At 48.5% G+C, this 52723-nt stretch overlaps 1 protein-coding gene across 1 annotated transcript; it reads right to left on the bottom strand.

The window, feature by feature from the left end:
- Nucleotides 1-3798: 3798 nt before the first annotated feature.
- LOC117877388 (dispanin subfamily A member 2b-like) lies at nt 3799-10613 on the bottom strand. Its single transcript, XM_034770476.1, has 2 exons — nt 10369-10613; nt 3799-6979 (listed from the first exon to the last, which is right to left on the bottom strand). The coding sequence occupies exons 1-2, from the start codon at nt 10564-10566 to the stop codon at nt 6839-6841; spliced, it is 339 nt and encodes a 112-aa protein (XP_034626367.1). The 5' UTR covers nt 10567-10613; the 3' UTR covers nt 3799-6838.
- Nucleotides 10614-52723: the final 42110 nt, after the last annotated feature.

Raw genomic sequence — 52723 nt, 5'->3', positions numbered from 1 at the left:
TGCAGGTGAGAGACAGGAGGTCAGAGCTGAGATACCTGAGACAAGCACCTTAGCAATTTTACAGATTAGATGGATGGCAGTGATTCTAGTACCAGCCCTGATACAGCACAATAGGGAGAGCTGTAGTGTTAGAGGGCACCATCCATATGACCAAGGCTACTACAGTCACACACCTGGAAAAGGAAAGAGCTGCTCATGTTAAATCCAGCTGTACTGATAATATTGCAGGATACTTCCCTTTCTACCACCATAGCTTTCTGCCAGGGTCTTGGCTATGGTGCCCCTCAAGATCTGTAACAGTAACCACTGCTGTTCAGGGGGTAGCAGTTCACAGGGTCCAGGATGTGCCTAGCACACGTTGGGGTGCAGTAAAATAAATAATATTTGTAATGGCTATAATGTATACCTGGGGCAGTGGGATCTCCTCTTGGAAAGGCTGAAGATGGGATGAATCATTTGCAAGGCTCCTTGGTACCAAAAAGGATGTGGGTGAAAAGCCAACGAGCTATGTACAGAGCCTGCAGGCTTTACTTAGCAAAGTTTCTGCAGGCAGAGGTGTTCCCACCACAGAGTCTAACAAACAACAGCTGAACAACTCTATACCAGGCTCTGACTCTTATCCTCCAACAAGAAGCAAGTGAGCCCACCACCATTTTCTAACCTGCTGTTGTTATCAGAATTGAAGATGATCGACATGTTGCTCTAAGTCTGTTCCTGCAGCCCCTGGTATTGTTCAAACATCAGGACTCAGACTTCAAAAAGTCATAATATTGGCTTAAAAATCATGAGGTTTTTTTAAAAAATAATACATTGGGGGTTCTTTGTATTTGTTTTTGAGCCTTTAGGACAGAGGTGGGCAAACTATGGCCCGCGGGCCACATCCGGCCTGCGGGACCGTCCTGCCCGGCCCTTGAGCTCCCAGCCGGGGAGGCTAGCCCCTGGCCCCTCCCCTGCTGTCCCCTCTCCCCCGCAGCCTCAGCTCGCCATGCCACCATTGTGGGAGGGGGCTGCACTGCGGGGGCAGGGGAGCTGAGCAGGGAGGGTGGCGGGAGCGCGGCCGGAGGACTCAGGAGGAGCACCAGGCAGCCATGCAGCCAGCTGGAGAGAAGCGGCACTTTGAAAGGGAAACTGCCACTTCTCTCCGGCTCTGCAGCTGCCCCTGATCCTCCTGAGTCCTCCACCCATGTTCGCAGGGCCAGGTTCCGAAAGGGGCTTTAGAGGGGGAGTTGGATAGGGGTGGGGTCCCAGGGGGCCTGTCGGGGGGAGGGTGTGTGGATAGGGGGAGGGGCAGTCAGGGAGCAGGGGGAGTTGGATAGAGGGTGCGGTCCCGGGGGGGGGGCAGTTAGGGGCAAAGGGTCCCAGGAGAGGGTGGTCAGGGGACAAGGAGTAGGGGGGGTTCGATGGGTCGGGGGTTCTGAGCAGGGCCTGTCAGGGGGCGGGAAGTGGGAGGGGGTGAATAGGGTTTGGGGAGGCACAGCCTTCCCTACCTGGCCCTCCATACAGTTTTGGAACCCCAGTGTGGCCCTCAGGCCAAAAAGTTTGCCCACCCCTGCTTTAGGATATTCTCAAGTCCCAGATTTGTGATCTACTCTGCAATCGAAATGGTTAGAAACTCACTTTTTTTTTAAATGAAAGTTGAGATTTCCATGCAGTCATTTGGGCTTTAAGAAAAATACCAAATGTAACTTCCCTCCTCCTCTCCCCCCTGCCCCGCATCCTCCTTACCATAAGTGAGGCTGTGAAACTTACCTGGGCCTGGAGTCCCAGAAGCCGTTGCTGCCCCGTTGCCAGGCAACCCTCCCTTAAGCAGAGAGGAGGCCAGAGAGACGGAACTAAAGCAGCTGTCCAGATGTCCCAAAAAAGGGGGCCCTGGTTGGTTTTTGACCCCAGATGCCTGAGAGAGAGGAGGCAGTCACTCCTTCTGGGGTGTCAGTTGAAAGGGAAGAGAGGGAGCATCCAGCTCCCTTCACTGAGTGACTGGTTTGAGAATTTTCCCACTCCTCAGTTGGGAAACTCCGTTAAGTTCCCGGTGGGCCTACCACACCACTGCAAAGGGAATGACTGCCTGACGGACTGTTCAGCTGCCTCAGCCTACAGCCAGATCGCTGACAGTTACTTAAGCCAGGAGGAAAAGCAGAAAGCTTATAGCTAAGCTTGTTGCCCCAGTGTGAGGCCTGGTCTACACTACAGAGTTAGGCCAACATAAACCACCTTGCGTCGACCTAACTATGGAAGTGTCGACACTTAAATTTCGCTCCCGTCAATGTAACTGCCTGGCTACGCTGACTTACTAACTCCATCTCCATGAGCAGCATAGCGTCAAGGTCAACATAGTTACGTGGATGCAGTGTCAGCGTAGACACTGCGTTGCTTATGTCGCCTGTTACCGGCTTTCAGGAGCCTTCCCACAATGCCCCACACTAGGGAAATATAATTTATACAAGTGCTCCTGGTGATGCCACACAGCGCTGACACAAGAGGCTAAGTGTACGCACACACAAGCGATGTAATCACTGCAGCTAGGATTACCATATTTCAAGTTCCCAAATGGAGGACACTGCCAGGGGGAGGGGGAGCCAGAGGGGCAGGGGTACCATGCCACCCTTACTTCTGTGCTGCTGGTGGTGGCGGTGCCATGTGCTAGTATTGTTCAAGTAGGTATTAGACCTATAAGGATGTGTGTAGTGGTTAGACTTTATTAGATGCTTGTGAGCTGCTGCATGCACTAATCTCCATATGCTATATTGTAAGGTAGTATTTGAGCAGTTGTATTGTAAGCCTGTGTGACAATGTAAATCACCAGACAGGAGAGAAACATTAACTAGTGTAAAGTGCTAATCTGCAACAGAAGATGTTTCGTCCTGCCCAACGGGAAAGGTCCATCAACACCAGATGGACTATTGTGGGACATTAAAGAGGACAAAAGACTCAGTTGTCCTGTTCTCTTCACCCCCATGAAGATGAGTTATGCAACTGAATTCCTCCCATCAGCTCAGGCTGAAGAGATATAAAAACCTCCAATAGAAGGAATTGATTATCTCTGTGCTGCTTAGACTCTGGGGGTCAATATTTTCTAGGAATAAGCAAGAGGTCCCCAGCTGCTTAGCCTGGGTTAGCCCTAAAGGACACATAGAGCTTGCTGAACATAGAAGCTTCTATTACCTTTTGAAACTTAAGGGTTTTTTAACACATTTGTTTATCAATGTTTATCTGCTTTAATGTTGTAAATAACTTTGCCAAAGAATAGCGTTAACCCTTGCAATACCAGTGCAGGGCAAGCGCACCCCAACACAGGGGGTCTTAACTACAGCTGGTCCAGAAATTTTCATTGAAACAGTTCTCTCCTGGAAAATAGCTGTTTTGACAAAGCCTACATTTTTTGTGCCTTGATTTAGTATCAATTTTAAATAAATTCCATTTTGGAAAAAAAATGGGGGAAAAAAATCCCCCATTTTGACATTTTTGGAACAAAACGTTTTGATTTTTTCATTCTGAAATGACTTTGTTTTGACTTTACTTTATTTTAAAAAATAAGAATAAATTTTAAAAAGGGTTGAAATTGAAACAAAATATATCAATTGACCCAAAACTATTTTTTTTTATTTTGTTTTACAAGAAATTTTGGCATTTTGTTCCTTTTTGGGACAAAGAAAAAAAATCTAAATCTTGAATTTTTTTTTGTGGACAGAAAATCAATTTTTCTTCCAGCTCTAGTCTTGAGCCACACGCTTCAGAACACCAGTTGGGGTCAGACAGTAATTTCACCCAGGACATAATCTTGCAGCATCAGGCACAATCTGGAGAGTTTATGCTTGTTGCATGTTCAAATTTAATAATGAAAATATTAATAACACAAGATGTCAGATAGCTGGTTCATTTGCAATTCAATCAAAGATTATTAGTCAAAGATTAATACAGCCTGATACAGAATACGGAAAGGAATACATATGTTACCAATCTGATCACTGGAGAAGTGACAGCCGCTCAGTCCACTTCTGACTTAACTTCCCAAAACTCTTTCCTTATACATAGCTTGGGACAAAGAAATTCCATTCCCATGGGCTGATTTAACTGCGAGTTCTATCTTAGATGCCTCAATTTACCCTCATGAATAAGATAAAGACATCTGTGACTGATTCATTATTACCAAAACCACTTGTGACAATAAGTGGTTCTTATTGACCTAAACATCAACCAGTGGTTCATTATTTCATCAATCACAGAATACATGTGTAATAACAAACATCCCTTGCCAATCAACAGTGGTCCCTCTCTGGACATGGGAATGCAATTCTTCACAGGTCAACAGGGTCAGAGGAAAGGATTATACACATTCCATTACTGATTACATACATTCATTCCTTTGGTCCCTCACTAAGGTTCAACCTAAGTACAAAGAACTTTTCAGTTTGATAGGTACAGAGCACTAGATTTGTAGATACAAAACACTTTGGTTTATACCCCAAAAAGGATTTTGGTTAACATATATAAAATATGTATAAAAATATATAAAATAATTGTAGCAGTTTTAGTATCTACTAACATGCTTCACTCTGAAGTCTCCAGCATTGAGACCCCAGACTAGATGAGATTACAATATCCTTTCTCATCTGTGGCTCTTCTGCCATTTCTTGTAGATCACTTTCTCCCCAGAGAGACCTCCCCAGTTCCCTGGCAGGCACAGAGGTGGTGGACACCAAATTGATGGTCTCCTGAGTTATGTAGATTGGTGGGTAGGACCTCACACTCACATTCCTCCCGCCCCTCCGCTCCATCGGAGCACTGGCTCGTACCTCGGACCCAGATCCTGCCCTTCTATGAGAGGGGGCAGGTCAAGGAGCAAACTCAAAGTCCACTTGAGAATTTTTTTTCCCAAATTCTTGTTGGAAGCACAATTCAGCCCTATAGATGCACTGATTGTAGGAATGGGCCCAAGGGTAAAGAGGAGGAATGGAGCCAAGAGGTGAAGGAAGCACATACCTAGCTGTGGAATACTAAATAAAGCAAGGGTTCTCAAACTGGGGGTCAGGACCCCTGAGGGGGTCGTGAGATTATTACATGAGGGGGTCGCAAGCTGTCAGGCTCCACCCCAAACCCTGCTTTGCCTTCAGTATGTATAATGGTGTTAAATATATTTAAAAGTGTTTTTAATTTATGGGGTGGGGGTCACACTCAGAGGCTTGCTATGTGAAAGGGGTCACCAGTACAAACGTTTGAAAACCACTGGAATAAAGGCACCCGAATGCCCGATGCTTCTGCTTGCAAGGGGTGTGTCACAGTCTGATGCATTCACTTATTTAGGACTCAGCCCAATTCTTCCCAGCCTGACCCAAGGGGAGAGGGAGAAGGGAAACTCCCCACACTTTCAGTACAACTGCTGCTTCTGTACTGGGGTCCTGGAACTGGCTGCAGGAGGCCTGGGTGTGGAGGGAACTGAGTGTGTGGGGACAGAATGTGCTGCTGCCAACCACCATAAGGCCTTTTATTTTTAATCAGATTAACACCCGAGTGCCTTTCCCAGGCACCCCGTAGGCTCTAGGCAGGACCTCTGCACTCACCCAGGCCCCTGCTCTGCGATGCCCAGGTAGTTTTCCCACTCCAGTTCTAGTCCTAAAAGGCTCAGCCATCCAGCTGGGCCCTGGCTAGAGCACCTGGCTGCGGGCGTCAGTGACCAGAACAAAAGGGGAATTAATACAAATGAAGCTTCCCCAAACTGGGTTAAGGCTCTTGTTCTTCAGAAGGTGCTCACCGGGCTGGGGCCCTAAACTGATGAGTTCACAAGAAAACCGAGAGAAATAGTTCCCTCTCATGGTGAATCCACATCGAGCAGGGCCAGCCCACCCTTCCTTCCAGGAGGAGCTGTTGGGCAGCAGTTGTACAAAAAGCTCCTGCCTTCAGCCCCCCCTCCCTGCAGGAGCTGCAGACTGCTCCCCTCCCCACTCTGCAACCAACTCAGCTGGGTTTCTCCCGTTTAAGCACCCCCCATTCTGACATCTCTCAGAGGTGGGGTGGGGCCAACTGGTCCCACATTAGCTCTGTGTTGCACAGTGCGTTACCCCATCACACAGATCAAGTTAAACATTTTGTCCCCTTTACACTTCTCTCTTCCCCGCAGGGCAGGTCGCTGCAGTGAAAAGAGCAGGCCGGAGTCTCTGCAGATGGCTTTACTGCTGTAAATACTGCCCCGGACGAACATTATTGCTGGGTTGATACCGACAGATAAAACTGGGCCAAGGCACAAAGTTTGAATCCAGATTTAAATGTCCCAAAGCATGGAGAGCAGGGGGATGGGAGGGGGATTTTGAACCCATGTTTTGATTTGGCCCATTGTAGAAATGGGGGCCAATGGCAAAGCCTGGATCCAAACTACCCCAAAGAGTGGGTGGTTCTGGTCCATCTCTAGGAACAAAGTGAGGTAGACTGGAGCCTCCTCTGACCTCATCATCTATTACTCTCTGTGTTGGGCGCTGCAGAGAGGGAGGGTCACAACAGCAGTGAATGCGGATGATTTTCAGTGCAAGAAATCCAAAAAAGGTAAACAGCTGGATCAGGCTGGAAGAGGAACAAGTAGGTAGTGGCCGATTCCATGGCCACAGTGCATGGAGCAGAGAAGTGGGGGCCCGCGCAGATTTGAAATGAGCGTGACCACATAACTAGCATCAAAGCTACAATGGTGCTATTAATGAGTCAATTTTTGAACTCATGACCTGTTGTGAATTTCCATCACAGCATGAACAGCCAGCAGTGAGTCATTTCCTCGCCATTTGAGTTATCTTCCAATCCCCTCTCTGAATGCCTGGCTGGTGTCAGTCCCAGAAACTTCATTAAAGGGATGCTGTTAAGGTCTCCAAAAGCAAAAGAAAAGGACCACAGCAATAGCAACTACCACCAGCAGTGATCCGATGATATTTAACACCTTGGCGGTGGTGCCATAGCTCCGAGCACCTTCCAGGTCCCCCAGTACTTTCCGATCTCGGGCCTGGAAAAGAAAACAGGAGCATGTGAAAAATCAGAGCAGTCAAGAGGGTGGGAGAATTTTTATTAACTGCTTAGCCCCTTCTGGGCCAAGCTAAAGCACACACAGCCCATGCACCTTCTTATTGAGCTATAGAGAACTCCCTGACTTCTGCAGCAGAAAGAGAAGAAGCCAGAGTTCAAAGGGAGCTAGTTCAGATGTTTATTCATTGAGGTTTCACTAGGATTGTAGAAAATACAAGTGACAGTTTTGCGAAATAGCCAAGATTTCAAAAAGCACTGCTTGTGCAGAGCATTCCATATCATGCAGTTCATGGCCTTTTGTAAATATGCAGCTCGTTTGCATAATGATCATTTGTATAATGTTGCTTGTTTGCATGTTGGTCCCACCCACCAGTGCTAAATCCTTGATTCACTACTGTTCTTTGTTTTACAGTGCCATCTTTAACTAAAAAGGAAACAAAGGGAGGGGTGTGAGTTTAAATAAGCAACAAAAAACATGACCACAAGATGGTGCTATAGCCTAACAGCATTGATGTATGAAATGGCTAATATGAATCTAAGCAGGCAATTTTCATTTGAGCAACCACATCTGTTGACTATATACTTATATGGTAATGGGGGGATTAATAAACTGTTGATTAGCCACAAGTGCCCTGATTTGAGAGAGGATGTCCAAGGTAGAAGCTGCCCTCAAAATAACCTGCTCCTAAAATTGAGCTCTGTGTAGCTAGAAAGCTTGTCTCTTTCACCAATAGAAGTTGGTCCAATAAAAGATATCCCACCCCCCACCCCTTGTCTCTTTCGACCTAAAATTAGTAAGCTAATGCTTCCTGGACTCAATAAAAAGGGGGTATCCTAACTGAATTCCATTCCAACATTCACTATAACACATCAAATAGACAAATATGGTGTGTTGGATTTCAGCTTTAAAATCTAGCTGGCACTTGGGCAAATGCATAAAATTGATCCCCATTCCCACTTATATAAATATATAACCCCCTGCAAAGATGTGAAGCCCCAGCAGTGAGAACAACCACTCTCTGCCCACGTGCGGTGGGGTACAACTAGAAATAAGAGGGTGCCACTGAGCAAGGGAAGATGCAGTAGATCAGAAAAATGACTCCCTAATGGGAGGTGTGCCCACATCACCTGGAATATGTACAACTATCCGGTGGGATATGTATTAGGTGGAAAACATGGCATTGTCAGAGGAGGGGGACAAAATGACCTAACTGGGGCGTTTTCCCACCTGTGATGTCTATGAATGGTTTGCTATCCTAACAAAGGCTGATTGAAAACCTAGCATGGGAGATCCTTAAGCCTGCTAAAAAGTCCCACTTGTGACAGTTACTAATTGTTACTAAATAGTTACTAATCCTGTTACTAATTGTCATTATAAACTAGCTTCTAGAGCCCTCGCCAGGGACCAATTGTGCTAGGCCCTGTACATATACACTAGATGCCCTAAACACTGTGGAAATGTTGTATTGTGTGTAAGTCACGACATTATAGAAAGAAAACTGGAGAGACAGACAGGGGAGCATAATAATGCTGTTTCCCCAATGATAAATATTGCATTTCTTTTTTTCCTTGGTACACCTCAGGTCTTCGTTGTTCTTGCAGAGGACTGGACCTCAGAGAGCCTGAATAGACACTATTAAGCAAAAACAAATGCACAGTTCCCAAAACTTTGGGAGTATGTAGTTCGCAATTTCCTAAAGCTGGCCCAGCTGTACACACAGCAGTCCACATTCTACTGCGTGCCTGGTTTGCATGCGCTCTCCCCGGCACAGCATACCCATGTGTTCCTCTGTGGGTCGTTTCTATACGCCAGCTGCAAGGAGCCCTTTACTCCCCACTAGTGCGCTGGCTGAGTCTCTCCTTGTGGAAAATGGAGCCAGTTAATTCCTAGGGCAGGCTGGCTACAGCCCAAGCTGAGCCTTCACTTACTAGAGAGTCTTGGGCATCCAAACCAGCCCGTGGAGAAGCTGAAGTGCGTCCCTTGCACAGTGGTTTGATGTTCCTATTGCACTGTCCCACTGATCATTCCCAGCTAGGTCTCAGTCTGCACGCTAGACTAGCACATCTCTTTGGAGCACTAATGTGGGGCACCATTCCCACTGCTACCTCCCCACACACACACACACACACACACACACACACCAGAGGCAATGCAGGGAGCACTGAACAAGTGCCCCAGACACACCAGGTCCTTCCCTGACCCTCTAAAGGGGAGGGGGGGAGTGAGAGGGAAGCACCGCTTCACCAAACTGCATCATCACACCCTGCCAGCCTGTGTGGCACAGTCTTCACACCTCATTGCATCAGCGACACAACACAACCGCCACACAATCAGGATGTTGCACCATAACTAGACAACTCTTCCCACTGATTGAGTGGCTTTGCAGCCTCTGGGAGGATCACTGAGCTGCTGCTCAGCATCACAGAACCATAGACCCACAGGGTTAGGAAGGGGCTGCAAAGATCTAATCTAACCCACCCAAGTTAGATCTAATCTAACCCACTCCAGCCTCTTTTTGAAAACCTCCTTCTGCTGGAAAGCTCCCTGCGGCCCCTAAATACCCCCACATCCAATAGGGCCCCCAAGTTCCAACCTCAGGCTCACCCTGCTGTAGTTAGCTGGATGCTCACATCCTGCAAACTCCTAACCCTAAACGCCCACACACAGTCCGGGCCAAGGACAGCTGATAGCAGGAGCAGCACAGGACAGCCCAGCTTGCCCCGCAGGTTGGATTCCTGCCTTGGGACTGGGGGGCTGAGCGGAGAAAGAAAAGCTAGAGTCAGGGCTGTGGAGGAAGGGAAAATAAACTGCCAGGAGACGGGAGAGACCCGGGGGCTCCGGGAAGAGATGGGGGAGGGTCGGAGAGCGGGGATGAATGTGCTCTGGATACCAACTTCGCGGCAGGCCGGGCTGGAGGGATCGGGGTGCTGGGTGCACCGGGCGGGCTGGAGAGATCGGGGTGCTGGGGGCACCGGGGATCCAGGAGGGCTGGAGAGATCGGGGCGCTGGGGGCACCGGGGATCCAGGAGGGCTGGAGAGATCGGGGTGCTGGGGGCACCGGGGATCCAGGAGGGCTGGAGAGATCGGGGCGCTGGGGGCACCGGGGGGAACGGGGGGGGGAGGGAAATCAGGGCGCTAGAGGCATCGGGGGATCCGCGCGCTAGGGCACCGGGAACCTGGAGGGAACCAGGGGATCCGGCCACCGGGGGATCTGGGGGGGAACCGGGTGCTGGGGCATCGGGGGACGTGGAGGGAACCGGGCGCTGGGGGATCCGGGCGGGCTGGAGAGATTGGAGCGCTGGGGGCACCGGGGGATCCGGGGAGAGGATCTGGGGCGGGAGGCGCCAAGGGTCCGGCCCGGCTCTCACCTTGATAGAGAAGATAAGCGCGGGGAAGCCCAGGCAGCCCAGGCAGGCGAGCTTCTGGCACAGCAGCACGTTGAAGAGGGACCAGAGCACGAAATCGCGCGGCTGCTCTGCCGGGAAGCCCTGCTGGGTGCCGGGGTAGGGGGGAGGCAGGCCCCGGGACTGCAGGTCGATGCTCACGGTCTGCTCCTTGCACGCCATGGCCGGGCAGTGCGAGTGCTGGTCTGAGCGCGGCGGGGAGCGGGCGACTGTGGAGCGGGGCAGGCGGAGACAGGAAACGTGATTCAGAAAATGAAACCGCCCCCCGGCCCCAGCCAGCCGCCTCCCCCGCCCCAGCACAAATACCCTGAACCCGCCCCCCACCCCCGCGCACAGAGCCACCACCCTATCCCCCAACACCTCCACCCGCACAGAGCCACCCCCTCCTGCTCCCCACAGTGCCCCCGCACAGAGCCACCCCCTCCTGCCCCCAACACCCCCCCGCACAGAGCCACCACCTTGCCCCCTCAGACCTCCCCCCACACAGAGCCATCCCCTCCTGCCCCCCAACACCTCCCCCCATACTCACAGAGAGCCACCCCTGCCTGCCCCAACATGCCCCGCACAGAGCCACCCCTCCTGCCCCCCAACACTCCCCTGCACAGAGCCACCACCCTGCCCCCCCAGATCCGCTCCACACAGAGCCACCCCCTCCTGCCCCTCAGGAAACTCCTCCCACACACAGAGCTACCCCCTTCCTGCCCCCCAACACCCCCACACACACACAGAGCCACCACCTCTTGCCACCCCAACCTCCTTTAGAGACCCCACACTCCCTGTCTCTCCTTTCTTCCCAGCCTCTCCCCTCCACACATCCCTTCTGCTCCAATCCCTCCTCTACCAGCCCCCCCCCCCAGGAAATGTCAGCCCCTTGGAGGGGGGAGGGATAGCTCAGTGGTTTGAGCATTGGCCTGCTAAACACAGCATTGAATTCAATCCTTGAGGGGGCCACTTAGGGATCTGGGGCAAAATCAGTACTTGTCCTGCTAGTGAAGGCAGGGGGCTGGACTCAATGACCTTTCAGCATCCCTTCCAGTTCTAAGAGATGGGATATCTCCATTAATTTATTTATTTTATTTTTTATTTAGAGGATACACAGAAGAAACAATGCTGGCTAAGGAGCTAGCCTTGAAAATGCTGAGTGGATTAGTTGTATTACTGTAGTGTCATGGGGCCATAGTCCTAGGCCAGGACCCTATTTTGCTAGATGCTGCACACACAGAACTACAAGGAGGTCCCTGCCCCAAGAGACTAACAGTTTAAGGGGTCTACAGCAGAGGTGGGCAAACTGTGGCCCGCGGGACCCTCCTGTCCGGCCTCTGAGCTCCTGCCCCGGGACGCTCGCCCCCCAGCCCCTCCCCTGCTGTTCCCCCTCCCCTGCAGCCTCAGCTCGCTCCACCGCCCGCACAATGCTCTGGGTGGCGGGGCTGTGAGCTCCTGGGGCAGCGCAGCTGCAGAGCCGGGGCCTGACCCGGTGCTCTGTGCTGTGCGGTGGCATGGCTGGCTCCAGATGGGTGGCGCGGCTGCCTGTCCTGGTGCTCTGGGCAGCGCAGCTGTAGCGTCGCCAGCCACCAGTGCTTCAGACAGCGCGGTAAGAGGGCAGGGAACAGGGGGGGTTGGGTAGAGGGCAGGGGAGTTCGGGGTGGTAGTCAGGGGGCAGGGGTGTGGATAGGGGGCGGGGAGGTCAGAGGGCAGGGCAGGGGTTGGATGGAGACAGGGGTCCCCAGGGGGCAGTCAGGAATGAGAGGAGGGGTTGGATGGGGTGGCATAGGTTCCGGGGGCTGTCAGGGGTGAGAAGCAGGAGTCCCGGGGGTGGGCTGTCAGGGGTGAGAAGCAGGAAGGGTCGGATATGGGGCAGGGCCGGGCCACGCCTGGCTGTTTGCGGAGGCACAGCCTCCACTAACCAGCCCTCCATACAATTTTGGAAACCCGATGTGGCCCTCAGGCCAAAAAGTTTGCCCGCCCCAGTCTACAGTCTAGGGGCCTAACTGTGTGAGTGCTGTGTAAAGTAGGACAAAGCGCAGGGGTTAATATGTCAGCACAACTCCCACACCACCACTAAGTCACTGACAACTAGCAGGGAAACAGGAAAAGGCCGACGGCTAGAACACAGTGAGATTTCATCACAATAATTCATATTCATGTATGGGGAAAATATCAGCCTCTGGGATAAGGAGAGAGATCACAAATGGTCACTAGATAAAGATCTGGAAAGCAACTCCCACACTGTGAGGAAATCACTTCCTGTTGGTATTTGATTGGCCGCTTTTCCTGGCCTGCTGAAATAACATTTAGGAACATAAGAATTGTCATATTGAATTAAGCGAATTGTACACCTCATTCAGTGTCCTGTTTCTGACACTGGCAGCTGCACTAGAGGAAGTTACAAGGAGGCTTGTACTGAGCCGTTGTATGTAATAAGCCACCCACCCCTAGGCAAAATGTCTTCCTACCCCAGGCAATTAGGGGTATGCCCTGAAGTATTGTTGTATTTCTTACTTGTCTCATTTAATGAGAATGGGAGTGTTCTAATGATCCTGCTAATCTCTTTATCTAAATAACATTTTAGCATCAGAGAGTTTAAAGCCAGAAGAGACGACCAGATCATCTAGTCTGACCTCCCCTGTATCACAGGCCAACAACACCACTCAGCACCCACACACTAAACCCAGCAACTGCAATTAGATCAGAGAATTATAGCCCACAGGAGACTAGACTATTGTGTGCCAAAAGCAGAGAACGGGAAGCCCGAGGTGCACCAATGGCTGAGGCTCCTGCAGTGGCATGGAATTAGGTGAGATACACCCAGATAATCTGGCATGTGACCCGCACCCACCCACTGCAGAGGAAGCTCAAAAAACCCCAAGGTCTCTGCCAATCTGACCTGGGGGAAGATTCCTTCCCAACCCTACGTATGGCGATCATTTCGACCCTGAGCATATGAGCAAGAACCACCCAGCCAAACACCTCAAAGAGAGCATACTCGGTACCACCTCAAAGCCCTGGCCCACTCGGTGAAGTATGACCTATAGGAACATAGGACATAAACCAGAAGTGAGCCCCAGGGCTCTTGTGGCAGCATGTTCCATAGCTTAACGGTGTGCAGCAAAAATATTTCCAGATCAATGGAAAACGGGGAGAAAGCAGATCACTTTTTTAAAGGTATCAGAATGTGCCTCGAACACATGCTACCAGTTGTGTGGAAAACAAACCCCCAAATTCTTCTTGAGCAACTGGATGGAAATATGCGGGGGCAGGGGGAATCCGGAACTGTTAGGCCAGTGTGTTGAGCTGCCAGATAAGGCATGGCAGTGAAATGGAAATGGAACGCACCTCTGACCATTACAAGAGTGTGTGGGCAGGAGTTGGGATGGAAAAACCTGCCCAAGCCAAGATCTCCACAGCTGAATGCCATAGTTTAGTTCAGGGGTCGGCAACCTTTCAGAAGTGGGGTACTGAGTCTTCATTTATTCACTCTAATTTAAAGTTTTGCGTGCCAGTAATACATTTTAATGTTTTTAGAAGGTCTCTTTCTATAAGTCTATAATATGTAACTAAACTATTGTTGTATGTAAAGTAAAGAAGGGTTTTAAAATGTTTAAGAAGCTTCATTTAAAATTAAATTAAAATGCAGAGGCCCCCGGACCGGAGGACAGGATCCGGGCAGTGTGAGCGCCACTGAAAATCAGCTCGCGTGCCGCCTTTGGATGGTACAGTATGACTGGTAGCCTTCATTGGCGATTTGGGTGCTGGCAGACGTGGGGCTGCCTTGCTACACAGCAGCAGCCCCTTGCCTTTTGGCAGTAGATGGTGTATTACGACTGGTATCCGTTGTCATCATACTGCAGTTTGATCAGATGATGGCTGAAACTCCGTATGTCCCCCAGTCATATTCTGCTGCCTTCCCAATGATGATGGCGGTGGTTATCAGTTGTAGTACACTATTTTCTGCCAAGCTCCCAGTATTTTCTGCCAAGCACCCAGAAGATGCCGAGGGCTATCAGTCATGCTGCACCGTCGGCTGCCAGCTTAAGATGTAAAAAATAGATTTGTTCTGTATTCATTTGCTTCCCCCTCCCTCTGTGAAATCAACGGCCTGCTAAACCCAAGGTTTTGAGTTCAATCTTTGGGGGGGCCATTCTGTGTGACGGTTGTTTGGGTTTCTCCCTGATGCACAGCCACCTTTGTTGATTTTAATTCCCTGTACCTGTACGCCATGTCATCACTCGCCCCTCCCGCCCTCCGTCAGACAATAGTTTCGCGCCTTTTTTCAGCCCAGAGGCCATAGCACTGGGATCATGGAGCCCGCTCAGATCACCGCGGCAATTATGAGCACTATGAACACCACGCGCATTGTCCTGGGGTATATGCAGAGCCAGGACATGCCAAAGCAAAACCAGGACCAGCCGAGGAGGCGATTGCAGCGCGGCAATGAGAGTGATGAGGAAATTGACATGGACATAGACCTCTCACAAGGCACAGGCCCCAGCAATATGCAAATCATGGTGTTACTGGGGCAGGTTCATGCCGTGGAACGCCGATTCTGGGCCCGGGAAACAAGCACAGACTGGTGGGACCGCATCGTGTTGCAGGTGTGGGACGATTCCCAGTGGCTGCGAAACTTTTGCATGCGTAAGGGCACTTTCATGGAACTTTGTGACTTGCTTTCCCCTGCCCTGAAGCACCAGAATACCAGGATGAGAGCAGCCCTCACAGTTGAGAAGCGAGTGGCGATAGCCCTGTGGAAGCTTGCAACGCCAGACAGCTACTGGTCAGTCGGGAATCAATTTGGAGTGAGCAAATCTACTGTGGGGGCTGCTGTGATCCAAGTTGCCAGGGCAATGAAAGACCTGTTGATATCAAGGGTAGTGACTCTGGAAAACTTACAGGCCATAGTGGATGGCTTTGCTGCAATGGGATTCCCAAACTGTGGTGGGGCGATAGACGGAACCCATATCCCTATCTTGTCACCGGAGCACCAAGCCACCAAGTACATAAACCGCAAGGGGTACTTTTCAATGCTGCTGCAAGCCCTAGTGGATCACAAGGGACGTTTCACCAACATCAACGTGGGATGGCCGGGAAAGGTACATGATGCTCGCGTCTTCAGGCACTCTGCTCTGTTTCGAAAGCTGGAGGAAGGGACTTTCTTCCCAGACCAGAAAATAACTGTTGGGGATGTTGAAATGCCTATCGTGATCCTTGGGGACCCAGGCTACCCCTTAATGCCATGGCTCATGAAGCCGTACACAGGCAGCCTGGACAGTAGTCAGCACCTGTTCAACTACAGGCTGAGCAAGTGCCGAATGGTGGTGGAATGTGCATTTGGACATTTAAAAACGCGCTGGCGCAGCTTACTGACTCGCTCAGACCTCAGCGAAAAGAATATCCCCATTGTTATTGCTGCTTGCTGTGCACTCCACAATATCTGTGAGAGTAAGGGGGAGACATTTATGGCGGGGTGGGAGGTTGAGGCAACTCGCCTGGCCGCTGATTATGCGCAGCCAGACACCAGGGTGGTTAGAAGAGCACAGCAGGGCGCGGTGCGCATCAGAGAAGCTTTGAAAACGAGTTTTGTGATTGGCCAGGCTACGGTGTGAAACTTCTGTTTGTTTCTCCTTGATGAACCCTCCGCCCCCCCCACCCGGTTCACTCTACTTCCCTGTAAACCAACCACCCCACCCTCCCCTTTCCCCTTCGAGCACTGCTTGCAGAGGCAATAAAGTCATTGTTACTTCACATTCATGCATTCTTTATTAATTCATCACACAACTAGGGGGATAATTGCCAAGGTAGCCCGGAATGGGTGGGGGAGGAGGGAAGGAAAAGGACACACTGCAGTTTAAAACTTTAACTCTTATTGAAGGCCAGCCTTCTGATGCTCGGGCAATCATCTGGGCTGGAGTGACTGGGTGGCTGGAGGCCCCCCCACCGTGTTCTTGGGCATCTGGATGAGGAGGCTATGGAACTTGGGGAGGAGGGCTGTTGGTTACACAGGGGCTGTAGCGGCGGTCTCTGCTCCTGCTGCCTTTCCTGCAGCTCAACCATACGCTGGAGTGTATCAGTTTGATGCTCCAGCAGCCGGAGCATCGACTCTTGCCTTCTGTCTGCAAGCTGACGCCACCTATCATCTTCAGCCCGCCACTTGCTCTGTTCATCCCGCGATTCAGCCCGCCACCTCTCCTCTCGTTCATATTGTGCTTTTCTGTACTCTGACATTGACTGCCTCCATGCATTCTGCTGTGCTCTGTCAGAGTGGGAGGACATCTGGAGCTCCGAGAACATATCATCCCGAGTTTGCCGTTTTCTCCTTCTAATCTTCACTAGCCTCTGTGAAGGAGAAACATTTGCAGCTGGTGGAGGAGAAGGGAGAGGTGGTTAAAAAAGACACATTTTAGAGAACAATGGGTACACTCTTTCACGTTAAATTTTGATGTTCACATTACACAGCACATGTGCTTTCGTTACAAGGTCGCATTTTTCCTCTTATATTGAGGGCCTGCCGGTTTGGTGTGAGAGATCACTCACACAGTGCCAGGCAACAGATTTCGGCTTGCAGGCAGCCATGGTAAGCCACAGTCTTTTGGCTTTTTTAACCTTCTTAACATGTGGGAATTGTTTCAAACAGTAGCACCCTCATTTCCCATACCAAGCACCCCTTGGGTTGGCCATTTAAAATGGGTTTGCAATGTAAAAGGAGGGGTTGCGGTTTCCGGGTTAACATGCAGCACAAACCCAACTACCCCCCACACACACACACCCAATTCTCTGGGATGATCACTTCACCCCTCCCCCCTACCGCGTGGCTAACAGCGGGGAACATTTCTGTTCAGCCGAGCAGGAATGGGCACCTCTGAATGTCCCCTTAATAAAATCACCCCATTTCAACCAGGTGACCGTGAATTATATCACTCTCCTGAGGATAACAAAGAGAGATAAGGAATGGATGTTGTCTGCATGCCAGCAAACACCGGACCATACGCTACCATGCTTTGTTATGCAATGATTCCAGACTACGTGCTACTGGCCTGGCGTGGTAAAGTGTCCTACCATGGCGGACGGGATAAAGCAGCCCTCCCCAGAACCTTTTGCAAAGGCTTTCGGAGTACATGAAGGAGAGCTTTCTGGAGATGTCCCTGGAGGATTTCCGCTCCATCCCCATACACGTTAACAGACTTTTCCAGTAGCTGTACTGGCCGCGATTGCCAGGGCAAATTAATCATTAATCATTAAACACGCTTGCTTTTAAACCATGTGTAATATTTACAAAGGTACACTCACCACAGGTCCCCTGTGTGCCCTCAGGGTCTGGGAGCACGCCTTGGGTGAGTTTGGGGGTTACTGGTTCCAGGTCCAGGGTGATAAACATATCCTGGCTGTTGGGGAAACTGGTTTCTCCGCTTCCTTGCTGCTGTGAGCTACCTACAGTACCTCCATCCTCATCTTCCTCGTTCCCCGAACCGTCTTCCCTGTGTGTTTCTCCATTGACGGAGTCATAGCACATGGTTGGGGTAGTGGTGGCTGCACCCCCTAGGATCGCAAGCAGCTCCACGTAGAAGCGGTATGTTTGCGGCTCTGCCCCGGACCTTCCCTTTGCCTCTCTGGCTTTGTGGTAGGCTTGCCTTAGCTCCTTAATTTTCACGCGGCACTGCTGTGCATCCCTGTTATGGCCTCTGTCCTTCATGGCCTTTGAGACCTTTTCTAATATTTTGCCATTTCGTTTACTGCTACGGAGTTCAGCTAGCACTGATTCATCTCCCCATATGGCGAGCAGATCCCGTACCTCCCGTTCGGTCCATGCTGGAGCTCTTTTGCGATTCTGGGACTCCATCATGGTTACCTGTGCTGATGAGCTCTGCGTGGTCACCTGTGCTCTCCTCGCTGGGCAAACAGGAAATGAAATTCAAAAGTTCGCGGGGCTTTTCCTGTCTACCTGGTTAGTGCATCTGAGTTGAGAGTGCTGTCCAGAGTGGTCACTATGAAGCACTGTGGGATAACTCCCAGAGGCCAATAACTTCGAATTCCGTCCACACTACCCCAATTCCGACCCACAAAAGCTGATTTTAGCGCTAATCCCCTCGTCGGAGGTGGAGTAAAAATACCGGTTTAAAGGGCCCTTTAAGTCGAATAAAAGGGCTTCGTTGTGTGAACGTGTCCAGGCTTAATTCGAATTAACACTGCTAAATTCGACCTAAACTCGTAGTATAGACCAGGCCTGAGGGACAATCTTCACTCACCGATATATTTTGCTTTCCACCACCAAATCTCTGTATAACGTTTTTTATGAGTAACGTACCTGAATGTATGGATGCTAGATATCTAAACTGTATTCTTAAATTCATTCACTTGAATTTGGGTTATTGCTGATTATGAACTATATGTATGTTATGACTTTAAAAACAAACTTTGTATTTGTGGATAATTTAAGCACTATACCCAGATGTACAGACACTCTTTTCTCAACCTATATATTATATAATTTTTTTAAAATTAGCTTTAATCAAATTTTTAATCTATCTGGAGAGCCATGAGCTTGTAACAAGAATCAGCTCTTATTTCAGAATCCCAAGAACTGAAGAATGTTGGATCTAGGGATTTGGTTTGACCCGTTATAGAGGAGGGCCAGACATAAAATTCTATTCAGCATCCAAGCTCCCCTCCCCTGCTTTGGCTGGGGGGTGAGAATTCCTATTTAGCTTTCTGGGAACAGCTGCTGCACAAACCATCTATTCAAATATCGGGCGATGTTCAGTTTAACCTTAACTCGGAATGCCGGGCTCTTCACTTTGAGAACTGAGCTGTTCTTCCAGGATGTTGACATGCTCCCAAGAGTGACATGCTCTCACCCTTAATTCCAGCTGAAGGAAGTTTTGGTCTGAGAATTCGTTTCATTTTTCATGAACCGTTGGCTGACAGGAGGAATGTAGTCACAGCTGTGTCACTGCTTCCCGCCCTCTGCAGAGCTTTGTCACTCCAAATGTTCTTCCTTCCTTCCCCCTTATATTTCCTTATGAAATACATTAGGAAGGGAGGGCCATAGTTCTGAGCCATGCTCATTGCATCTACACTCACGTGACGTTATTGATATAATCTGGGACCATATAGAACATGGTTGCAACCAAGGTCCTGTAGTGGCACAAAATCTTGTATAAAGGAGGTCAAATGAGGTGTCTTAGACAAGGTTAGGGTTTGCTGTTTATAATTATGCTGTCTATATGTGCGTATCAATTTTGTAGTTGAAGTTGTGAATATTGGCTCTATACTGTCTGTATTTCAAACTTATGCTATGCTTCTGGGTGACGTCCCAGACAAGTTGGTGTTAGCTCTGCCTAGCCTGCTTGATGGCCCATTAAGGACCATCAGCTATACAATTGACCCATGGAGAGAAGGCAAATATGCCTTGTAACTCAGCAAAGTATGCAGGAACTTGCCCATGTGACTCCAGACTCCATTTTGCTGTAATTTTCCACACCTGGAAAAGACTATATAAGGCTGATGCCTCATCTCCATCTTGTCTTCAATCCTGCTTCTTACCTTTGGAGGGACTTTGCTATAAACAGAAGCTCTACACAAAGGACTGATGACCCATCCCAGCTGGGGATGCATGCCAGAGACTTGATTTGAACCTGCAGTTTATTCTATCTCTGCTGCAAGCCTGAACCAAGAACTTTGCCATTACTGTATGTAATTGATTCCATTTAACCAATTCTAACTTTCATCTATATCTTTTTCCTTTCATGAATAAACCTTTAGATTTTAAATTCTAAAGGATTGTCAACAGCGTGATTTGTGGGTAAGATCTGATTTGTATATTGATCTGGGTCTGGGGCTTGGTCCTATGGGATCAGGAGAACCTTTTTTTTTTATTGGGGTATTGGTTTTCATAACCATTTGTCCCCATAACAAGTGGCATTGCTGGTGATACTGGGAAACTGGAGTGGCTATGGGAGTTGCTTGTAAGACTTGTGGTTAGCCAGTGGGGTGAGACCAAAGTCCTCTTAGTCTGGCTGGTTTGGTTTGCCTTAGAGGTGGAAAAAACCCAGCCTTGGGCTGTAACTGCCCTGTTTTAAGCAATTAGTCCTGAATTGGCACTCTCAGTTGGGTCCTGCCAGAACCGCATCGTTACAACTCACTCAACCCAAGTTCACCCTCCAGCACACCAACCCACTGGCTGCCTTCGGCCACAGCTGCTCCTGCAGCGCTCCCACACTCCAGAGAGTTTCCTTTTTGTCACCACCAGTGTAATAATTGGGCCTACAAACTGACCCCACTTGTGAGCTCCACTGTGAAAAGTGAGTTAAAGTTCATTAAATGTCACAGTAAGCCTATAATAATAAATGTTGGTGGGAAAAGGTGCCGAAGGGAGACAGCCAGACCGAACTAGTTCAAAGGAAAAGGCCTAGGGATGTAATTCAAGGACAGTGCTAAGATCACACCTGGTAAACAAGAGGAGTGTGGAACTGGAAATCAATGCCCCAATATTGGCAGGTCAGACATCCAACTGAACTGGTGGACAGAATAATGAGGGGATGGGTGATCCCACCAATCACACCCCTTTGGGGTCCTCCCAATGAGACTAAGGAGGGGGGCATTGAGTAGAGGTGAAGCGAGCACACTTGCTGATTGAACAAAGAAGGCGCAGGGTCCATCAAGATGGCTGCTACCCCCACCATTTCCTGGTTCCTAGCCTGACTCCCTTGTTCCATTCTCATCCTTATTCTGAGAGACATTCTGACCAGAGCAGGCCAGAGAGAAGGGACCCAGCTGACACCATCACCTCCATGGGCTCTGGCTAAATCCCATCCCCCACCTGGGTGTGAGACTTTGTCTTTCCCCCTTCCTCCCACGTGTCCTTTTCCTTCCCTACCATATGTCTTCTCTTGCCAATCCCTCTCCTTTTTCCTTCTGTCTAATGGAAGTCTGGCTTAGCTGGCCAGGACTGCCTATTGACAACACTGCTGTAAGCCTGGGACCAGAAAGAGGCCACTAAATACATTACCCTGAACAGCTGGATAAGGTACAAGTTTGCCAAGTCTCAGAGAGGCTGCTGAGACCACGTGTTGTGTTTTTCCAGCAGTGAGGTTGCAAGTGAAATATCAACACCAGCGACAGGAGCTGCATTTTCTATCATTGCTGTTCTTCTCTTTCCCCTTGTGTGGGTCTTGTTTTGTCGTGAAGCAAACAGGATCCGACTCCAGCCCATCTCAGCTAACTCTCTCGCTTTTCCCCCACACAGGACAGCTGTTACCACTGTTCTAAGTGAATGTCAGATGAGGGCTGAGGAGAGGGTAGGGGGGTCCTAAAGACTCTCTCCTGCTAAAGGGAACAAGGGATGTTGTTAGGATGAAAGCCTTATTTAATGCTTTACATTTTAACTCTTTGTCCTTCTGCTGCATCATCAATAAAGCGTTAAAAGAATGTTTAATTGTGCAGCCATGGTGCCAAGCCGGCTGTGGTCTCTGTATGCCAAACCACAAACCTTGTGTTGAGTTAAGACAATTGGGGCCGTGTTAAACCCTTAGGGACCCTATGTTCCATCTAAATTGTTACAGTCAATGGGCTGAGTCCTGTGGAGCTACAGGAGAGAGAGAGAAGTCAGAGGGTAAAGGAGAGGGATTGGGACTGTGATGCCCCCCAGGGATACCCAGCATTGTGAGTGGGGTGACCATATGTCCCATTTGTGGCAGGACAGTCCCTTTTTTAAGCCCTATTCCAGCAATCCCGATGTTTTTAGCAAAAGTAGATATTTGTCCTGTTTGCTCTTGCCAACTGATCAAATGCCCATTTTTGTCAAGAAAGTAGAGAGCGGATGAACGTGCTGGGGTGGGGTGGGGGAGTGAGTGGCGATGCCAGCCCTGTGCAAGGGGGGAGGAGGCAGGGCTCGAGCAAGCAACAATGCCTGCCCCAGCCTCGCATGCATGGGGCAGGCAGGACCCCAGCCTGTCATGGGGGGCAGGCAGAGCTTGGACAAGCAGCGACCCCAGCCCCAAGTTGGGAGGGGGGACAGAGCTCAGGCAAGCCCTGCATGGGGAGGGGGAAGGGGGCTGAGGGCTAGCTCCCTGTGGTATCCCGTTTTTCCATTGAGAAATATGGTCACCCTAGTTGTGAGGCACCTCACCACGACCTATCCTTAGCATGAGGAAGTCTTGTCTGTGCATCAGCTCCCAGATACCACCAGCCTCTGGCAACACAAACACGACCTGCCAGGCTGCCGCAGACCTCGCACTCTCTGTGCAGTCTACTGATAGGCGCACAGAAACCTCCGCATCCTCAGAGCGCTCCCTGCAGTGCCCAGGCCCTTCACTTCACACACACAGAATTACGAGGGTTGCCGTTCCCCAGGGGACAGAACACGCCAGCCTGAATTATTTCAACTCAGGATCTCCTCTGCTTAATACCACAGTGCTGAAATATGTGGGGAGTGAAAATAAGACCAGATTTATTAAAGATCAGAGGTTCAAGTGGGTAGTGAGTAAGGATGATGGAAACCGACTGGTTACATGTAAAACAGAAGTATTACAGGCCTCTGAAGTCTAGAGTCTAAACTAAACAGGCTGAACCCCTGTCTTGAGTAGTTATTCTCACCTAAAGCAAACTCCCAGCATCTCCAACCAGCCTGGTGAGGATCCCTCTTTCATGAGGCAAAAGCGCTGTCCTTCAGCTCCCCTGGGAAAGGAAAAAAAGCCTCCCACGATCCTCTGTGTAAAATTTCTCTTGGGGACCTGGGGATTTTCTGCATGCGCACACAGACTTCTGAGGTCTGTATGTTCCTGTGTGTCAGTGGGGCTCTGCCTCTGGTATTTGGCTCTCTCTCTCATGGGATTTGACAACAGACATGGGGCCCATGAGAAGACTAGAAAGTTTGCTTGCTCCTCTGGAGTTTAAGGTCTCCAGGAGGAAAGCTGTGGGGCTGGCACCAAGCAGGTCGTATGCACTAAGTCCCCTGCAGGACTCTATTGGTTTCCTCTTTCCATGTTCCCCACATCCATGCTGCTCCCAAGATCAGCATTAATAGGAGCACTGGTGTTCCCAAGAGCCAGGTGCTACCAGATTAAAAATGGATTGTTGACCCTGGGGTGGAGAGTTTGGGGATCAGAACCTTTCAGTTCTAGGAGGAACTCAACTGCTTCTTTTGAAAAGTTGAAAGAATAAACCATTTAGAAGAGGAAAAAAACTTTTATTTGAAAATAGTCCCTGCACATTTCTGCCAAGAAGAGCTCTACAAAAATAATTCTCTAAAGAGAAAATTCTGAATAATCACAAGAAGAACAACGTTGATCCTCCCTAACAACTGCAGGATCTCGGAGGGCTTTGGGGTGGGGGAAACAGAGCAATGTTAGAAACTCCTCCTCCCCCCATCTCTATAGTGACCCCTCCAGCCTATTAAGGTAGGACTTGGCTGGTGGCACTTTGGAAGGAGGATCAGCCAGCCAGTCTCAGCAGAAGGGTGGTGGCTGTAAGGGGGTGGTGGTGGAGTGTAGATCTCCACATTGCAAAGAGAATTGCTGGGTTCCAGTTACAGAACAACTGGAACATCAGGGGAGCGCTGCCCCTTCATCCACTCAGCAACTGAGCACTCCAGCCCTTGACAATTTAAGCAGNTTTTTGGAGGCCTCAGAGTGCAGCCATCAATTCTTGCTGGTGGCTGCTCTGACAATTTTTACTAAAATACTTAATTAACTTTAAGAGAAACAAATAAATATGCACATATACATGTCCAAATCATTGTAATTTATGTAGGGTTTGGGGTTTGTTTTTTTGCTGACTCAAAAATAATGTACAGTTGTCTCTATTCTTTACTGGATCTATCCAGAATAGAAATACAAAGAAGGTGCTTTGCACGTTCTTGTCTTTTTTATTGTTGGTTCTTTTGCATTTTTTTTCAATGCTTTACATTTTAACTGTTTGTCCTTCTTTTGCTGCATCTCCAATAGAGCGTTAAAAGAATGTGTTAAAAGAATGTGTTGTCATGGTGCCAAGCCAGCTGTGGTCTCTGTATGCCAAACCACCAACCTTGTGTTGAGTTAGACACAAGTGGGGCCGTGTTAACCCCTTTGGGTCTCTATATTCCATCTAGATGAATGCCTCTGTATTCACCACCACCAAGTTGCAGTGAAGGGGCTGAGTCTGTTACCCCCCAAATTAGACTTTTGGCACCCCACTATAGCCTGCCTAACTCAATTTATCAATTTGTCTCTTTTGGTAGGTAGAAGGGGGTGGTCCGCTCTAGAGGATTTGCCGGGGGTTTCTGTCCAACCTTTGGAGGACTCCCTGGAACAGACTACCTCTGTTGACCCTTGGAAGGACATGGATACAGCATTCCCCTCAAAGGATCGACATCCAGCAACTATTCGTCGAAAACAAAATTATTTTTTATTTAGCACAATATTCCCTAATACAACAAATGTATTAAAAGAACAAAGAATCCATACATCTTCTTAACAAGGCATAACTTCTGTTAGCACAGGCACACATCAAAGTATTCAAAATTGTAATATCACAAAATTGAAAAGAGCTTCAAGTGGTTACATTCCATATGGAATGGCAAGTCACTGACAGCAAAACCTTAAACATTTACATTATAACAACATCCAGCTTTCTTATCCCATGGATACGTTCTACTTTATATTAGTAGTATGTCTTCCTTTCCCTCTGAATAGCCCTTCTGCTCTGTCAATGGGGTCATTGCTGCTGCTGCTTGCCTTTTCTTTAGTGATTTTAGCTCTTTTTGTTTTCTTCCTCCTTGGTCTTTTCTTTTGATGACATTTCTATTACTCCAGTACAGTCCAGCACCTCCCACTCACACTAACAGACAAATACAGACTAATGAAGCCTGACAGTTACCTTTCTTCTATACAGATTTTGACCTATTGGGATTGCTTACTTTTACAGTCCCACCACCAATCAGGTTTAAGCCCTCTAGCTGTCAATCAAAGCAGGACCTGATTGAAGGCCTGTGTTCTGCTTAACTGACCCCTCTCTTCAGGGTTTTGGAGTGACCTTTGTTTCACTTCAGCCTGCCTGCTTGCTATTGGCCGACTCTCTCCCAGACCTCCATTTTGGATTTCTCTGACTGACCACTGGCGACCGCCATTTGGTTATTGCTAGCCACAATCACCTAAAACTATAAATTATTAAACCTCTATGATTATAAACAACTATCCCTATCTAAGTGTAGCCGAACACTATGCTTCACTGGCCCCACTCTATTTGGTATTAAATTACACCACTTGAATGTCGTTCTCTCCCTGCTTCAGCTAGTGGTAACAGCACAGCGCTCTTAGGCTGTATTCCTTACACTGCACAGAGCAGCTGAAAAATCTCCTGTATCAAGTCCTGTGGAGCCCCACAGAGCTGAAGGAGAGAGGGAGAAATCAGAAGTAAAGGAGAGGGATTGGGACTCTGTGATGCCCGTTTGTGAGGCACCTCACCACCACCTGTCCTTAGCATGATGAAGTCTTTTTGTGCATCAGCTCCCAGACACCACCAGCTTCTGGCAACACAAGTACAACCTGCCAGGCAGCCGCAGACATCGCTCTGTGTGCAGGCTACCGATAGGCGCACAGCAAACCCCGCATCCACACAGTGCTCCCTGCAATGCCCAGGCCCTTCACTGCACACACACAGAATTACGAAGGTTGCTGTCCCCCAGAGGACAGACAGTACACACCAGACTGAATTATTTCAACTCAGGATCTCCTCTGCTTAATACCACAGTGCTGAAATATGTGGGGAGTGAAAATAAGACCAGATTTATTAAAGATCAGAGGTTCAAGTCGGTAGTGAGTAAGGACAATGGAAACAGACTGGTTACATGTAAAACAGAAGTATTACAGGCCTCTTAGAGTCCAAACTTAGCAGGCTAAACCCTTGTCTCATGTAGTTATACTCACCTAAAGCAAACTCCCAGCATCTCCAACCAGCATAGTCCCGCTACACTTCACATTTCTGCCAAGAAGATCTCTACAAAAATAATTATCTAAAGAGAAATATCTGAATAATCACAAGCAGAACAATGTTGACCCTCCCCAACAGCTGCAGGATCTCGGGGGGCTTTGAAAGCCACAGTCTGCTTTTGGGGTGGGGGAAACAGAGTGATGTGAGATCACCCCTATCTCTATAGTGACCCCTCCATGATGTTAAGGTAGGACTTGGCTGGTGGCGCTTTGGAAGGAGGATCAGCCAGCCAGTCTCAGCAGAAGGGTGGTGGCTGTAAGGGGGTGGTGGTGGAGTGTAGATCTCCACATCGCAAAGAGAATTGCTGGGTTCCAGTTACAGAACAACTGGAACATCAGGAGGGCGCTGCCCCTTCATCCACTCAGCAACTGAGCACTCCAGCCCTTGACAATTTAAGCAGCAGGACAAAGGCAAGCAGAGCGGAGTAAGGGAAGCTTGGGGAGAAGTCATCCAGCTGGGGAGAATCCTGAGGGGTGGTTTAGTTGCCGTAGTTAATGCCCTAGTTGTTCCTGTTTTGGTTCTCCTGTTGAACTGCATGTGAGACAGCCACAACTCCTGTTGTAACGAGGACGATGATCAGAACCACTGTCAAGAGGCTCAGTACCAGGACTGTGATGTTCAGGCACTTGGCAGTCTTGCCATAGCTTCCTGCTCCATCGGTGTCACCCAGGACTTTACGATCTCTAGCCTGGGGGGAGGAAGGGGAAGTAATAAGGGTAAAGAGGGAAATGCTTGAGGCTCCAAGGCCTGCTTCTCAGGGCGGCTGAGCACTTGTGGCTCTCAAGACTTTGGTGGAAGTTCTGGGTGCTCATCAACTCTCAATATCCAGCTCCAACTAGCCAGTGCTGCTGGCAGGCAGAGGCTGGGGGCAATGAACAGAGTGACTCCCGACACTCTGCACATCTGAGACCTCCCCACTCTGTGACATTAGCTTCCTCTTAGGCCCTGAACTCTCCTCTCTTCATAGTTCCTATGGAACTGCCTCTTGCTCTCTCTGCGACCTCCCCCAAGTGCCCTACTGCTTTGACAGCCCCTCGGCTGAAATCCTCCTCCCCATACGTTCTCATCTCCCCTCACCTTGCTTTCCAGCAACTCCTCTGTGGCCTCCCGTAACCCCGCCCCTCAAGACAGCAACATGTGTGGAACCACCCTACCTGCCTGCTCACATGCCCCAAGAAGCACACAGAGATCTTCTGCACCCTCAGAACTGCCCCTCTCTTTCCAGATTAAGTTCCAAGTTCCCTCCTTGTTTTTAAGTCTCCCCATAGATTTGCAGTAGCCAGTTTCAGCAGCTGTCTCGCTCCCTCTCATCCTGCCCACTTCTTTCAGTCTTCTAGCAGCTTGTCTTTCGCCTTGCAGAGAGACAAGGTGGGCAAGGGAAAATCTTTTATTGGGCCAAGTTCTGTTGCTGAAATAGACAAGCTTATACCTTTCACTAACTTCTGCTGGCTCATTAAAAAGATATGACCTCACCCACCTTGTCTCTCTTATATCCTGAGACCAACACAGCTACACCACCACATTTACATACAGTCTAGGTATTTTCAGTAGGGAGAAACCTTATGGCTGAATTACCTATTTTATTCACTATATAATGTCTTTATCCCAGAGAAACGCAGTAGGTGGCCTGCAGGACAAATGTGGACCACCACGGGTTACTGTGTGGCCAGTTAGTTCACCTTAAAAATGTTTATAATTCAATTCATAAACAATAATGTGCTGCCCAGTGCTTAATTTGTAATGAGCACTGGCTGGGCAGCTGGAGAGCAGCAGCTGCTGGCCAGGCTCCCAGCTCTGAAGGCAGCACCGCCACCAGCAGCAGCGCAGAAGTAAAGATGGCATGCTCTGGTGCCCTTACTTCTGTGCTGCTGCTGGCGACGTCGCTGTCTTCAGAGTTGGGCGGCTGGAGGGTGGCAGCTGCTGGCTGGGAACCCAGAGGCAGGGCCGGCTTTAGGCCAATTCCACCAATTCCCCCGAATCGGGCCCCGCACCCAGTGGCAGGGCCGCCCAGAGTGGGGGGCAAGTGGCAGAGAATCCCTTCCCTGGCTAGAGGCGCCTTTTTAATTTTTACTCACCCAGCGGTGCTCCAGGACTTTGGCGGCACTTTGGTGGCAGGTCCTTCAGTGCCGCCAAAGACCCGGAGCGAGTGAAGGAACCGCCAACAAAGTCTAGGAGCGCCGCCCGGTGAGTACAAGCCCCACGTGGTGTTTTTTTTACGGGTTTTTTTTTTTTAGTCATCCCTGTGGGGGCCCTGTCAAAACTGTTCGAATCGGGCCCCACACTTCCTAAAGCCGGCCCTGCCCAGAGGTGCCAGGGCTATGAACTGCCAAGCCTAGAGGTGCCGCGGCTCAGTCCTGGCCAGCCCCGGCACAAATTAAGCATGAGCACTACCTGTCATTTGCCTATGATCTCCTTAGTAAGTAACTTACTGGATCTTACGTTCTCGTGATACATCAGTTACCGTTGAGGTAGGATGCTGCCCATTTTTTCATTAATGATGAAATATATGCCAAACCACTGTATCCATCTGTAAGGTCATCAACGTGAGGTGGCATTTTGAATCAAACCACAGTAACTTCAACATGGCCTCCTGGTAGTGTTTCAAGATGTGACAAAATCGAAAATCAGAAGAATTCATGTGGATCACACTTCAAGTGTCGTTCTCAGAACATTAGCGACTTTGTAGGAAAAAGTAACAGGCTGCTTCTCTTCAGATTATGTTGGTACAGGCCTCTTCTGGATGCGGAGTTGTGAAGGAATGCATGTTGGAAAGCTGGAGGAGCTTTTTGCCAGAGATAAAAACAAAGATATTATGAACCGTGTAAAGCAATTTCCCCTGTCTGATTCCACAGCAGTGTGAAGACTGGAGGTAATTTATGAAGATTTTTAAATTGGAAAATAGTGCTGACAAACAAACACCAAAATACATGTGTCTTGCAGTGGTCAAATCGAGCGATTTAAGTGACACTGCCCAGCTGTTGCTGTTTGTTAGATTTTTATTATGGTAAAATTTTCGAGGAAGAATTTTGGTGCTTAATACCATTAGAAACACCACCGGAGAGATCATTTTTGAAAAGGAACAAGGTTTTTTTGAAAAAAAAAAAAATGGTGTAGATCTGCAGAACGTAAGCTTGCTTGTTAGAGACAGAGGTCCCTCCATGACAGGGGAAGAGAAGGGCTTTGCTTCACATTTAGCAGCCTTCGTTAAATACACGTCACTGCATCATTCACCCGACTGTCCTGTGTGTTAAATTGTCTGGGGACTTGGAAAAAAACAACGGGCATTGTGATGAGATTAGTGAACTACATATGCTCAACTTCTAGCTTGCATCATGTTTTTAAAGTTTTTTTTACAGGATGTTTCATCCAAATACAGTGACCAGTTGCAGCACAACGACCATCACTGGTTAAGTAGAGGGCGCATGTTAAGAGAGGCTTTGTGTGCTTCAAAAAGAAATAATAGAATTTCTTTCAGTTCATAAGACCAAAAAGGCTTGAGAGTTCCTGGAATTTATGAAGGAAGTTCTGTCACAGGTAGCCTTTCTGTGCGATATGACTGGTCACTTGAATTCCCTCAGCTTGCAGCTCCAAGGCCGTGCAAGCAGTGCTGAGGATCTGTTTGAAAAAGTGTGTGCCATTCAGAGGAATCTTGACATCTTTCAGACAGACTTAACAAGAAAGATTTTCCACTTTCCCACATTGCATGTTGTTGATACAGATAAAACTTTGATGAAAACGATGCAAGAATTTCTAAACAATCTGATCAAAAAATTTAAAATGCGATTTGAGAATTTTGAAATACCAAAGGGTTTGCTTTTATTTGTTCATAGAATATTAGGGTTGGAAGGGACCTCAGGAGGTCATCTAGTCCAACTAAATCATCCCAGCCAGGGCTTTGTCAAGCCTGACCTTAAAAACCTCTAAGGAAGGAGATTCCACCACCTCCCTAGGTAACCCATTCCAGTGCTTCACCACCCTCCTAGTGAAAATTTTTTTCCTAATATCCAACCTAAACCTCCCCCACTGCAACTTGAGACCATTACTCCTTGTTCTGTCATCTGGTACCACTGAGAACAGTCTAGATCCATCCTCTTTGGAACCCCCTTTCAGGTATTTGAAAGCAGCTATCAAATCCCTCCTCATTCTTCTCTTCTGCAGACTAAACAATCCCAGTTCCCTCAGCCTCTACTCATAAATCATGTGCTCCCAGCCCCCTAATCATTTTTGTTGCCCTCCGCTGGACTCTTTCCAATTTTTCCACATCCTTCTTGTAGTGTGGGGCCCAAAACTGGACACAGTACTCCAGATGAGGCCTCACCAATGTCGAATAAAGGGGAACGATCACATCCCTCAATCTGCTGGCAATGCCCCTACTTATACAGCCCAAAATGCCATTAGCCTTCTTGGCAACAAGGGTACACTGTTGACTCATATCCAGCTTCTCGTCCACTGTAACCCCTAGGTCCTTTTCTGCAGCACTGCTGCCTAGCCATTCGGTCCCTAGTCTGTAGCAGTGCATGGAATTCTTCCATCCTAAGTGCAGGACTCTGCACTTCTTGTTGAACCTCATCAGATTTCTTTTGGCCCAATCCTCTAATTTGTCTAGGACCCTCTGTATCCTATCCCTACCCTCCAGCGTATCTACCACTCCTCCTCATGATCCGTTTGTTCTCTGCCAATTAACCTTGCCCTTCTGAAGTAAAGAACATTCTTGATTCAATTGATGAAGGTGCCTTGTAGTTAGAAATCGTAAGGCTCCAGAGCTCAGCTGTCTTGAAGGCAGAATTCAGAGAAGTGAAACTTTGTAATTTTTGGATTCAATGTGCTGGCCACCCCTCACCCCCTCCCTCACCCCAACCTCCTGCCCCAGCCCAGAGCCTGCACCTAGCACCCAAACTCCCTCCCAGAGCCCAACCCCTGTACCCCCTCCTGCACCCCAAACCCCTGCCCCAATCAAGGTACCTCACTTTATTTTCATTTACTTCCCATTACTTATAATATAGGAGGAGGAGGAGGAAAAAAGGAATGAAAAACGGGGGGGGAGGGGGGAAGATGAGAGAATGTTCTTTTTCTTGGCTGTGTCCCAAGGGGGGGCCCCCAAAAATGAAGCTGCACACAGGGCCCCACTAACTCTAAATTTGCCACGGCTTAAACTGGTTTCCCATGATACCCACAAAAACATCCTACAGACATTTAGATGCAAATACCTCTGATGGCAAAGGAACAGTGGTAGCCACACAATCAGAGTGTCAGAGTTGTCATACCATGAACAATAATGGTCCATTTAACATCTGAGTCAACCTGTGCCCTCAGTGCTAAGAAAATGTCTGTTTTTACCATAGGGTAACTAACATGAATTAGCGCTCACTCTGTTTTCACAGTGAGGAGATGAGGCACATGAGTCTCACCAAAACGCAAAGAAGGTGAGGTCTGCACTTCGCCTCCCACCCAACTGATACAAAGGAGTAACAGGATTGAGAGAAATCTGTGATTTCAGCAGTACAAAACAGTGAACTTCTCAGAATGAAGAACATCCCCAAAGTGCAGCAGAACAAAATGTGCAGCATGCCTAAAAGGTGGATTGCATATTTTAATTTCAATGAGAAGTATAAACAATTCAGTTGAAATATCAACATCTAAGGATGCAACCAATGAAGTAAATTGTGCACTTCATTGTTTTGCAGAATGGGGAGTTACTTACAGAAATAAGGGGGTTTAACACATTTTCAATTAGGAAGGGTGTGGGAGGTGCAGGAATCACATGATACTTGAAGTCCAAAATGGTACTGAATGCTATAGCAAAGTACAACCGTTTTAGGTATATGGATTCCTTGGGAAAGGTAACAGCAAAAATATGAAGCTAGGGCAGCCTAAAGGCTCTGAAACAAAGGCAAATTAAAAGAACCCAAAAATGTACTTTTTTAATTTAATCAAGTTTAGGTGCAGAACTCATGATTTTTGCATTCTTGAGGCTGTCAGCCTATCTTGGGGTTCCAGGTTTAGACAAGTTACAATAGAAATTTGCCTTTGAGAAGGATTTCCTGCAAGGTAACAGTGCCCTTAGAGCCCAAATTTTACCCTAAGCGACTAGTGGGATATTCAGAAGCATGTAGGTGCTTTCAATCTTTAAGAAAATCTGTAGTGAATATTTAGGGATCAAGTTCTGCACACAAGTGATGACCTTTTTCCAAGCACTAGACAGCTGGATAGCGGTAAAATAACAGTTGACAAAGGCAATCCCCATTGGAGGATCAAAGGAAACAAAAAGTTTTTACACCAACCCCAGGAATCAGCCTTGAAGTTATATGACCACAGAATAACCTTGTGTTATAAAAAAAACCTAGGGCTGTTGAGTAATCGCAGTTAACTCACAGGTTTAACTCAAAAAAATTAATCGCAATTCATCACAGTTTTAATCACACTGTTAAACAATAGAATCCCAATTGAAATGTGTTAAATATATTTGGATTTTTTTCTACATTTTAAAATATATTGATTTCTGTTACAACACAGAATACAAAGTATACACTGCCACTTTATATTATTTTTATTACAAATATTTGCACTGTAAAAATGAAACAAAAGAAATAGCATTTTTAATTCATCTCATACAAGTATTGTAGTGCAATCTTTATCGTGAAAGTGCAACTTACAACTGTACATATTTTGTTATATAATTGCACTCAAAAGCAAAACGGTGTAAAATTTGTGAGCCTACAAGTCCCTCAGTCCTACTCCTTGTTCAGCCAACCGGTAAGACAAACAAGTTTGTTTACATTCACGGGAGATAATACTGCCTGCTTATTTACGTCACCTGAAAGTGAGAACAGGTGTTCACGTGGCACTTTTGTAGCCAGCATTGCAAGGTAATTACACGTAGGCGTGGGAACTAGGGGTGCGGGGATGCTGCAGCATCCCCAGGTTTTAGCAGGGGCTCTGCTGCTAGCTCCCCGTGCCCTGGATCCCAGCCCACTGCCCCCTGCACCCTGGCTGCTGGCATCCTGCGCCCCAGCCCAGGTCCCGGTTTCTCACCCCTGGTCCTAGCTGCTGGCCCCCCGCCCCTCAGTCTCGGCTGCCAGCTCTGGGGTGGGGGTACAGACAGGGTGCTTTCAGCACCCCCACTATTCAAAGTGTTCCCACACCACTGTATTTACAAGCCAGATAAGCTAAACATTTGCATGCCCCTTCATGCTTTGGCCACCATTCCAAAGGACATGCTGATGACACTCGTTAAAAAAATAATGCATTAATTAAATGTGTGACTGAACTCCTTGGGGCAGAAATGTATGTCTCCTGCTCTGTTTTACCACATCCTGCCATATATTTCATGTTATAACAGTCTCGGGTGATGCCCCAGAACATGTTGTTTGTTTTAAGAAAATTTTCACTGCAGATTTGACAAAATGCAAAGAAGGCACCAATGTGAGATTTCTAAAGATAGCTACAGCACTCGACCCAAGGTTTAAGAATCTGAAGGCCTTCCAAAATCTGAGCGGGACAAAGTGTGGAGCATGCATTCATAAGTCTTAAAAAAGCAACACTCTGATGCGGAAACTACAGAACCCAAACCACCAAAAAAGAAAATCAACCTTCTGCTGGTGGCATCTGACTCAGATGATGAAAATGAACATGTGTCAGTCTGCTCTGGACTGTTATGGAGCAGAATCCGTCATCATCATGGACATACGTCATCTGGAATGGTGGTTGGAACATGACGGGACATATGAATCTTTAGCGCATCTGGCATGTAAATATCTTGTGAGGCCGACTACAAAAGTGCCATGCGAATGCCTGTTCTCACTTTCAGGTGACATTGTAAGTAAGAAGCAGGCAGCATTATCTCCTGCAAATGTAAACAAACATTTTTGTCTGAGCAATTGGCTGAACATGAAGTAGAACTGAGTGGACATGTAGGCTCTAAAGTTTTACATAGTTTTGTTTTTAAATGCAGTTATTTTTTGTGCATAATTCTACAATAGTAAATTCAACTTTCATGATAAAGAGATTGCACTACAGTACTTGTATTAGGTGAATTGAAAAATACTGTTTCTTGATTTTTACAGTGCAAATATTTATAATGAAAATATAAAGAGAGCCCTCTACACTTTGTATTCTGTATTGTATTAGAAATCAATATATTTGGAAAAAAATAGAAAACATCCAAAATATTTAAATAAATGGTATTCTATTGTTGAACAGTGTGATTAATTTTTAATTGCTTGACAGCCCTAAATAAAACAAAAACAAAAAATTAGCATTAAAAGCTGTAAGTTATAAGACTTCAATACAAACAGGAAATGTTCCACTAGAAGCACTGTGCAATGTGATTGCTGAAGCTACTAGCAACTGTTCATATTTTCAAAGCTTATTTGCTATTGAAAATGCAAATTAAATAGCACAATGACATCCCTCTTCACAATGTTACCATAGGGGAATAACAAAATGCTAACACAAATCAAAAAGGCATTTTAAAAACCAAATAATGTAAAGGAGTGAAACTATATTCTGTGACAAGATGGTCAATATAGTATGGTGGGTCCTGCGCTTTTCTTGGTGGGGGGGGCTAAAATACCACCCCTTACCCCTGCTCTTGGGGCACCAAGGGCCCCACTAATGGCCCAGGAAGGTGGTAAAGGAGGGAAGCAGGGGAGGGGTCTGGGTTTGCTCCTCACTCTGAGTCCCAACCCCTCTCAACCCCTGCAGGTTCTTACCCGCTTTTCCCTTGGGTAGGGTACCTTCAGTCCTTAAATGCTGGGGCAGGGTTTCCCTTACTCCAGTTTTCTGTTCCTCCAAGTCTAACAGCACACCTCCAAACTCCAGTCCTCTCTCCTTCCCCCTGACTGCCTGAAGCAGGGGGTTTTATTAGGTTTCTAACAGGGCCTTAATTGATTACAGGTGCTCCAATTAACCTGTAACAACCCTCCCTAGTCTACAGGGAACCACGTAATTAACCTAGGGTTTATATACTTCCCTTCTACCACTTCCCACTGCTCCCTGGCCCTCCTGTATCACATATCCCCCTCCTCTGCTCAACGCCATGGGATTGGGCTACTTGGGACGAAAGACAGTGTTGTCGTGATAGGCCGTCCACGTTGCTGTGTTGGCTGCCGGCTCTATGCTGGATCGGGAAGTGAAAAGGTTGTAGGGACAGGAACCATCTAGTCACTCGTGCATTCCTCTCCTTATTTGTGTGCATCCATTGGAACTGGGCGTGGTCCGTCACAAGGGTGACCTGCTGCCCAAGTAGGTAGTACCGTAGACTCTCCATGGCCCATTTAATTGCTAGGCATTCCTTTTCTACTATGGCGTACCGTTGCTCCCTGGGAAGGAGCTTTCGGCTGAGGTAAAGGATCGGGTGCTCCTCATCTCCCACCATCTGTGAAAGGACGGCCCCAAGTCCTACCTCCGAGGCGTCTGTTTGTAGGATGAACTCCTTTGTGAAATCTGGGGCTATGAGCACTGGATGGCTGCAAAGGGCTGTCCTTAAGTCTGTGAAAGCTTCCTCTGCTTCCTCGGTGGTCATATCATAGTAGGCCTTCTGGGCCTCCCCGCACAAAAATGGGGCAAGAATCCCTGACCACTGGTCTCGGGGCCAGGCCTCCCTCAGAGCTCTCCTCTCAAAAGCCAGGAGGTACGCCTCCACATCATCCTCCTGGGTCATTTTCTGCAGACAGTAGCTGGCCCGTATGGTCCATGTCCCATCATACCTGCAGCTCAGCTCCGTAAGGACCTTCACTTGGTTCATTAGGTCCTGCAGCATGGCCCGATCTTGGGTGGCCTGAGTCATCAGCAGGTGATTGGTCTCTTGCTGCAGCCGCATGGCCTCCTGTTGGGCAGCTGCCTGAACCCGGGTAGCCTCCTGCTGGGCGGCAGTGGCTTGCACCAGTGCTTTGACCAGATCCTCCATCTTGAGGCAAGGTGGTTGTGACCCACTCTGGATTATGTTCACAGTGCAGAAATCCCACCTCTGACACCACATGTGACAAGATGGTCAATATAGTATGGTGGGTCCTGCGCTTTTCTTGGTGGGGGGGGCTAAAATACCACCCCCTACCCCTGCTCTTGGGGCACCGAGGGCCCCACTAGTGGCCCAGGAAAGTGGTAAAGGAGGGAAGCGGGGGAGGGGTCTGGGTTTGCGCCTCACTCTGAGTCCCAGCCCCTCTCAACCCCTGCAGGTTCTTACCTTCTTCTCCCTTGGGTGGGGTACCTTCAGTCCTTAAACACTGGGGGCAGGAATGTCCCTCCCCTGCTGGGGCACGGTCTCCCTTACAGGGCCGGCTCCAGGGTTTTGGCCGCCCCAACCAGCCAAAACAAAACAAGCCACAATCGTGATCTGCGGCGACAATTCGGCGGGAGGTCCTTCGCTCCCAGGCGGAGTGAGGGACCATTTGCCAAATTGCCGCCGAATACCTGGACGTGCCGCCCCTCTCCGGAGCGGCAGCCTCAAGCACCTGCTTGACAAGATGGTGCCTGGAGCCGGCCCTGCTCCCTTACTCCCATTTTCTGTTCTTCCAAGTCTAACAGCACATCTCCAAGCTCCAGTCCTCTCTCCTTCCACCTGACTGCCTGAAGCAGGGGGTTTTATTAGATTTCTAACAGGGCCTTAATTGATTACAGGTGCTCCAATTAACCTGTAGCAACCCTCCCTAGTCTACAGGGAACCACGCCTTAATTAACCTAGGGTTTATATACTTCCCTTCTACCTCTTCCCACTGCTCCCTGGCCCTCCTGTATCACAATTCCCAGTGGATTACATGAAAAGGAGTCCAATTCAGGGACTCAGAACCTTGAATCAGACAAATTGGCAAACTGCTGTGAGGCTTTCTGCCGACACACAGCTGATAAAGCGTTACTTTTAACACTGCTAATAGGCATGACAATTATAATTTGGCGGGGGAGGGTACAGGGGGATTCATGTGAAATATTTCTCTGACCCAAGTCTCCTTTGACAGCTCCATCCATGATTTCAGAGAGGGAAGAGCAGCCTTACCCAGAAGTGCCTTTAAGATCACAGCCTGGGGAAGTGGGTGCCCAGCTGTCCTACCCTGCCAGTCTGTCCCACACGCCCTGTTTTGACATCTCCCGCAGCTGGTTAACTGGGGTCACTTTCATCCCCTCCCTGGGGCACCTGTCACTCGCGGGCAGTGTCCCATGCCCTGGCGCCTGCCCCGGAGCCGGTCTGGCTCCCCCAGCCGGGCTCACCTTTGTTGCCAGTCCAAAAGGGCCCAAGGAGGCAGCAGCGGGGTTCGTTGCCCGGTGTGCACCGCACTAATAGACACACCAGGTGTGGAGAAGTAAACCAAGTTTATTTGAGATCTCAAAGTGGTGCAGGGAGACAGGCACGTCTCAAATCAAGCACAGCACATATAAGCAAGTTTTCTCTTTTATATTCCAAGCTGTGTTCAGTAAGCCTTTTGTTCTGGTTTCTCCCTCATACCCCTCCCTACCCAATAGCAGTTACAGCAGGTACACATTGTGCATGTTAGAAACTTTCCCTTCGCTTGCTTATCTTTGGCCTTGCAAGGCCTGTGCAGCAGTCTTCCCCCGTCTTATCACTACGTTTCTGTTAGTGCGAGCAAAACAGCAGCTGTCTGCTAGAAAAAAGCTGACCCTTACATTTCTGCTTCAGCCTGCTTCAGCATGTAAGCAGTTAGCATAGAAGTAGGTGAAAGTTCACAAGATGGAGTCACTGTGGTTCCCTTAGACCCAGAGCGCAGGAGTTTCATCGGCACTTATGGCCTTCCATTCCCCCGAGTTACCTGGTAGCTATGCCTAGTGACACCAACACATTGAAGGAGAAGACCAGAGCCATGAAGCCGAGGCAGCAGAGCAGACGTTGCAGAAGAGGGTGTTGAAAAGGGACCAGAGCACGAAGCGGCGGGACGGCTGGAGGGGAAGCCCTGCGTGGGACCGGTGTAGGTGTAGCTGGGAGCCGGGCCGCCCTGCCCCCTGCAGTCGCTGCTGGGCTGCACGTTGCTGCTCCCCACCTCCACGCTGGGGGCCATGGCCGGGCGCTGCCCTGGGGACTCTGCTGCGGGGCGAGCGGGGGGCTCCGGATATGCCGGGGAGCGGAGCAGGCGGGGCGGAGCTCGGCAGGTGCGACTGGCCTGAGGAGCCCCGAGGGGCACAAGAGAGAGAGGATAGAAAGTGGGGGCAGCTGCCGGAAGGGCACCGCAAGGGAGATAAGGGGATCTGTAGTGGGAACTATAGGGGTACAAGCTAGAGGGTTTGTAGTATGGGGCAGTCTCTGGGAGCTGAGACTTTGGCGATAGGCTGAGGGAGCTGGATCTGTCACTATGGGGTACAGGAGGCTGGGGGAGTTGTAGGGAGCGGGGTGGGTTGGGGAAGTTGGATCTGTCACTATGGGGTTGGGGAGGTTGGGGAGCTGGATCTGTCGCTATGGGGTATAGGCTGCGGGAGCTCTTGGGGTCGGGCTGGGGAAGCTGGATCTCTTGCTACAAAGGTACGGTCTGGGGGAGCTGTAAGTGGCGGGCTGGGGGTGCTGGATCTGTCAATATGGGGCACAGGCTGGGGGAGCTGCAGGGTGCCATCTGGGGCATCTGGATCTGTCGCAATTGGGTACAGGCTGGGGGAGCTGCAGTGGGTGGGTTGGGGGAGCTCAATCTGTCGCTATAGGGTTAGAGGCTGGGGGAGCTCTCAGGGTCAGGTTGGAGAAGCTGGATCTCTTGCTAAAGAGGTACAGTCTGGGGGAGCTGCTGGGGGCTGTCTGGGGCATCTGGATCTGTCACAATGGGGTACAGGCTGGGGAAGCTGGTTCTGTATCTATAGGGATACAGGGTCGGGGAGCTATAGGGGGTGGGTTTGGGGAGTTGCAGGGGGCATGTTCGGGAAGCTGGGTCTGTCGCTGTGGGGTACAGGCTGGGGGAGCTGTAGGGGGCAGGCTGGGGGAGCTTGATATGTTGTTATGGGGTACAGGCTGGGGGGAGCTGGATCTGTCGCTATGGGGTACAGGCTGGGGGAGCTTTAGGGGAAGGGGACATGTTGAGTGGGACAAGCTCAACAGACCGAAAGAGGATTAGCAAAGGGGGAGCAGCCTGTGGGTGCAGTGTGAAGGGAGAGCCATAGGTGCTGGATCTATGGGTGCTGGATCTATGCCCAGCTGGTGCAATCCCATGAAGGCCCCGGAGCAGAGACATCGGCACCCCAGCCCCGTTCGTTCCCCTGTGGGACCCGAGCGGGACGGGGAGGCTGGGGCCTGCTGCCCCCAACCCGGGACCACCGCGGGATTGCACCAGCTGGGCAGCCAGCCCAAACGCGACTGGCCAGGGCCTGGGCGCGTGCAGCGTGAGCGCTTCTGGGTCCCCGCAACAGGCCCGGGCTCCGGGGGTTCGGGCCCGGGCACCAGAGCTGCAGCCGCAGCCGCCGAGCGCCATGGCTGCTTCCTTCAGCCGCAGCAGTAGGAGCTGCAGCAGCGGCTGCTCCCGAGTCCTGCTGCCCAGGTGGGGAGTACAGCCACCGCCTGGCCCCATGGGCCGCCCCACTACCCTCCCTCCAGGTACCGCCTGACTGAGTCCTGCCTGTGCTCGGGGCCAGGCCGGACTCCGACTCACCCCGACCCCGTGCACCTGACCAAAAGAGCCAATGGGAAAGCTAGAACTTTTTAAAATTGGTAAAAAAAACGTCCCCTTTGTCCGTGTTATTCTCCCAGACAGCAGGGACAGGGCTGGAACCATGCTGTAAAAAGCTTTGGGCCAGGTATGAAAATCACCAGATCATACCTAGAAACTACTCATTTGAAACCCCAGATATGTAAGTAGATCAGGAAATGTCTAGGAAGACATGATTAGGTTTATCCCTTTTATTTCGTTATGGCTTGTGGACTCCTCTGTGCTAACCCCAGGTGCTTTTGTTTTGCTTGTAACCTTTAAGTTGGATCTAAAGAAGCTAGCTTGATGCTTAATCCTTGTAACTGTTTTTTTAAAAACCTAGCAAAAAGCCTAAGGTCCAGATGTATTTTCTTTCTTTTTGTTTTTAATAAAATTTACCTTTTTAAGAACAAGATTGATTTTTGTGTCCCTAAGAGGTTTGTGCATATGTTGTTTAATTAGCTGGTGGCAACAGCTGATTTCCTTTGTTTTCTTTCTCAGCTCTTCCCGGTGTGTGTGTGTGTGTGTGTGTGTGTGTGTGTGTGTGTGTGTGTGTGTGTGTGTGTGAAAGGGATTGAGGGAACCCCACAGGAAGAAATTCCCAAGTGCGCCTTCCTGGGTTCTCAAAGGGGTTTTTGCACCTGGGTGGTGGCAGCATCTACCCATCCAAGGTCAGAGAAAAGCTGTAACCTTGGGAGTTGAATACAAGCCTGGAGTGGCCAGTATTAATTTTTAGAATCCTTGCAGGCCCCCACCTTCTGCACTCTAAGTGTCAGAGTGGGGAATCAGTCCTGACAGGGGCAGAGCTGGAAAGGAGTGCAGACTGTGGATAAGGGAGGAACATATCCTCCCGTGTTATGTACATCTCCATATGCCCTGGTGTCGGAGGGGTTCTGGCAGTCTAGTCTGAAGGACCTGGTGCATCTGTGGCAGCTGGACAGTCTTTAGATGAACGAGGTGGTACCGATGGTGAGTCCAGGCCAGCGCTCATAGACAGAACCAGTGAATGTCTGTCATTATGCTTTGGTACGGAGGTAACAAACAGAACTAGCAGGTCTTTCTTTTTACACGCCTTGCACTCCAATCTGGGGGTCTTCAGCAGGGCTGGTTCCTTAGGCTCCATATGTGTCTTCTCATCTGACCTGGACAGGCTCAGGGAGAAAGCATGTTTCTTATGGACAGCCCTTGACAGGGATCTGTCCTTGTGCCCAAGAGAGTGCCCTCTACTCTCATGGGGAGCCCTACAAGAAGAGTCCTTGGACTCAGATGTTGATGCTCTGCTCCAAGGCACACGTTTGGAGGGGGACTGCTGCTCAGTTGAGGCCGATGACCAGGGGGTCTCTGTGGCTTGGATTGGCAAGGGCCCTCATAGCCTTCTCCATAGGTGAAGCTCCTGGGCTTCCCAAGTTCTGGGTGGAGAGGAGTGACAGATACTGCACATTGCAGAGATATGCGCCTCACCCAGATAGTACAGCCACTGGGGATGTTCATCACTGATGGAGAAAGAGCACAGGTAGGAGATGCAATTCTTGAATCCTGGAACTCTGGACAGAGTTCCTGAGCCAGGGAGGGCATTCCCCAGCCGGGGAAAAGAAATACTCTCTGCTAACTATAACTTTAAACTACTAAGCTAAAAATATATCACTATTTACAAATATTTTCTTTCTTTGTGAGTTATACAACCAAGTGAAGGACACAATTCCGACTCAGACCATGTGGTAGGAAGAAGGAACTGCCTGTTATACCCTTGGTCAGCAGCAGGAGGAGAACTATTGTGCATATGCAGGCCAATGGATACTGCTTTGAAGAATTTCCAGACTCAGGCACATGGTGCGCATGCGTACCCACATGTGGAATGCACCTAGGGACCAGCACTCAAAGAATAGCCTGTCCCCTCATTATTTTGTCCACCAATTAGGCCTAATATCCAACACACCAATTTGGGATCATTAATTTCCAGTTCCCCATGACTTTTGGTTACCGAGCATGATTTCAACATAGTCCTTGAATTATATCAGTAGGCCTTTTTATTTAGGCTAATTCAGTTTTTCTTTTTCCTTTTCGTACCTTTTCCCATCACCTTTCGTTATTATAGGCCACTATCTGAGGAACTTTCACGTGCCTTTTACAATGGAGCTCCCAGTTAGGGTAAATTTGACAGCCCAGTTATTACACCAAGTGGCAAGGTGGGGTGGAGTTTAGGAGGGCTGTAGAGAGGAGCCATTGCTTTGGCCATTGTGGAGTAGGGGTTCCCCTGGTGATACAGTCCTGCAAGAACAACTGTCCTGCACCCAGAAAGTTAAAAGTGTTACCCCGGTATCAAGCTAGTCTCAAGCCCCAGCTCCGCTCAAGGCAAGAGAGGAGTAAGAACAGCTGCATCCTCTGGACACTCTGTATAATAATTATAACAAGTGGACAAGCTTCTCTTTATGTAGAAATGGTTGCCTCTATAATTAGCCAGTAGCTGGGGCAGCATTTCAAGGATTTCCTAATAAGGCTGTAAACACAAGGGCAGCACGAACACGTATGTGAATAGCCCAGTGAAGGGAAGTGATGAAGTATCCCTCCCACACAGGAGACAAATGGCTGGTGGGCTTGAGGGCCCAGATCCTGAAAGGTATTTAGGCTTCTAATGTCCTTGGAAATTAGGAGCCTAAATACCTTTGTGGAGCTGAGCCTGAGGGCTTAGAAAGCACTTTCACAAGACAGATGGGGTTTGTTTTGCTCACTCTTTCCTGGGAAGCTGGTTTTTCCTCTCATGGAAGATGCTAGAAGGAAGCCTAGACCCCATCAGGCCAGCCTGACCAGCCCCAAAGAAAGCAAGCCCCCTGAGCAAAGGTCAAATTCTGATTCCATTGAAGTCATTGGGCAAAACTCCCATTGGCTTTAGTGGGACTAGGTGTGGATGCATCAGATCAAACCAAGCCTTTCCAGACTCCTGAGAGAAGTGAAGCCATAAGCCCTCTTCGGAGCAGATCTCCAGTGGCACAAATTGTCATTGATCTATTGACTTCAATGGAGCTATGGCAATTTAAGCCAGCTGAGGATCTACCTCTTTATCATCTACCTGCCATGGTACCCTGATCACTCACAATAATGGGGACTTACTAACTGGTGCTTAACAGAGACCTATTGCAATCACATATATCTCTGATGGCTAAATCTCTGTTCACTTATTAAGAAGCATCTTAATATCCCTCTTTAGAAGAAAACACTCCTACAACACTGGAAAGAGCAAGACCCTCCTTCTTTAATCAAATGAAAGCAGGAAATAGCTCAGTACTTACCATGGAGAAAATTGCTCTCTCAAGAAGCAACCATCTGGATGAATTCTTCTTCTGGGAGCTTCTACAACATAGGATATCATATAGTCCATCAATGTCACCTACTAAGGTGACCTACCAACTACAATCCCTTCATTCCCCAAACATCCATACTTCTCTGTATCCATTTTCCTAATTTCTACCCTCTTCCTGTCTTTCATTTCCCTCCTTTCCCACTTCTCTCTTTCTACACCTCTTTCTTAACCATCAGATACAAACACATGTTGCTCACCAACAGAATTTAGGTCCAGTTTGCCACAAAGTACATAGGACATTCCCTGGGCTTATGAATGGCCACTTAATAGCTGGCCATTGTGCAGATAGAGGAACCAGGCATGAGCTGGCTTTTGATGAGTAGGGGCAAGGCTGTGCATGGCACAGAAAGCTGGACCAAAATTGCACAGGAAGATTCTTGGAGGACAAGAAGATCTGAAGATATCATAGTGCACATGCTGAGTACATTATTATATCAGTTACTTAAGTCTGCACCAAGAGTGGCCACCTTGATGCCCATAGCCACATATCCACAGAGAGACTCTCCTACACCTCAGTTAGGTGTCCCTTCCCTGAATCCTCTCAAGGTCAGGATTTTGGGAACATGTCATCATTAGGTCACACGTCCAATTCAGCTTCCACACCTTCTAGGGATCGGCGTCCTAGAGGGCCAGAACTTGTAACACAGTTGGAGTAAGGTTCCAGGAGAAAGGCCACCGGACCCATTGGGACCCTTCCAATGTGATTTTTAAAGGTTGGGGAATTAGAACTAGTATTCCCTCCTGGATTTTAAGATGGTATTATTAAGTTCCTATCCCCTATTGTGGCACTTCTGCAGCATTCCATCTCCCTGAAAATTTCACTTATGCATCTATAAAAGCAAGTTAATAATGAAAGCAGTATGGCAGAATCTTACGTAAATGGCATGTGGATGAGTTACAGCTGCTGTAAAGAGCCATAACTTGGAGGTCCTTGACCTTTGAACTTACTGCATAAGTCTTTGCCAGAAAGGTCACTTTCAAACAGCAGTTATTCATCTGCAGCTAGCTAAGGGCTTGGCTACACTTGCAGATGTAGAGCGCTGGGAGTTAAACCAGCCTTCGGAGACCGCAGCAGGGAAAGCGCTGCCATGTGCTTACACTGTCAGCTGCAAGCGCAGTAGCGTGGCCACATTAGCAGCTCTTGCAACGGCCACAGAGAGCAGTACATTGTGGTAGCTATCCCAGTGTGCAAGTGGCTGCAGGATGCTTTTCAAATGAGGGGGTGGAGCGCGACAGAGAGTGTGTTGTGTGTATGGGGGGGGAGACAGTGTGTTTTGGGGGGCTGAGAGCATGTCAGCCTGCTGTCTTGTAAGTTCAGACAGCAGCAGACCACACACACCGCCACCTCTCTCTCACACACACACTCCCAGCAGCAGCATTCCACAGTAATGGTTTGCTTTGTCCCGGAGCAGATAAGCATGCTGGCCGTCAGAAATGGAGCTTTGAAAGAGGATATCCACCTGCCTGCAGCTGAGTTCAAAACAATGACCAGAGTGGCCACTTGACTTCAGGGGATTATGGTACGTTTCCAGAGACCAATCACAGTGCAGTAATGCAACACGTCGTCCACACTGACACCCGGGCATTTCAGCCAGGGCGCAGCAAGCTTTATGCTTTTCATGGAGGTGGATTACCAGGAGCGCTCCAGCTGCAGAGTCCAGGCACTCTACGTGCCTTGCCAGTGTGGACACCTCAGGAGTTAGGGCGCCCGGGGCTGATTTAATGCACTCTAACTTGCAAGTGTAGCCAAGCCCTAAGAGAATTCCCTCTTGTGCTCGGACCACACCTCACTCCTACATGCCACAGTTATTATTAGGCTAGAAAGACCACTACCACTTCCTTGCAGCACTAGCTTCAATTCATGCAAGGTATGGATGCCCACCTTGTGAGCAGGGCTCATCAGCAAGAGCAGATCACATGCTGTAGTGAGGCTGAGTGGCCTCCCTCTGAGCAGGAGAGCAAGGGACCACTACACATGCTTACAGTGGTCTTCAACGGTGCTGGTTTATGATCTACAAATCCCTAAATAGCCTGGGACCTAGTAGCCTTATAGACCACCTTTCTCTGACTCTCCAAACCATCTGCATTAAGCTAACTATGTCCAGGGTGAAGCTTGAGCGGGGCAGGGTCATCTCAATAGCGAAGACCAATTAACTACCCCGGAAACATGTATGAGCCTCAGTCCATCCACTTTCAGAATTTGTTGCAAGAGGCCTCCATTTGTCCAGCCTTTCCAGTAACTCTGAACTCTTGGTTTGACACCCTGGCATTCAGACGCCTCTTTGTGGGGTAGTGTAGATACTTCTCACGGTAAATGTGTAATTGCTCCTAATTCAATCCATTCAAAAAACAACCAAATACACTAGGAATAACAATCATTAATAATAATAGATTTGTATTACAGTGCAGTTCTAGATTGAAAAATGACTATAAGACAGCATTGAAGGTTCCATTGTTCTTGCCAATCATGTATTTCCAGATCGTGTTTGTTCCAAATCATGTATAAATTAAAAAGAAATTACCAGCCTCACAAACTCACCTTGGGATCTGAGAGTCAAGCTAGATGCTTTCCCTCTCAAACACCAGCCCCAGTAACAAAGATTCTGCAGGACCCCATCTGCCTTTACTTACCTCTGTGCTACCCCATTGCCTTCAAAGGGTTTGCAGAAGTGTGGGTGGAACTTAGCAAATTGTTCTGCAGAAGAAGGGACAGAATGCATCCCAGTCTCCCTTAGCTGTGCTGATGCCGCAGCAGATGTAATGGGAGTTAAAAGCAGTAAAATTAGTACCTTTGGCACTAACATCAGGACTCTGAATATGCAGATATGCTGAGTGAGAAGATGCCATTTATACACAGCATGATATTTGGTGCAGTGCTTAATTTGTGCCAGGGCTTGCCGGGGCTGAGCCTCGGCACCTCTAGCTTTGCTGCATCAGTTCTGAATGTAAAAAAATTGCTTGAGCCCCAGCAACTAATCGCTTGCGCCCCGGCACCTCTTTCATTACAAATTAAGCACTGATTTGGTGTTTTTCACAAATCCACGGGTCCTGGAGTCATATGAGTATGTAGTGAAGGGGGCGTGTTCTCCTGCCCTGATGGACGGGGAGAGAGCCGTGACCACCCCCCTGGTGGGCAGAACCGGGATACCCGTGGCCACCCTGCCAGAAGCAGAGGGGCGGGGCAGGAACAGGAACTATAAAAGGCCGGCCCTCTAGTTGAGTTGGGACAGAGCTGCCAGAGAAGCAGGATGTCTCCCCGCTGCTCCTAGAGCCTGGACTTGATGGAGGCTGCTCCCGTGCCAGAGACCCGGAAGGATTACCGGAGCTGCCAGACACAGGGGACACTGAGGAGCTGTTGGGGCTGCCACTTGCTGTTAACCCGAGCAAGACCAACAACATCCCCAGAACCCAGGTACCCCTGGACTGGGAGTGTAGGAAGGAACCCAGGGAAGCCGAATAGGGTTCAGCTGTGTGACTGATTGCAAGTCAGCCAGCATGTTATGGTTGGATTTCCCCACTGACACAGTGGTGGACCGCTCTGCCACTGTTAGGGCCCTGGGCTGGGATGCAGTGGAGCAGGAGGGTCTGTGTCCCCCTAACCCTGCCACCCCACCATCGGGGTGGCAGCCTCCCCACTTTGGGGTCAGGAGGCCTGCCTTGGTCTGGCACCCTCCTGAACTAGGGCGCCAGATGGTTTGCTGACTCCCCCACCAGAGAGCTAATCTCCCCTAGACTGCACTGTTACTCTGCCTGGCTGCAGGCCAGAGACCCTTACCTGAACTGATTGCTGCCGCGCGCTGATTGAGGGCCCCGGGCGAATGACGCTTTGTGGCTCTCCCAAACCCCTAGCCGGAGCCATTAACTGTGTATCGCCCCACCCTGATTGAGAGCTCCAGGCCTATAGAGTTGTTGTGGCTCAGCCTGACGGCAGGCCTGGGGCACTAACTGTGAGCTGATTTTTTCCCCTGAACTGAAGCATGCCGGAAGTGTCGTAGTGAAGGGGGCGTGGTCTCCTGCCCTGACGGATGGGGAGAGAGAGCCGTGACCACCTTACAGAGTACAAAAGAATCAGCTTGAAGTTACAAATAATAGTTGCTAGCTTTCGTCTTTGCCAGAGAAAAGCTTGAAAACGTGATCTGAATGATACCTAATGGTTCATAAACCAAAAGGGAAATCAAGAGAACCCAAAACATATCATCATCTTTTTAAAATCTCCTGATTTTTAAGCCAGTTTCAAAATATTTTGAGGCCTGACTTGGGATTTTTGAACTCGGGGTGTGTGGCAATACCGAGATAGTCACCACTCAGAGTGGACCCACACTTTAAGGGAAGGATATTTTGGATTGAATAGGTAATAAAAGTAGATTGTTTCAAGCTCACATTGATCCTGTTGAGTGAGTCCTTTATTCTGCGCACAGAACAAAGATACAAAAACAGGAAACAGCATTTAAAAAAAAGAAACTTATCAATGCATGAAACATCAAGGGAGGAGGGTGTGTCGTTCTCTGCATTACATGAATAGTTTCTGTTGAAAAAAAAACAGGTAAGGCTGAGCAGTAATTGAATTACATGGGAGAGAGGAATGAGACAGCCATATCAAAGAGAGTGGCAGACAGAAGGGTCCTGCATCTCTTTAGGATGACTTAGAAACAGATGCCACCCTCTGAGATGGCTTTGAGAACTCCCCACCATCTGGGGGAGTTTAGAATTTCTTCAAACACATGCGCATGTTGCACACACACTGAGGTTATGCTGGAAAGTGTTTATGACTGTTATGGGGAAGGTCTTTGATTTACAGACAACCAGATATGTCTACAATTGGTGGAAGTGCTAAGAACCCTTCATGCAGGCTAAACGGAAGTAGCAATCAAGTTTATTTTGCGTAGTGATAGCTGGCAAGACTAGAAGCCACCATCCATGGCATGAGACTGCATGACAAGGCCTGGCAAGAACTAACCTGGGGGAATAAGAGTGGTTTCCCCGGGACTGGTAGTAAACACACTGTTTGGCAAGCTGTGTATGGGTGAGAGGCAGAAAGCAAACAAAGCCAGCCAAAAGCAAGAGAAACAATCATGATCATGGGCCTGAGAAGGAATGGAGACAGAACTCCTTGCGGAAATCTGAGGTGCAGAACTGTAAATTGTGAGCAAGGAAAGTGTCTGCTGCTGTTTGTTTCTATTGTGTTCAGGGAAACGGGACTTTGTGTACATTCTTTGTAAATAAACAAGACTGTGCCAAAAAAACCTGACTATCTTCAATTTCACCTCCTATCGAAAACAATGTAGCAAGACCTTAAATGTCAGCTAATCACTCAAACTAAAAGGCAGTACTGGTGTGAGAGTAGGATGGAGTTTCCCAGGAGAGAAACTGGAAGCTGGTTTTTCTGTTGAACCAAGATGGAACAAATAATGGAGGTGCTTGCACAAATCAAAGATGGCCAAAAGGTATGAAAACAAGACCTAAAACAGGAGCTGGAGTCAGGGCCAGTTCCCGCTTTTTTGCCGCTCCAAGTGGCGAAGAAAGAAAAAAAAAGAAAAGATGAAGCCACAATTGGCGGCACTTCGGTGGCAGCTCTACTGCGCCGCTTCATTCTTCGGCGGCAATTTGGCAGCCAGTCCTTCCCTCCGAGAGGGACTGAGGGACCTGCCACCAAATTGCTGCCGAAGACCCGGACGTGCCGCCCCTTTCCATTGGCCGCCCCAGGCACCTGCTTCCTCCGCTGGTGCCTGGAGCCAGCCCTGGCTGGTGTCTTCATAAAATGCATTAAAGCAACATGTGGAAGCTTCCCAGCAAAGACTGATAGCTGAGCTGCAATCAGAGATAAAAATCTTTGTTGGGTTAGCTGCTGCAAAGTGTATGCACAGATTGTGGAAGCTATAAGACTCCCCGTCTGAAATGGCAAGATGGATTGAGATGACGACCAGTAACATGAATGCCATGGACCAAAGATTTTCCCACAAATTGCGGAGACCAAGAAAGCTTTTGCCAGCTTGGAACTTGCTAACAGAGAAACAAAGAAAACAACAACCCATCTTGGGAACGAAATTAAAGTGTTGACACAAGCACCAATTAAAGCCATATTTTAAATGTATATGTAAGTTTAGAACAATCAGGAGATAATACAGCAAGATATACCTCAAGGCTTGGGATTGGGAATCAGATAGCCTCAAATTTGTGTTTCTGATATGTCTACACTACCACTTATGTCAGTATAACTTATGTCGCGCAGCGGTGTGACTAAGCCACCGCCTAGCAACATAAGTCACGCTGACCTAAGCACCGGCATGAACAGCCCTATGTCAGTGGGAGAGTTTCTCCCGCTGACATAGCAACTGCTGCCCACGGGGACTGGAGTAGTTAAGCTGACGGGAGCGAAAGGAAGCCAAGGACACTCTAAAGCAGAGGTTCCCAAATTTATTTGGCCTACCGCCTCCTTTTCAGAAAAAAAATTACTCAGCGCCCCCCTGGAAATCTACCTTCTTTAAGCGAACAAACAGAAAGATGCAGTGACAAATTTGCATTCTTTTATGTATCTATATTTCTACCTACGTCCTACAATATAGTAAAGAAAGATGTGTTATTAGAATATCGCCCACGACATCAGGTATACAGTGGTTTTTGCATAAGACAGCAAAAGACAACCAAACTAAAATACTAATGAAACTAATAAACTGGGTTTTGTTCTTTGCTCAGCATTAGATATATGTATTTGATATTAAATTGTCAAATATCAAACTAAATTTATCAAGAAATAATTAATTTAAAAAATAATCAATATGCAATTAAAAATCAGTTAATAGCTTTAATTTAGTATGCCCTTATTTAAAGAATTGTTCCTTATTAACACACGCCTTATTTACCAATTAACACAGATGATTCGATAGATAAGTTTTTTTACGATTTCATTCCCCTGTTTTTGTTAATATTGTAATAAAAAATATGACAAATATATTGACTGTACACTTCAAATAGTACTGTACCGACACAAGCCTGCTACGATTTTATTATTAGCAAGCACTAGAGACACAAAAATGTATGGTAGATATGTAAGAAAATGTATAAAAATACTCACGTGTAAATTGCTGTTTTATTGAAACAACAATCATACAATTTGCTTTGTATGTGATCCGTAATCTGTAAAGATCGAAGGTATCGAATATGAATAAAAATTTTAAATACTTATTGCATTATTGTTAACTGCTTTTTACACAATTCAGAAGCAATCTAAATTAGATTTCATACATGTCGCCTATTTATAGTATCGTATTGTAAACAAGTCATTACATGCACATATTCCTGCCGATGCATGCTGGACTTCCCGACAATGCACAACAAGCTCACCTGCCAACACTTGCTTGTTAAGAGCTGTTGGCGGACTTGACATCTGATCGGTTATTATTTGTGAATTTATTTGGAAAATAAAGTAATCACTACAACTTTAACTCTATGTTACACAACAGATGAAACATGTACGAACGGTTTTTCAAAATTTTCTTATTCTCTTCTTTCTTTATGCTTACACCGCCCCCTTATTTTTATTCAACGCCCCCTAATTGCACCCGAGGCTACTACTGCCCCCCTGGATCGTTCCAGCTCCCCGCAGGGGGTGGTATCGCCCACTTTGGGAACCTCTGCTCTAAAGCCTTGTCTACACTTACTGGAGGATCCACACCCATGGCAATCAATGCATCGTCGGTCGATTTAGCGGATCTAGTGAAGACCGGCTAAATCGATTGCAAATCGCTCTCCTGTCGACTCCTGTACTCTACTGGAATGAGAACAGTAAGAGGAGTCGACGGAAGAGCATCTCCCATCGACATAGTGTAGTGTGGACCCCACGGTAAGTAGATCTAAGCTACGTCGATTTGAGTTACGCTATTCACATAACTCAAATTGTGTAGCTTAGATCGACTTTCCCCTGTAGTGTAGACATGGCCTCAGAGATTGTGGAACTTGTCACAGAACTCGAATCTTTCCTTGTAGCAGCTCACCAGAGGAGAAAGCAGCTGGGAGTGAGGAAGTTGGAAGCAGCCTAGTAGGTCTGATGTCTAATCTGGTCCATGCCACTTTTGAAGGATTAGAAAGGGCGATACATTGGGTTTGTAAAACAAGAGAAATTGGCAATAACACAAATTAAGGGAAGCAGTTCAGTTAAATGCTGGTACTTTGGGAAAAAAGTCAGTCACACGAAGGTTTGTTATGAATTTAAGGCACTCCTGGACAGAGCATTCAAAGTACCTAGTGACTGTCCCTCTCACAGTGGAGGAAACGGGAGGACACCAAGCTGAAGGGGCAAGGTTTGGGGGTAAAGGATCAGCCCCAAAATTTGTGTTTAGATGAGAGCAGTTTAATAACACCAATGGGAGCTTGACTATTGAATGTGGCCCTGAGAAAAAGTAAGAGAGCATTTTGGGGATAAGTGCTGGCTAGAAAGGGGCTCTGAATTGTGAGCAAAGACACTGTTTCTTGTTATCTGATTTATGCTGTATTCATGAAAACAGGACTTTATAAGTTCTTGTAAACACACAGAATTGCATCAAAGAAACACCTTACTCCTACATCAATTTCTCCCAACAGAAACAACCCTCAGCACCTGGCTTTGGCTAAATGACTGGGTCAGAAAGGGGTAACAATACTATAAAGTGACTCTACTTTATGGGCTAAATACAGTAAAGTCAATGGAGATATACCAGGATAAATTTGGCCTTATACATTTTCGTAACAAAATAAGATGGGACGTGTGATTGAAGAATCTCCTAGTCTTTAAGGGCCATGGGCCAGCCAGCAGGGTTCAGTTATCAGAACCAGGTGGGAAGGGGTCTGGTGATTGCTCTGAAGAGCTGAGAGAGCTCAGCTGAAGAAGGAGCTGTAGGAAAGATGGGGTAAGTCGTGGAGCAGGCGGGGGCAGGCTGAAAAGGGCTCCTGTAGCCAGGGCCAGCGCTTCCAGTAGGCGACCCTAGGCGGTCGCCTAGGGCGGCAGGATGTGGGGGGCGGCATTTCACCGCCCTCGGTGGAATTTCAGCAGCGATTCCTCTGGGCGGGAAGAAAAGTGGCCGTGGAAACGCCGCCGAGAACCAAGGCCGCCCAGAGGGGCTTCTTCTGCTCCGGGTCTTCGGCGGAAATTCGGCGGCGGGTCCTTCACTCACTCCGGGACCCACCGCCAAAGACCTGGAGCGGAAGGACCCCCGCCGCCGAGAATGCAGCTTCAGAGGAAGAGCTGCTGACGATTACTGAGGAGGTGCCCTGCCGCCTAGGGCAGCAAAAACCCTGGCGCCACTCCTGCCTGTAGCCTGCTTTGCTTAGGAGAATAGCTTTGCTTGTGTTTAAAGCAGTGATACTCAGAGCAAGGCTCGGGAGCCACAAGTGGCTCTTTAATGTGTCCTCTGTGGCTCTTTGC

The sequence above is a fragment of the Trachemys scripta genome, chromosome 4 (genome assembly GCF_013100865.1).
Source record: "Trachemys scripta elegans isolate TJP31775 chromosome 4, CAS_Tse_1.0, whole genome shotgun sequence".
NCBI classification, from domain to species: domain Eukaryota; kingdom Metazoa; phylum Chordata; order Testudines; family Emydidae; genus Trachemys; species Trachemys scripta.
The sequence above is the reverse complement of the archived record's forward strand: the minus strand, read 5'-3'. Positions and strand labels throughout refer to the sequence as shown.

Coding starts and splice junctions, on each gene's coding strand:
- LOC117877388 (XM_034770476.1), bottom strand. CDS start 10,566: ATGGCGTGCAAGGAGCAGACCGTGAGCATCGACCTGCAGTCCCGGGGC. Junction 6,980..10,368: donor CGCTTATCTTCTCTATCAAG/GTGAGAGCCGGG, acceptor TTTCTTTTCCAG/GCCCGAGATCGGAAAGTACT.